The following is a 69508-nucleotide window of genomic DNA, read 5'->3' as shown; positions in this document are numbered from 1 at the left end:
GCCCACTTTCTGGAGAGTTTTTCTCATAAATAGGTGTTGAATTTTGTCAAAAGCTTTTTCTGCATCTATGGAGATGATCATATGGTTTTATTCTTCAATTTGTTAATATGGTGTATCACATTGATTGATTTGTGTATATTGAAGAATCCTTGGATCCCTGGGATAAATCCCACTTGATCATGGTGTATGATCCTTTTAATGTGTTGTTGGATTCTGTTTGCTAGTATTTTGTTAAGGACTTTTGCATCTATATTCATCAGTGATATTGGTCTGTAATTTTCTTTTTTTGTAGTATCTTTGCCTTGTTTTGGTATCAGGGTGATGGTGGCCTCATAGAATGAGTTTGGGAGTGTTCCTTCCTCTGCACTTTTTTGGAAGAGTTTGAGAAGGATAGTTATTAGCTCTTCTCTAAATGTTTGATAGAATTCACCTGTGAAGCCATCTGGTCCTGGACTTTTGTTCATTGGAAGATTTTTAATCACAGTTTCAATTTCATTACTTGTGATTAGGCTGCTCGTATTTTATATTTCTTCCTGGTTTAGTCTTGGAAGGTTATACCTTTCTAAGAATTTGTCCATTTCTTCCATGTACTCGATTTTATTGGCATAGAGTTGCTTGTAGTAGTCTCTTAGGATGCTTTGTATTTCTGCAGTGTCTGTTGTAACTTCCCCTTTTTCATTTCTAATTTTATTGATTTGAGTCCTCTCCCTCTTTTTCTTGATGAGTCTCGCTAATGGTTTATCAATTTAGTTTATCTTCTCAAAGAACCAGCTTTTAGTTTTACTGATCTTTGCTACTGTTTTCTTTGGTTCTATTTCATTTATTTCTGCTCTGATCTTTATGATTTCTTTCCTTCTGCTAACTTTGGTGGGGTTTTTTGGTGGTTTTTTTTTTTTTGCAGTACGCAGGCCTCTCACTGTTGTGGCCTCTCCTGTTGCGGAGCAGAGGCTTCAGACGCGCAGGCTTAGCGACCATGGCTCATGGGCCCAGCCACTCCGCGGCATGTGGGATCTTCCCGGACCGGGGCACGAACCCGTGTCCCCTGCATCGGCAGGCGGAATCTCAACCAGTACGCCACCAGGGAAGCACCTAACTTTGGGTTTTGTTTGTTCTTCTTTCTCCAGTTCCTTTAGTTGTAAGGTTAGATTGTTTGAGATTTTTCTTGTTTCTTGAGGTAGGCTTGTATAGCTATAAACTTCCCTCTTAGAACTGCTTTTGCTGCATCCCGTAGGTTTTGGATTGTTGTGTTTTCATTGTCATTTGTCTCTAGGTATTTTTCTATTTCCTCTTTGATTTCTTCAGCGATCTCTTGGTTATTTAGTAACGTATTGTTTAGCCTCCATGTGTTTCTGTTTTTTACGTTTTTTTCCCTGTAATTCATTTCTAATCTCATAGGGTTGTGGTCAGAAAAGATGCTTGATATGATTTCAATTTTCTTAAATTTACTGAGGCTTGATTTGTGACCCAAGATGTGATCTATCCTGGAGGATGTTCCGTGAGCACTTGAGAAGAAAGTGTAATCTGCTGTTTTTGGATGGAATGTACTATAAATATCAATTAAATCTATCTGGTCTATTGTGTCATTTAAAGCTTCTGTTTCCTTATTTATTTTCATTTTGGGTGATCTGTCCATTGGTGTAAATGAGGTGTTAAAATCCCCCACTATTATTTTTATTTTTTTGCGGTACGCGGGCCTCTCACTGTTGTGGCCTCTCCCATTGCGGAGCACAGGCTCCGGACGTGCAGGCTCAGCGGCCATGGCTCACGGGCCCAGCCGCTCCGCGGCATGTGGGATCTTCCCAGACCGGGGCATGAACCCGTGTCCCCTGCAACCATCTTAACCATTTTAAAGTGTACAGTTAAGTGGCATTAAATATATTCACACTGTTGTATAACCATCATCACCATCCATCTCCAGACCTTTTCATCTTGTAAAATTGAAATTCTGTACCCATTAAACAATTACTCCCCATTCTTTCCTCTCCCCAGCCCCTGGCAACTATCTGTGTCTTCTTGAGTGAGCTCTGGTAATTTGTGTCTTTCAAGGAATTTGTACATTTCAATGAAGTTGTGGAATTTATTGGCATAAAGTTGTTTATAATATTCCTTTAACTGTTTTAGTATCTGTAGAATCTGTACTGATGTCACCTCTCATTTCTGATATTGGTAAGTTGTGTCTTCTCCCTTTTTTTTTTCTTGTAAGTCTTCACGTTTATCAGTTTTGTTGATCTCAGTCAACCGCTTTTGATTTCACTGATTTTCTCCATTGTTTTTCTGTTTTCTATTTTCATTGATTTCCACTTTGATCTTTATTATTTCCTTTCTTCTGCTTACCTTAGGTTTACTTTGCTCTTCTTTTTCTAGTTTCTTATGGTGGAAGCTGAGATAATAGATTTTAAACCTTTCTTATTTAGTTCTTTCTTCTTTTCTAATATAGGCAGGCATTTAATGCAATAAATTCACCCCTGAATACTGCTTTAGTGGCATTGACAAATACTAATATGTTGAGTTTTCATTTTCATTCAGTTCAAAATGTTTTCTAATTTCCATTCTGACTTCTTTGATCCATGAATTATTTTGAAGTGTGTTACTTAGTTTCCAAATATTTGGAGATTTTCCAGAGATCTTCCTGTTATTAATTTCTAATTCAGTTCCGTTGTGGCCAGAGAAAACAATTTGTATAACCTGAATCCTTTTGCATTTACTGAGATTAATTTTATGGCCCAGAAAATGGTCTATCTTGGTAATACAGGGAAACTGCTTCATGCTGGTGCCTTGACCTTGCATAGATCCTCATAGTTCCTGTAGGTAATGCTTAACCACAGCTGATCTATCTAGGTCTTGGCAGAAGCCTTGTGATCCTCCCAGAACATGAGAGCATGGGAAGCTTGTGAAGAACTGCTACAAGGCCATTTCCCACTCACTTTTTTATTTTCATGGGAAGCTGTCATGAGAGATTCTTATCACCTCCCAAATTCTGAGGAGATATGAGGATTTCTGTCTGACCCTTAGGGTACAGCTGCAGGGTATAAAAATGCTTACCTGCAGCATGAAATCAGCTCCTCATCAACAGGGTGTTCCACCACTTGTGTTGCAGCCATCTGGACCCTTTTGTTTCAGTATTATCCTGTGGTACAAAGGATATGGGGAACTGCTGTTGAGCCCCTCTAGTGAATTTTCATTTCAGTTATTTCATATTTATTTTCTTTATATTATTTTCATATTCTATTATTTTTTATTTACTTTTATCATATTCAACTGTTTTAACTCCTGAATTTGTTTTTTTTTTACCTTCTATCTTTTTGTTGATATTCTCTATTTGGTGAGACATTGTTATTATACTTCCCTTTAGTTCTTTAGATATGGTTTCCTTTAGTTCTTTGAGCATATTTATGCTAGTGATTTAAAATCTTTGTCTAAGCTGCATGTAAATCAGTGAAGTCAGAACACTCCCTCACACGATATACAAAAATGAACTCAAAATGGCTTAAAGGCTTAAATATAAGACATGACACCATAAGACTCCTAGAAGAACACAGGCAAAAGATCCTCTGACATAAATCATAGCAATGTTTTCTTAGGTCAGTCTCCCAAGGCAATAGAAACAAAAGCAAAAATAAACAAATGAGGCCTAATCAAACTTATACACTTTTACACAGCAAAGGAAACCATGAACAAAACAAAAACATAACCTAGGGACTGGGAGAAAATATTTGCAAATGATGCTGAAACTGTGCAACTCAGATTGGGACTTGAACACACATGCCAGGACTCGAACCCAGCCAAAACCCCGACTGGGACTTGAACCCACGTTTTTTTAACTGAGATCACACACCTGGTCTCAGGACATAATGAAGCTCAGGTTCTTGATGTCTCACCACAGAAAGAATTCAGTGAGAGACAAAGTAGGTAAGAAGTGGATTTATTTAGAGAGAAACACACTCCACAGAATGTGGGTCATCTGAGAAGGCGAGAGCAGCACCAGGGTATGGGGTTATCAGTTTTTATAAGGGTGTGTAATTTCATAGGCTAATGAGTGGGAAGAGTATTCCAGCTATTTTGGGGAAGGGGTGGGGATTTCCAGAAATAGGGCCACCGCCCACTTTTTGACCTTTATGGTCGGCCTTGGAACTGTCATGTCACCTGTGGGTGTGTCATTTAGCTTGCTGGTGTGTTACAGTGAGCAGAAAATGAGGTTCAAGGTCTAGTGGAAGCCATCTTGGACCTATCTGGTTCTAATCAGTTTATGTTGTGTCCTTGGGCTATATCATTCTTTTAAATATTGTGCCCTGCCCCCTTCCCTCCTGTTTCATTCTCCTCTCAGAGATTTTACTCCCATATCCTTACGGGAAGCAGAGGGGCAATGGTCCATCTTCTGTAACTGCTTCGAGGCTGAGTAGGGGTGTCGACCCTACCTGTCAGGGAGTAAAAACATCTCTGGATGCCTGATCTAGGAGCCCCAGGGGCAAGACAGCTACTTGTTTTAAGTCAGTATGGGCTGGAATCCTCACATAGTTATCATCTTGATGTGAAACTGTTGTAACTGCTTCCATAGCCTTTCTATGAATCTCCTTGATGATGAAGCACGTTTTGGAACAGCATCAGAGTACAAAAATAACTATCTATAAATGACAAAAGAATTAAAAGGCATGGTTAAACATCTGATTACAGTGTAATCGGTAAAGAAACTTGGTTACAATAACCAGAATTACGAATGATTGCATTTCACTTAACATACCAAATAACCCTAGTTAAATATTTCTCTTTGAGATACTTCAGGGGCCCTCTACAGAATGCCAGAATTAGCTGGAAATCAAAAGAACTTTAATGAAAATTTGATATTTGGGAAGTTTGTCAAAAAGTTTTAAAACACTTGGTAAAATAAGATCATAGGTCACTGTGAGACAATACTTATTCTGTAATCAAAGTGACAATAAAAGATTTCAAAGACAAATACAACACAGATCATTTAAAAGGTAAAGAAACTTAATATCTGTTATCAAAGGCAGTTCAACATTTTAAGAAAACCTGTCCTCTTGGGACTTCGCTGGTGGTGCAGTGGTATCTGCCTGCCAATGCAGGGGACACGGGTTCGATCCCTGGTCCAGGAAGATCCCACATGCCGTGGAGCAACTAAGTCCGTGCGCCCCAACTACTGAGCCTGTGCTCTAGAGCCCACAAGCCACAACTACTGAGCCCGTGTGCCACAACTACTGAAGCCTGCATCCCTAGAGCCCGTGCTCCACAACAAAGAGAAGCCACCACAATGAGAAGCCTGTGCACCGCATCCAAGAGCAGCCGTTGCTTGCCACAACTAGAGAAAGCTCACACACAGCAATGAAGACCCAACACAGCCAAAAATAAATAAATAAATAAGCAAATTTATTTTTAAAAAAAAAGAAAAAGAAAACCTGTCCTCTTAAAAGAGAGAAAAGCCACATTCAAGTCTTGCACCAGCTTACTTTTAAAATTCATTTATTCAATTAAATTTATTCTAAACTTAGTCAATCCTGACCGTGCACAAAACACTTTTCTCACAGTCCACTTTCCACAAACTTTTCATTACTTTCTGTAACCATCACTTTATTTTTTTGCAACCAGAAAAAACCGTCTGGGTTCAAGTCGCAATCTGAGTTGCATGGTTTCAATGCAACAAGCAAAGGCTTAATTTCCAAAATATACAAACAGCTCATACAACTCAATAACAACAACAAAAAAAAAACTGATCAAAAAATGAGCAGAAGACCTAAATAGACATTTCTCCAAAGAAGACATACAGATGGCCAATAGGCATATGAAAAGATGCTCAATGTTGCTAATTATTAGAGAAATGCAAATCAAAACTACAATGAGGTATCACCTCACACCAGTCAAAATGGCCATCATTAAAAAGTCTACAAATAATATATACTGGAGAGGGTGTGGAGAAAAGGGAACCCTCCAACACTGTTGGTGGGAATGTAAATTGGTGCAGCCAGTATGGAAAACAGTATGGAGGTTCCTTTAAAAATTAAAAATAGAGTTACCATATGATTCAGCAATACCACTCCTGGGCATATATCTGGAGAAAACTCTAATTCAAAAAGATACAGGACTTCCCTGGTGGTGCAGTGGTTAAGAATCTGCCTGCTAATGTAGGGGACATGGGTTTGATCCCCGGTCCAGGAAGATTCCACATGCCATGGAGCAACTAAGCCCATGCACCACAACTACTCAGCCTGCACTCTAGAGCCTGTGAGCCACAACTACTGAGCCCACATGCCACAACTACTGAAGCCCATGTGCCCTAGAGCCCGCATGCCGCAACTACTGAGCCCACACGCCACAACTACTGAAGCCCACACACCTAGAGCCCGTGCTCCGCAACAAGAGAAGCCACTTCAATGAGAAGCCTGTGCACCACAACTCAGAATAGCCCTCGCTCGCTGCAGCTAGAGAAAGCCCACGTGCAGCAATGAAGACCCAATGCATCCAAAAAAGAAAAAAAAGATACATGCACCCCAATGTTCATGCAGCACTATTTACAATAGCCAAGACATGGAAACAAGTTAAATATCCATTGACAGATGAATGGATAAAGAAAATGTGGTATATATATACAATGGAATATTACTCAGCCATAAAAAGGAGTGAAATAATGCCATTTACAGCAACATGGATGGACCTAGAGCTTATCATACTAAGTGAAGGAAGTCAGACAGAGAAAGGCAAATACCATGTGATATCACTTACATGTGAAATCTAAAATATGATATAAATGAACTTATTTACAAAACAGTAACAGACTCACAGACATAGAAAACAAATTTATGGTTAACAAAGAGGAAAGGGGATGGGGGAGGGATAAATTAGGAGTCTGGGATTAGCAGATAGATATATATATATATATATATATATATATATATATATCTTCAGGAATTCCCTGGTGGTCCAGTGGTTGGGACTCTGTGCTTCCACTGCAGGGGGTACGGGTTTGACACCTGGTCAGGGAGCTAAGATCCTGCATGCCACGAGGCATGGCCAGAAAAAAAAAAAGAGAGAGAGAATATGTATATTCTTAATCACTTATACTGTACACCAGAAACCAACACAACATTGTAAATCAACTATACTTCAAAAAAACCCTAAAATCTTTGTCTAGTACATCCGAGGTTTGGGCTTCCTTAGGGATAGTTTCTACTTAGTGCTTTTTTTTTGCCCTGTGTATGGTTCATACTTTCTATTTTCATTGCAATTTTAAAATCTGGATATTTTAAATAATGCAGCAGCTCTGGAATTCAGATTCTCTCCACCCCAGGCTTTATTGTTTCTGCTGTCTGTTTAGTGACTTTTCTGAACTAGTTTTATAGTCTGTATTCTTTGATACGTGTGGTCACCAAAGTCTCTGCTTCATTAACTTAGTGGTCAGCTAATGGTTAGAGAGAGATTTCTTCAAATCCTTTGAACCAATAAGTCTTCAACCTTTGCCTAGGGTTTCTCTGTGTGTGTTGGAGCATGCTTGAACACTCCAGCAAGGTAGTTTACAACTCTGCCTTAGCAGAGTTCTCCACAGAGCTTCAAGATCACCCAGAGGTGGAAATAATGCCATCTGCAGCAACATGGATAGACCTAGAGATTATCATACTAAGCGAAGTAAGTCAGACAGAGAAAGACAAATATACAGTATTGCTTATATGTGGAATCTAATTTAAAATTATACAAATGAACTTATTTACAAAACAGAAACAGACTCACAGATCTTGAAATCAAACTTATGGTGACCAAAGGGAAAACGTGGGGGGAAATGATAAATTAGGAGATTGGGATTAACATATACACACTACTATATATAAAATACATAACAAATAAGGACCTACTGTAGGGCTTCCCTGGTGGCGCAGTGGCTGAGAATCTGCCTGCCAATGCAGGGGACACGGGTTTGAGCCCTGGTCCGGGAAGATCCCACATGACACGGAGCAACTAAGCTGGTGCACAACAACTACTGAGCCTGTGCTCTAGAGCCCGCACGCCACAACTACTGAGCCCACGAGCCACAAATACTGAAGCCCACGCGCCTAGAGCCTGTGCTCTGCAACAAGAGAAGCCATCGCAATGAGAAGCCTGTGCACTGCAACAAAGAGTAGTCCCTGCTCCCCGCAACTAGAGAAAGCCCACGCGCAACAATGAAGACCCAACGCAGCCAAAAATAAATTTAAAAAAAGACCTACTGTATAGCACAGGGAACTCTACTCAGTACTCTGTGATGGCCTATATGGGAAAAGAATCTTAAAAAGAGTGGATATATGTATATGTATAACTGATTCACTCTGCTGTACACCTGAAACTAACACAACACTGTAAATCAACTATACTCCGATTAAAAAAAAAAAAATCACCCAGAGTTGAAAGCTTAGGGCCTTCTCAGTTCTTTCCTTGGCATGCTTGCAGCCCTGCACTTGCACATGCCTATGGCCCTCCAGACTCCCAGAAGTATGTCAGAGATTTTCAAGGTCCCTCTGGATATCTTATTCCCAGTTTTTCATGATTTTTGGTCAACTTGTTTTCTCCAGCTGTTAGCACCACCTCGGGCAACTGTGATGTTAAACAGTTTTCACCAGTTATTTTTTAAAAGGCTATTTGACCTGAGAGAGCTCTGAATCAGGTCAAATAAAGACAAGCCCTATAAGTGAAGGTTTCCAGGGAACTGCTATACAGGTCAAGAATGACAATTTCTGGGCCTCCCACCCATTAGAATGGTTACTATAAAAAAAAAGAAAGAAAAGAAGTGTTGGTTGGGATGTGGAGAAAATTAGAACCTTTGCACACTACTGGTAGGAATATAAAATGGTGCAGCTGCTACGGAAAACAGTTCCCCCCAAAATTAAAAAAACAATTACCATATGATCCAGCAATTCCACTTCTGGACAAATATCCAAATTAATTGAAAGCACAGTATCAAAGAGACTTTGCACACCCATGTTCATAGCAGCATTATTCCCAATAGCCAAAAGGTGGAAGCAATCCAAGTGTCCATCGATAAATGAATTGATAAGCAAAACGTGGTATATTCATACAATAGAATATTATTCAGCCTTTAAAGGGAAGGAAATTCTGACACATGCTTCAACACGGATGAACCTTGAGGATGTTATTCTAAGTGAAATAAGCCAGTCATAAGAAAACAAATACTGTATGATTCCACTTATATGATGTATCTAAAGGAGTCAAATTGGGGCTTCGCTGGTGGTCCAGTGGTTAAGAATCGGTCTTGCAATGCAGGGGACACCGGTTCAATCCCTGGTCAGGGAACTAAGATCCCACATGCCACGGGGCAACTAAGCCTGTGCACCACAACTAGAGAGCCCGCGTGCTGCAACTACAGAGCCCACATGCTCTGAAGCCCATGTGCCATAACTAGAGAGAAGCCCGTGCGCTGCAGCGAAAGATCCCGCGTGCCTCAACTAAGACCCAATACAGCCAATAAATAAATAAAATAAAGGAGTCAAATTCATAGAAACATAAAGTAGAAAGGTGGTTGCCAAGGGCTGGGGGAGGGGGAAATGGGGAGATGTTTAATGGGTCTAGAGTTTCAGGGGTTTATTTTCAAGTTTCAGACTATTTATTAAGCAGTGTAAACCCCAACACAATACACCAACATGATTTCGTGCGTTTATTTATTTATTTTTTACTTTTTGGCCGTACCACGCAGCATGTGGGATCTTAGTTCCCCAACCAGGGATCGAACCGGTGCCCCCTGCAGTGGAAGTGCCAAGTCTTAACCTCTGGACCACTAGGGAAGTCCCTGATTTCGTGCATTTAGAGGGGAAATGTTTCCTGGTTAAGTGGAAAATTGTGCAGATGGCTTCTGGAAGACCTTCATTCTAAGCAGCTTTATAATGAAACATTTCATTTAGAAGTCTGGACCTTCTTTCTTCAATTTGCTGTAATCTACATTCACTGAGTAGAACTTGTACTGATCATTGGGACCCAGTTTTTTCCAGGGTTCTGGGTTACTCTTTTTGTCCCAACTGACATCTGGATTGAACAATGCCAGGCGCAAGACATACAGTGTTGCTCCAGTACCTCCCGCTTCAATAAATATGAAGAGGGGGATCAAGCTAAGATGCTTCTTGGCCTGACCGATGATTAGGCGGAGGATGGTTGTGACAGAAGCCTCGAGTCCAGACGGAGAGAACAATAAACTTGCAAGACCCAGGACTAAACAGTCTCTGCGCCGAGCAGAGTTTCAGTTTTGCAAGATGAAAAAGTTCTGGAGATCTGTTTCACAACAATGTGAATATTCTTAACATTCCTGAACTGTACATTCAAAAATGGTTAAGGTGGTAAATTTTATGTTATGTATACTTTGTTACAATTAAAAGTACATGGACACCTACTATGTGCCTGGCATTCTGGTTCACCTTTGTACACCCAGTGCCTGCATATCATGAATACTCCTCATCTTCCCTCTCAGCAACTTTTTAAATTTATTTATTTATTTTTGGCTGCGTTGGGTCTTCGTTGCAGCGAGTGGAGGCTGCTCTTCGTTGTGGTGCGCAGGCTTCTCATTGCAGTGGCTTCTCTTGTTGAGGAGCACGGGCTCTAGGCACGTGGGCTTCAGTAGTCGTGGCTCGCGGGCTCTAGAGCACAGGCTCCATAGTTATGGCACACGGGCTTAGTTGCTCCGCGGCATGTGGAATCTTCCTGGACCAGGGCTCGAACCCATGTCCCCTGCATTGGCAGGCAGGTTCTTAACCACTGCGCCACCAGGGAATTCCTCCCTCTCAGCACCATTTGACTCCCTTCTTGAAATGCCTTTTCTCTTGACTTCCAGAAATCCTTTCTTGGTTCTGTTCCTGCCTCACTGGCTGCTCCTACTCAATCTTTTGCCAGTTCCTCCTCTTTCCCCTGATCTTTGTACCTTGGAAATGCTTCAGGGCTTAGGCTTCTAACCTCCCCCCACCTACTTTCACTCCCTAGGTGATCTCCTCTGTCTCCTGACTTTAAATGACTTTGATATACTGATGCCTCCTAAATTTATTATCTCCAGCCTGTACCTCACTCCTGACCTTCAGTTATATCCAATCACCTACCCAACATCTCTATGTGATATTTCATAAACATTTCAGAGTTCACAAAAATAATACAAAACTCCCAATTCCCCCTCTTAATCTGTTCCTCCAGCTGACACTCAGCTTAACTAAAACCTTCAGAGTCATTCTTAACTCCTATCATCCACACACCCTATATCTAACCCATCAACATATCCCAGCAGCTCTACCTTCAAAATAATTCCAGAATACATCTTATCTCCTCCACTTCCCAGTGTCCAAACCACCAAAAACCATTGCCTGATTTACTGAAATAGCCTCCTAACTGCCATCCTTGCTTTACCTTCTCCTGCTCCCTGCTTTAGTCCACACACAGAAGCCAGTGCTATTTTGAAAAGGCAAGTCTGGTTGTGTCTCTCTCCTGTGCTCCAAACCCTCCAAATGGCTCCCTATCCCACTCAGAATAGTAGCCAAAGCATTTTTTTATGAATTGTACATTTATTTGGTTCAACAAACATTTTCTTGAGCATCTACTAAGTATTAGGTTTGATGAGGGGCACTGGGGATATATAACATCTGCCCTTGGGGAAGTCTCAAGCATAGCAAGTCAACTCTGTACCTTGTAACATTGTGGGGGGTGCAGAGCACCATGGGGGAGGAATTTTTAATCCAACTTTTATATTAGTAAAGACTCTCTCAAGAAAGTATAATGCAAAAACTAAGCCTTCAGGAATTGGTACAAGTTATCCAGAGGATGTGGCCAAGGGATAGTAGGGAACAACAGAGGGATGTGAGAAGGTTACTCAGGTTTGGGAAACCACATGTTCACAATTAGCCAAAGCATTTTAATGGCCTACAAGGCCCTGCATATTCTGCCCCCACTCCACCCCTCTGTGACTCATCTGCTCAAGCTGCGCTGATATCCTTGTTCCTTCTGCCGAGAATGCTCTTCCCCCAAATTTCCACAGGGTTCATTCCCTCACTCCCTTTAGGCTTCTGCTCCAATGTCACCTTATCACAGAAGTTTCTTTGATCATCCCAAATAATATACAACTTCCTACCCTTACCTCAACGCTTCCTCTCTCCTAATCCATCTTATCTCTAATTTATATATAAATATATGTATATGTATATTCATTCATTCATCACCTTTCTCCTCCAAGGACATTGCTCTGTTTACTGTTTGATCCCCCAAATTTAGTACAGTGTGCCTGGTGTGTTGGAGGCACTCAATATATATTGGATAAATGAATGAATGAATGTTCAATAATTAGTTGTTAAATGAAGGAGATTAGTATGCTACTTTTCAAGACATCAGAGCAAAACTTAACCAATTTCTCAATCTACAAACAATCCATTTTCCAGGATGCATTAGAGAAAATTACTTCATTGAGCCACATCCACAAAAGAAGGTGAAATGTTCCAAGGAGCAATTCTAATATTAAAGTTGACCCAACCGGGTCTGAGCAGAGCCATGCTTAACTTCAAGATTTATGTTTTGAGAAAGATTTTTACTGAGACATAGATACTTACAACTCATTCCCACAAATCTGGAATGCCTAAACGTTCATCCAAGTTTGGATTTCTTCCACAGGTTACTCAGTCATTAGATCTTGGTCCTTTTCAATCCTGACACCCTTCCTCATGACAACTTTGTATGACAGGCATGTGCATCATTCATTCTCTGGTGACTGTCCTATTAATATACAGCACTAAGTAAATAACCAGACCACTGGTTTGAAAAGCAAACTAAAAAGGATTTAAAGACTTAGGAACCCATCTTAATTCAAATAAGATGTTAAATCCTAGGGACTTCCCTGGCGGTCCAGTGGTTAAGACTCCACGATTCCAATACAGGGGGTGCGGGTTCGACCTCTGGTCACGGAACTGAGATCCTGCATGCTGCGCAGCCTGGCCAAAAATTAAAAAAAAAAAAAAGATGTTAAGTCCTATTTGTTCCAGGAGAAAAGGTGAGGTAAAACACTCATTGTGGAGGTGAAGGTGGGGTGATACTTCTATAACCAGAAGTTATAACAGCACCAGGAAGGTTGAAGGCCAATTATACTTCAAAAACAAACTCATAGAAAAAGAGATCAGATTTGTGTTTACCAGAGGTGGGGGTGGAGGAGGGGAAATTGGATGAAGGCAGTCAGAAGGTACAAATTTCCAGGTATAAGATAAATAACTACTAGGAATGTAATGTACAACATGATAAATATAATTAACACTGCTGTGTTATATATAAAAGAGAGTAAATCCTAAGAGGATCACAAGGAAAAACTTTTTTTCTATTTCCTTAATTTTGTATCTATATGGGATGATGGATGTTCACTAAACTTATTGTGATAATCATTTCATGATGTATGTAAGACAAGTCATTACGCTGTACACTTCAAACTTATACAGTGCTGTAAGTTGATTATATCTCAATAAAATTGGAAGAAAAAATAAACAAAAAAGATTTTCTCTGTATCATTGGTTTGGAGCAGTTTTATAACAATGTGCCTTTGTTTGTTTTTAGGCCACAGCACGTGGCTTGTGGGATTTTAGTTCCCCAACCCGGGCCCTCGGCAGTGAGAGCACAGAGTCCTAACCACTTAATGGCCAGGGAATTCCCACAATGTGCCTTTGTGTAGTATTTTTCATCTACCTTTTGCTGGTGTTCATTAAACTTCTTGGATCTGTGAGTTTATATCTTTTATTAATTTCGGAAAGTTTCAGGACTTTACTTCTTCACGTACTTTTTCTGTCCCCCTTCCTCTCCTTTGGGGATTCTATTTCCTGCATATTAGGCCACATGAAATTGTCCCACAGCTCATTTATGCTTTTTTCTATTTTCATTTTTTGGGGATTCGTTTTTCCTCTGTTCCATTTTCTCAGTTTCTACTGCTATGATTTAAACTACTGATGTTTTTCTTCTGCAATGTCTAGTCATTAATTCCATCTGGTGTATTTTTCATCTTTAGGATTTCATTGTGGGTACTTATATATATTCCATGTCTCTGCTGAACTTTTTTAACATATGCAGTGTAGCTTTAATAACTTTTTTAGCATCATTGTCTCCTAATTCTAACATCTGTGTCCATTCTGTGTTAGTTTCCATTGATTGATCATTATGGTTCATGTTTTCCTGCTTAAAAAAACCCAACACTCTTTTATTGAGATATAGTTCACATACCACACAACACACCATTTAAAGTGTACAGTTAGGACTTCCCTCGTGGCACAGTGGTTAAGAATCTGCCTGCCAATGCAGGGGACATGGGTTCAATCCCTGGTCCAGGAAGATCCCACGTGCCGTGGAGCAACTAAGCCCGTGTGCCACAACTACTGAGTCCAAGCTCTAGAGCCCACGAGCCACAACTACTGAGCCTGCGTGCCACAACTACTGAAGCCCACGCACCTAGAGCCCATGCTCCACAACAAGAGAAGCCACCGCAATGAGAAGCCCACGCACCACGACGAAATGCAGCCCTCGCTCGCTGCAGCTAGAGAAAACCCGCGCACATCAACAAAGACCCAATGCAGCCAAAAATAAAATAAATTCATTTAAAAAATAAAGTGTACAGTTAAATGTTTATTTTTAGTATACTTACAGAGTTCTGCGACCATTACCACAGTCAGTTTCAGAACATTTTCAACACACCAAAAAGCAATCCCATACCCCTTAGCAGTCATTGCCTTTTTTTCCCCAGTTACCTTCCTCCCCCACCCCACCAGACCTACTAACCTACTTTGTCTCTATGGACTTGCCTATTCTGGACATTGTCTATAAATGGGATCATACAATATGCGGTCCTTTGTGACTGGCTCCTTTCACTTGACATACGTTTTTCAAGGTTATTCCATATTGTGGTATGTACCTCTTGCTTCTTTTTATGCCTAATCATCTTTGTTTGGATAACAGACATTGTGAATTTTACCTTAGGTGCTAGGGTTTTATTATTAGTATTCCTAGAAATCTTCCTGATCTTTGTACTGAGATAGTTAAGTTACTTGGAAACAATTTGATCTTTCAGGGTCTTCCTTTTATGATTTGTTAATTGGGTCTGCACTGGTACTTAGTTCAGGGCTAATTATTCCCCACAACCTTCCTGTGTATTCTATGCCCTGTGAATTATGTTTTTCCAATTGACCTATGTGCCAGGCCTAGTTCTAATCCAGTTGGATGGTTCTTTCCCTGGACTTGGGTAGTTTCTTCATATGCATGCACTTATCAGTACTCTGCTGAATATTCACTGGGGACTCTTTGCAGATCTCTTTGGTTCTCTCTCTGTGAAGCTCTCTCCTGATATTCTGCCCTTCGAACTCTAGCTGTCCTTGTCTCTCTGGATTATTTTAATTTAGGGAGGCCACCAGGCTCTACCTTCTCCCCTTTCTGTGCCACAGCACGAAAACTCTCCAAGTCCTCCCCACAGATACACCAGAAATACATCTACACGTGGAAAAACTCCTACAGAACACCTACTGAACGCTGGCAGAAGACCTCAGACCTCCCAAAAGGCAGAAAAAAACCCCACGCACCTGGGTAACACAAAAGAAAAACATAAACAGAGACAAAAGGATAGGGACAGGTCCTGCACCAGCGGGAGGGAGCTGTGAAGGAGGAAAAGTGTCCACACACTAGGAAGCCCCTTCGCGGGCGGTGACTGCGGGTGGCAGAGGTGGGGAGCTTCGGAGCCGAGGAGGAGAGCACAGCAACAGGGGTGCGGAGGGCAAAGCGGAGAGATTCCAAAACAGAGGATCAGGGCCGACCGCCACTCACTAGCCGAGAGACTTGTCTGCTCACCCGCCGGGGCGGGCGGGGCTGGGAGCTGAGGCTCGGGCTTCAGTCGGAGCGCCGGGAGAGGACTGGGGTTGGCGGCGTGAACACAGCCTGCAGGGCGTTAGTGCACCGCGGCTAGCCGGGAGGGAGTCCGGGGAAAAGTCTGCACCTGCCGAAGAGGCAAGAGACTTTTTCTTCCCTCTTTATTTCTGGTGCGCGAGGAGAGGAGATTAAGAACGCTGCTTAAAGGAACTCCAGAGACAGGCGCGATCCGTGGCTAAAAGCGCGGACCCCAGAGACAGACATGAGACGCTAAGGCCGCTGCTGACGCCACCAAGAAGCCTGTGTGGGAACACAGGTCACTATCCACACCCCCCTTCCGGGGAGCCTGTGCAGCCCGCCACTGCCAGGGTCCCGGGATCCAGGGACAACTTCCCTGGGAGAACGCACGGCGCGCCTCAGGCTGGCGCAACGTCACTCCGGCCTCTGCCGCCGCAGACTCGCCCTGCACTCCGTGACCCTCCCTACCCCCGGCCTGAGTGAGCCAGAGCCTCCGAATCAGCGGCTCCTTTAACCCCGTCCTGTCTGAGCAAAGAACAGAAGCCCTCCGGCGACCTACACACACAAGCGGGGCCAAATCCAAAGCTGAGCCCCTGGGAGCTGTGAGAACAAAGAAGAGAAAGGGAAATCTCTCCCAGCAGCCTCAGAAGCAGCGGATTAAAGCTCCACAATCAACTTGATGTACCCTGCATCTGTGGAATACCTGAATAGACAACGAATCATCCCAAATTAAGGAGCCGTGTGGATGAAAGGCTCTTGGTGCTGCAGCCAGGAGTTAGTGCTGTGCCTCTGAGGTGGGAGAGCCAACTTCAGGACACTGGTCCACAAGACGCCTCCCAGCTGCACATAATAGCAAACGGCGAAAATCTCCCAGAGATCTCCATCTCAACGCCAGCAACCAGCTTCACTCAACGACCAGCAAGCTACAGTGCTGGACATCCTATGCCAAACACCTAGCAAGACAGGAACACAACCCCACCCATTAGCAGAGAGGCTGCCCAAAATCATAATAAGTCTACAGACACCCCAAAACACACCACCAGACGTGGACCTGCCCACCAGAAAGACAAGATCCAGCCTCATCCACCAGAACACAGGCACTAGTACCCTCCACCAGGGAGCCTACACAACCCACTGAACCAACCTTAGCCACTGGGGACAGACACTAAAAACAACAGGAACTGCGAACCTTCAGCCTGCAAAAAGGAGACCCCAAACACAGTAAGATAAGCAAAATGAAAAGACAGAAAAACACACAGCAGATGAAAGAGCAAGATAAAAACCCACCAGACCTAACAAATGAAGAGGAAATAGGCAGTCTACCTGAAAAAGAATTCAGAATAATGATAGTAAAGATGATCCAAAATCTTGGAAATAGAATAGCGAAAATGCAAGAAACATTTAACAAGGACCTAGAAGAACTAAAGATGAAACAAACAGTGATGAACAACACAATAAATGAAATGAAAAATACTCTAGATGGGATCAATAGCAGAATAACTGAGGCAGAAGAACGGATAAGTGACCTGGAAGATAAAATAGTGGAAATAACTAATGCAGAGCAGAATAAAGAAAAAAGAATGAAAAGAACTGAGGACAGTCTCAGAGACCTCTGGGACAACATTAAACGCACCAACATTCGAATTATAGGGGTTCCAGAAGAAGAAGAGAAAAAGAAAGGGACTGAGAAAATATTTGAAGACATTATAGTTGAAAACTTCCCTAATACGGGAAAGGAAATAGTTAATCAAGTCCAGGAAGCACAGAAAGTTCCATACAGGATAAATCCAAGGAGACGCACTTCAGACCTAGAGACACATACAGACTGAAAGTAAGGGGATGGAAAAAGGTAATTCATGCAAATGGAAACCAAAAGAAAGCTGGAGTAGCAATTCTCATATCAGACAAAGTAGACTTTAAAATAAAGACTATTAGAAGAGACAAAGAAGGACACTACATAATGATCAAAGGATCGATCCAAGAAGAAGATATAACAATTGTAAATATTTATGCACCCAACATAGGAGCACCTCAATACATAAGGCAAATACTAACAGCCATAAAAGTGGAAATCGACAGTAACACATTCATAGTAGGGGACTTTAACACCCCACTTTCACCAATGGACAGATCATCCAAAATGAAAATAAATAAGGAAACACAAGCTTTAAATGATACATTAAACAAGATGGACTTAATTGATATTTATAGGACACTCCATCCAAAAACAACAGAATACACATTTTTCTCAAGTGCTCATGGAACATTCTCCAGGATAGAGCATATCTTGGGTCACAAATCAAGCCTTGGTAAACTTAAGAATATTGAAATTGTATCAAGTATCTTTATTGATCACAACGCTATGAGACTAGATATCAATTATAGGAAAAGATCTGTAAAAAATACAAACACATGGAGGCTAAACAATACACTACTTAATAATGAAGTGATCACTGAAGAAATCAAAGAGGAAATCAAAAAATACCTAGAAACAAATGACAACAGAGACACGACGACTCAAAATCTATGGGATGCAGCAAAAGCAGTTCTAAGAGGGAAGTTTATAGCAATACAATCCCACCTTAAGAAACAGGAAACATCTCGAATAAACAACCTAACCTTGCACCTAAAGCAATTAGAGAAAGAAGAACAAAAAAACCCAAAGTTAGCAGAAGGAAAGAAATCATAAAAATCAGATCAGAAATAAATGAAAAAGAAATGAAGGAAATGATAGCAAAGCTCAATAAAACTAAAAGCTGGTTCTTTGAAAGGATAAACAAAATTGATAAACCATTAGCCAGACTCATCAAGAAAAAAAGGGAGAAGACTGAAATCAATAGAATTAGAAATGAAAAAGGAGAAGTAACTACTGACACTGCAGAAATAAAAAAGATCATGAGAGATTACTACAAGCAACTCTATTCCAATAAAATGGACAACCTGGAAGAAATGGACAAATTCTTAGAAAGGCACAACCTGCCAAGACTGAATCAGGAAGAAATAGAAAATATGAACAGACCAATCAGAAGCACTGAAATTGAAACTGTTATTAAAAATCTTCCAACAAGCAAAAGCCCAGGACCAGATGGCTTCACAGGCGAATTCTATCAAACATTTAGAGAAGAGCTATGACCTATCCTTCTCAAACTCTTCCAAAATATAGCAGAGGGAGGAACACTCCCCAACTCATTCTACCATCACCCTGATACCAAAACCAGATAAGGATGTCACAAAGAAAGAAAACTACAGGCCAATATCACTGATGAACATAGATGCAAAAATCCTCAACAAAATACTAGCAAACAGAATCCAACAGCATATTGAACGGATCATACACCATGATCAAGTGGGGTTTATTGCAGGAATGCAAGGATTCTTCAATATACGCAAATCAATCAACGTGATACACCATATTAACAAATTGAAGAAGAAAAACTATATGATCATCTCAATAGATGCAGAGAAAGCTTTTGACAAAATTCAACACCGATTTATGATAAAAAACCCTGCAGAAAGTAGGCATAGAGGGATCTTTCCTCAACATAATAAAGGCCATATATGACAAACCCACAGCCAACATCGTCCTCAATGGTGAGAAACTGAAAGCATTTCCACTAAGGTCATGAACAAGACAAGGGTGCCCACGCTCACCACTCTTATTCAACATAGTTTTGGAAGTTTTAGCCACAGCAATCAGAGGAGAAAAGGAAATAAAAGGAATACAAATCGGAAAAGAAGAAGTAAAGCTGTCACTGTTTGCAGATGACATGATACTATACATAGAGAATACTAAAGATGCTACCAGAAAACTACTAGAGCTAATCAATGAATTTGGTAAAGTAGCAGGATACAAATTAATGCACAGAAATCTCAGGCATTCCTATACACTAATGATGAAAAATGTGAAAGTGAAATCAAGAAAACACTCCCATTTACCACTGCAACAAAAAGAATAAAATATCTAGGAATAAACCTACCTAAGTAGACAAAAGACCTGTATGCAGAAAATTATAAGACACTGATGAAAGAAACTGAAGATGATACAAATAGATGGAGAGATATACCACGTTCTTGGATTGGAAGAATCAAATTTGTGAAAATGACTCTACCACCCAAAGCAATCTACAGATTCAATGCAATCCCTATCAAACTACCACTGGCATTTTTCACAGAACTAGAACAAATAATTTCAGGATTTGTATGGAAACACAAAAGAACCCGAATAGCCAAAGCAGTCTTGAGAACGAAAAACGGAGCTGGAGGAATAAGGCTTCCTGACTTCAGACTATACTACAAAGCTACAGTAATCAAGACAGTATGGTACTGGCACAAAAACAGAAATATAGATCAATGGAACAGGATAGAAAGCCCAGAGATAAACCCACGCACATATGGTCACCTTATGTTTGATAAAGGAGGCAGGAATGTACAGGGGAGAAAGGACAGCCTCTTCAATAAGTGGTGCTGGGAAAACTGGACAGGTACATGTAAAAGTATGAGATTAGATCACTCCCTAACACCATACACAAAAATAAGCTCAAAATGGATTAAAGACCTAAATGTAAGGCGAGACACTATCAAACTCTTAGAGGAAAACATAGGCAGGACACTCTATGACATAAATCACAGCAAGGCCCTTTTTGACCCACCTCCTAGAGAAATGGAAATAAAAACAAAAATAAACAAATGGGACCTAATGAAACTTCAAAGCTTTTGCACAGCAAAGGAAACCATAAACAAGACTAAAAGACAACCCTCAGAATGGGAGAAAATATTTGCAAATGAAGCAACTGACAAAGGATTAATCTCCAAAATTTATAAGCAGCTCATGCAGCTTAATAACAAAAAAACAACCCAATCCAAAAATGGGCAGAAGACCTAAATAGACATTTCTCCAAAGAAGATATACAGACTGCCAACAAACACATGAAAGAATGCTCAACATCATTAATCATTAGAGAAATGCAAATCAAAACTACAATGAGGTATCACCTCACACCAGTCAGAATGGCCATCATCAAAAAATCTAGAAACAATAAATGCTGGAGAGGGTGTGGAGAAAAGGGAACCCTCTTACACTGTTGGTGGGAATGTAAATTGATACAGCCACTGTGGAGAACAGTATGGAGGTTCCTTAAAAAAGTACAAATAGAACTACCATATGACCCAGCAATCCCACTACTGGGCATATACCCTGAGAAAACCATAATTCAAAAAGAGTCATGTACCAAAATGTTCATTGCAGCTCTATTTACAATAGCCCAGAGATGGAAACAACCTAAGTGTCCATCATCGGAGGAATGGATAAAGAAGATGTGGTATATATATACAATGGAATGTTACTCAGCCATAAAAAGAAATGAAATTGAGCTATTTGTAATGAGGTGGATGGACCTAGAGTCTGTCATACAGAGTGAAGTAAGTCAGAAAGGGAGAGACAAATACCGTATGCTAACACATATATATGGAATTTAAGGAAAAAAATGTCATGAAAAACCTAGGGGTGAAACAGGAATAAAGACACAGACTTACTAGAGAATGGACTTGAGGATATGGGGAGGAGGAAGGGTAAGCTGTGACAAAGTGAGAGAGTGGCATAGACATATATACACTACCAAGCGTAAAATAGGTAGCTAGTGGGAAGCAGCCGCATAGCACAGGGAGATCAGCTGGGTGCTTTGTGACCACCTAGAGGGGTGGGATAGGGAGGGTAGGAGGGAGGGAGACGCAAGCGGGAAGAGATATGGGAACATATGTATATATATAACTGATTCATTTTGTTGTGAAGCTGAAACTAACATACTATTGTAAAGCAATCATACTCCAATAAAGATGTTAAAATGAAAAAAAAAAAAACAAAAAAACTCTCCAAGTGGTAACTTGGGGCAGTTTCGGGCTCATCTTCTTTCGCATTTCTCAGGGATCACTGTCCTTCACTGTCTGATGTGTATGTCTTAAAAACCATTGTTTCATGTATTCTTCCTTTTGGGGGGGGCAGTGGTTGGTTGTTTCATGTGAGAGAACAAATTTGGTCCCTGTTACTCCATCTTGACTAAAAGTGCATGAGCCAGGGGTTGTATTTGTGATACCACTTGGACAGTAGGACCAACAGAATTTGCCAATGACAAATAAGGAGAATCAACCATGATATATCTGCTGTTTGGCTCAAGTGACAAACTGGGTGTTATGGTGCCATTGGCTGAGATGAGGGAGACAGGAGGTTGGTTGAGCCAGGGAAATTCAAGAGATCTGTTTGGATGCGTTAAATGTGAGATGCCTTATGAGACATCCACGTGAACACGTCAAACAGGCCATAGCATATGAGTCTGGTGTTCAGGAAAGAGGTCTAGGCTAGAGGCCTAAATTAGTGGATCTTCCAAATATTTGCAAAAATTAAGGCTATGAGACAACATGAAGTCACCTAGGGAGAGAATACTGACTACAAAAGTAAGGCGGCCAGGATCATACCCAAGGATACCACAGTATTTGGAAATTGGATAAAGATGGAGGAGTAGCCAGAGATATAGGAGAAAACAAAGAGAGTGAGAGCAAGAAACTGTGGAATATGCTGGGTGGTTACAGGAAGGTGTAGAGAAGTGACTGCTGGTTTGGGAAGATTGTTACTCATCAGTGATCTGGTTAAGAGCAGTCTCAGAGACATGGAAGTGACAAAAGCCAAACTGAATTAAGTTAAATATGCTCTGGGAATTCCCTGGTGGTCCAGTGGTTAGGACTTGGCCCTCTCACTGCCGAGGGTCCAGGTTCAATCCCGGGTCGGGTAACTAAGATCCCATGCCGTGGCCAAGAAAAAAAAAAAAGCTAAATATGCTCTGGGATGTGAGGAAGTAGAGACCGAAGAAAGCCAGAAGATTGGCTTTGCTGAGGAGCACAGCAATGGAGTCACGCCTAGGGTAGCACATGGGGCCAAAATTCACAAGTAAATATGTCTGTGGATGTTGACAACACAGTACATCAAACAACCTAGATGGCCATCAGTAGGGGAACAGCTGAACAGTTAGGCATTTATTCCATGGAATATCATGAATCAATTAAAAAGGATGAATAAAACAGATGCCCATTATATATTAATAATTTTTTAAAGCATCAAAACAATATTTGAAAAAAAGTAAAGGATGGGTGGATTGTGTCAATATCACAACTGTGTGATACTCAGTGTCACAACTGTGTGATACTTAGTATCACACCTGTGTCAACATTCTGAGTGTAGTATTTTACTGTACAACATGTTACCTTCAGGAGTAAGTGTTAAAGCACATGGGATTTCTCTGTATTATTTCTCAAAACTACACGTGAGTCCACATCTCAAAATTTATAAGTTGAATACAAAAATATTTCCAGTATGTACATAATTGGGGTCTTTTTTCCTCCCACACTGAACACTTATACCTCTTGCCATCAAAAATACTTTTTCACTTTGTAAATAAAACGAAGCATGGGTGGGGTGGGGAATCCCACCCTGGCTTCCCCTGGCTACGGGGATAGACTCAGCTTTGAAGGTCTCCAGGCTCACCCCCGCCTCGAGGCTCCCCGGTCGCCTCCCTAGAAGTCTGGGAGAACTACAAATAGCTAACAGGGGCGGCCCCTCTTGGACCTCGGAGGTCCAAGTCTTGTTAGCCCAGAAGGTAACGCCGCTAGCTCTCCGAGCAGGACCCAGTTACGGAATTCTCGCCCTTTTCCGCTCAGCGAGGGGAAGGCTCTCTCTCTCCCACCTGTCTTCGGTTCCTTCAGACAGTCATGCCGTGGCGGAGGGTCCTCTGCTCCCCGCGCTCTCCTGAGAGAACGCCGCGCTCCCTCTCTTTGCTCCAAAGACCCAGAAACTGGTTTAGGAAGACTGCAGCCGCGCTTTCCAGGGAGGGTGAGTCATTTCCGGTCACAGACTCCCTCCCCCGGAAGTAAGGCCTGATGTAAACAAGGGAGTGGGGCTTTAAGGCCCGGGAGGTCAGAACGCCGGGCAGTGGGCTGCACCGAGAGCAGGGGACGCGCAGAGGTCAGTCAGGTCAGTGCAGGCGGCAGGGAGCTGGGGCATGGTGCAAGAATTGGTTGCGATCTGGGGGACGGAGGGGTCTTTTGAGCAAGGGTCTTGGTGGATGGGGGTGTATCTAGGACAGGGATCTTGAGTAGGTGCTGGCACTGGACGGAGTATGAGGGTGGTCTTGGACATCAGTGGTGGTAGCGATGTGTGAGGCATCCCTGGGCAGGGTTCCTGGGTGGCAAGTGTCTTTGGAATGGGGGTCCCAAAAAAGGGATCTTGGAAGGTGGGGCTGTCTAAAGAATGGGTCTTTGGGGGCGAGGCGGTCCGGTGGAGGTGGTACAGGGGGGAAGGGAGGGCGTTTGGAGAGTGGGAAGGGGTGTGCCTGGGCAAAGGTTTTGGGGAGATGGGGGTTTGAAGGGAGTATGGGGACTCTGGGACAAGAATATTAGGGGGGGTCTAGGGCAGGTGTCTTGTGGGGGGGATTGAGTTGTCCCAGGTAGGGGTTTTGGGAAGTGTGTGTCCTGGGCAAGGGTTTTGAGGGGTTGGGGTGCCCTGGAGCAGGGTCTTGGGGAGACGATAGGGGGTCTGGAGGAGGAACCTTAGGGGGATGCAATTCCTGAGGGTACGTCCAAGCCAACCCATGTCAGAGTCAGGGACAGCAGAACATATGGAAGTGTATGTCCCAGGGGTGGGGGATTTGGAGTGATAAGGGAATCCTGAGGTAGGGTCTTTAGGGCATACAGGGGTCTGGGGGAAGGTCCAGGTTGTCCATGGTTGGACAGAAGTTAGCATGTCATGAGAAGGGGTTGTGTGGAAGTGGGAATGGGATCCTGAAGGGATTTCAGGAAGCCTGTGGGGAAGGAAGGTGTGAGAGAGCTCTGGAGTGGTAGAATAGGTTGGAGTAGAAGGACGTGGCGGGGGAGTTCCTGTGAGCGGTAGACCAACTGTAGCAGGTCTCAGGGCCAGGTCAGGGAGGTGCAGGAAGAGGTGGATGTTTGAACCCCCTTTCCCCATTTATTGACAGGCAGACTTAGGTGCTGGGTCCAGGTGTAAAGATGAGAAGTGGGTAGGGGGTGGTTCCAGGCCATGTTGGGCACTGGGGCCAGGATTGGCTGAGGGTAGAGAGGAGATATCACTGGGATACCCCCTACCCCATTATCTCTTGATAAGCAGTCAGTCAGGGAGGGAGTAAGGAGGAGGTGGGGATGTCCAGGTCAGGGTAGGCCAAGAGAGCTGGAGTCAACCAAGTGTAAGAAGATGTGAATATTCCTGTCCATGCTCTTTGGGGTCTTAGGAGCTTAGAGTGGAAACCCTAGGATTCTCCCCCTGATTTTGTCTTCTTTGCAGTCCTGCTGGGGTTAGGTAGCAGAGTGGGAGGAGGAAGAAGAAATCAGTTGGGGACAGGAGTTCTAGGACTCAGAGAACAGACCCCAGGACTCTTCCCAACCCTACCCCCATTTGTGTCCAGGGAAGCAATCCTGGACCATGACTCAGCAGCCACTTCGAGGAGTGACCAGTCTGCGTTTCAACCAAGATCAAAGTGAGAGAGGCTTGTGCCTGTGCCCTTTTGGGAGGGAGGGAGGGAGAGAATGGCCAGAGGTGGGTGTTAAACCCCTAGCTTCCCACCTGGACATCCTTTGAGGCAGCCCGGATTCCTCCCGTCCCCAGGCTGCTTTTGCTGCGCTATGGAGACAGGTGTGCGCATCTACAACGTGGAGCCATTGATGGAGAAGGGGCATCTGGGTGAGCTGTCAGTGGGGGAGGGGCAATGGGCAGAAGGGCTGGGCTGGGCATTGGCACCCACCCCTACTGACACCCTGGTCCTTGTCCAGACCATGAGCAGGTGGGCAGCGTGGGCCTGGTGGAAATGCTGCACCGCTCCAACCTGCTGGCCCTGGTGGGCGGTGGTAGCAGCCCCAAGTTCTCAGAGATCTCAGGTAAGTGTCCTCATCCGGTCCCACCCTTGGCCCAGATTCCCCGGAATCCTGGCCTCCCGGAGGCTCTGGCAAATGAAGATGTCAGAGTAACTCAGAGTCACACAGTGAGGCCTACGTCTTACAAGTCCTGGATCTTATCACTTGAGAAGCCTGGTGTTTTGTCTTCATTTAACAGACACTTGTTGAATGCCTCCTGTATGCCATGTCCTTACCTATGGAGCGCTTGCCGTGAGCCTGGTGCTGTTGTTACCACTTTACATGTATTAACTCATTTAATCCTCACAGTGACTCTGTGTGGTAGGAAGTATCATCATCCCCATTTTTGCAGATGAAGAAACTGAGGCCCAAAGAGGTTAAGTGATTTATCCAAGGTGACACAACTAATAGGTTTTAAAATCTTGGGGCTGTCTCCCTGGTGCCCTCTTGCTTTGAGTCTCAAGCACCATCTTATTTTAAGGGCTTTTGTTGATCCCACTGGGACATGGCAAAAGATGCCCTAGGATTCCTCACAGAAATCTTCTGGGGGGTATGAGCTGGGACCCTGGAGGCAGAAATAGTTACTGATGAGAAGTTACAGGCCTGGATGTGAGTCCCTGCTTGGTTGCTGATGGGTTGTGAGGTCCTTGGCTAGATAGAAAACCCCTTCGAGCCTCAGCTTCCTCATCTGTAAATGAGTATAATGGTTCTAGAACCTGTCTTCTCAGGAATCACATCTACAAGTGCTCATGCTGTGTGAGGTCATATTGCGTGTTAGCAAAAGGTTAAGCAAGTGGGTTGAGGTCCCATGGGGAGTAGGGGTAGGTCTTGTGTCACCAGGGCTGCCCCTCACCCTAAACCTTGGCCCCGACAACACACCCACCTGCCCCGCAGTGCTGATCTGGGACGATGCCCGGGAGGGCAAGGACTCCAAGGACAAGCTGGTGCTGGAGTTCACCTTCACCAAGCCAGTGCTGGCTGTGCGCATGCGCCATGACAAGTGAGCCTGAGGTGGGCTGGGGGTGGGGGAGGTCGGTGGTCCCCACAGCAGGCTAGAGGGTTAGTCCTGCATGGGCACCCTGCCCTCCCCTCACGACCATCCTGTGTTGTGTGATGCCCACAGAATCGTGATCGTGCTGAAGAACCGCATCTATGTGTACTCCTTCCCTGACAATCCCCGAAAGCTGTTTGAGTTTGACACCCGGGACAACCCCAAGGGTGAGAGGACCCAGAGATGCAGGTGTAGTGGCAGGAGGCAGTGGATGGGGCAGAGGGGCAGAAGAGAGATAGAAAGGGGCACACAGAGAGTAACTGGGAAAGAGAGGCAGGGAGAGAGTCTTTGCATAGAGATGCTCCAATGGGCTGAGATGCCCGTACTCCCATTCTATCCATTTTCCCATCCTCAGCCAGTTCTTTCTCTCTACTCTCAGCCCCGCCTCACCCCTGGCTACCTCAGATAGCAGAGCAGAAAGGCTCATTAAGGACATTAATGGGTATGCCAGGGACTCCTGGGCCTCCTGGGGCTGCCACAGCTGCATAGGGAGGCAGGGAATCTGCCTTGATGGTGGGGAGCACACCTGAGGACAAGCCCCCTGTGGGTTCTGTGGGTAACATGTATCATGGAAGGTTGAAGTCCGGCCCTTATCTAGCTCTGTCCATCCTGAGACCCTGCCTGGCCCCAACGTCCTCTTTACCAGCCCCCCACCCCACCCTAGGGCTCTGTGACCTCTGCCCCAGCCTGGAGAAACAACTGCTAGTGTTCCCAGGACACAAGTGCGGGAGCCTGCAACTTGTGGTGAGCTGTCCAGTGGGCAGGGGTGGGTAGGTGGGCTGGCTCTCCCTGTGGACTCTTGGCAACTTACCTCCTTACCACCTACCCCAAGCCCAAACTGCTCCTTCTACCGTAGGACCTGGCAAGCACAAAGCCCGGCACCTCATCTGCTCCGTTTACCATCAACGCACATCAGAGCGACGTGGCCTGCGTGTCTCTGAACCAGCCAGGCACGGTAGTGGCCTCGGCCTCTCAGAAGGGCACCCTTATTCGCCTTTTTGACACGCAGTCCAAGGAGAAGCTGGTGGAGCTGCGCCGAGGCACTGACCCCGCCACCCTCTACTGGTGAGCACAGGGTATGCCTGGTGGGCTCCTGACCTCACACCACATGACGTGGGCATCACCGCTGGTCTGTCTTTCAGCATCAACTTCAGCCATGATTCTTCCTTCCTGTGTGCATCCAGTGATAAGGGCACAGTCCACATCTTTGCTCTCAAGGACACCCGCCTCAACCGCCGCTCTGCGTGAGTGCCTCCTGCCCCACCCTGCCTCACCCCCATCCCCCTGCCCATATATCACACCGGGGCTTAGCCAGTGTTGCCTGCAGGCTGGCTCGCGTGGGCAAGGTGGGGCCGATGATTGGGCAGTATGTGGACTCTCAGTGGAGCCTGGCGAGCTTCACCGTGCCTGCTGAGTCAGCCTGCATCTGTGCTTTTGGTCGCAACACTTCCAAGAATGTCAACTCTGTCATTGGTGAGTGGGAATAGCCCTTGACTGGGGGGTACTGCATGGGCAAAGGCCTACAAATTGGACCTGAAAGAATTTTAGGGCATGGGAGGCCTGAGGGAGCCAAACGGGTGGTTCACTTCCACCATCACTAAGGGAGATGGCACGTGGCAAAGACCTGGAGATAGACCCTGAGCCACGGGACACCTGAGAGGACTGGAGTGTGTGGCTTTGGCAGCATCTAACCTTTTCCAATCCTCCCCCCTCCTCCAGCCATCTGTGTAGATGGGACCTTCCACAAATATGTCTTCACTCCCGATGGAAACTGCAACAGAGAGGCTTTCGATGTGTACCTTGACATCTGTGATGACGATGACTTTTAAGGACCCTGTGGGTTGTGCTAGGGACCTGCAGTGGCAGACTGCAAAGCCTGTGTGGGGGTGGGAGTGCTGTGGAAGCCACCAGCCAGCAAACATTAATAGAGCAGGTGCCCACTTTCCACTCTTAAGAGCAATGCCTAAACAGCTCAGTCGCCCCAAGCACTTCTTGATGACTGTGTGCCCGCAGAGCCAGGCCAGGGACTCAGAGAGACAGCGGCCCCCCTGGGGCTCCCAGCCTGGAGAAGACTGCTAGGGACCCAGAGTGGGTGCCCTAATCCAACCTGTGGGGATTTTTAAAAGACTTCCCAGAAAGAGACGATCTCTGATATGATGAATATGAATAAAAGGCCCTTAATAGTATTTATGGCTGGACCTCGGGAGTGGGGCCTGGAGGAGATGAGGCTGAAAAAGCCCTGCAGGAGTTTCCTGGAAAGGTGTGAACCTCTTGGACCCTGACAGGAAGGAAGTGGGATCCTGCTCGGGTCCTTCTGACAGTCTCTGCATGTCCTCTAATGTCTGGCCACTGTGTGCCAGAGACGCCAGCACTGCCCAGAACCGTCCCTGTGGCGCCTCCGCCTGGGGGTGGACAGGAATGCCTCGCCCCGCGGCGGAGACTTAATTTCCCAGCGGCCCCTGCTACCTTACAGTTCCGGCGTGTTGTTGGTATATTCGGTCACGTGTGCTGCTGCGCCTGCTCAGTCCACTAGGTCGTCAGGGTAGTGGTTGCAGGGCCCAGACTCCGTTTCCCGGTGTGCCCCACGGTGGCGCGGTGTAGAACGGGTGTTGTAGTCCGGCCGCTCCTCTGACTGGTCCAGCTACATCGACCGGCAGGATGTCGGAGGTGCGGCTGCCACCGCTACGCGCCCTGGACGACTTCGTTCTGGGGTCGGCGCGTCTGGCGGCCCCGGATCCACGCGACCCGCAGCGATGGTGCCACCGCGTCATCAACAACCTTCTCTACTATCAAACCAACTACCTTATCTGCTTCGGCCTCGGTCTCGCTCTGGCCGGGTGAGGGAGGGAGGGAGGCGCAGGTTGGCCGGGGGCGCCCGCTGGGCATGGAGGGTGGACCCGCAGGATTTTGAGGGGGCTGCAAGACCTTGAAGGGCGAATTCAGTAGAGTGTGAAACTGAAGGGGAAACTGGGAGACAGAAGGCCTGGAAGAGGAATCTGAAAGGATTGGCCTTTGCAAAGGGTGGGTTTAGGGGCAGGTTGGGATGGGGGGGGCCGGCTGGAGTGGGTCCTGCGGGGGTAGGGGGAAGTGTGGACCTGAAGATAAGGAGGGCCCGAAAGTGGGACACGACTGTGCCTGAGGGGTGATGGGGCCAGATTAATGTGGCCTTGGAGGACTTACGACAGGGACAGGACGTGGTCAAGTTGAAGGGTGGACTTGTGGAGGATCTGGGCTTGGAGAGGGGCCTGGCTATAATTGGAATGCTCCAGGAGCAGGTTCCTGTTGGGGAACTTGAGTCTAGAGGGAGGACCTGGGGATGGAAGGCCCGAGACGAGGGAGGGATGGAGAACCTGGAAGAGGGACTTGGGCAGGACTGGAAGTTAAGTGGCACTGAAAGCCTGGAAGGGGTTCTAGTAATGATGGAGGGAGGAATCTATAGGAAATGGGAATCTGGAGAGGGAATTTGAAGGGAAGTCTGGAAGGGACTCTGGGCCTGGGGAGAGGGAAATGTATGGAAACAGAAGGACTGGAAGAGGAATTTGCAAGGGCCGGGCCTTTGCAAAGAGTGGGTTTTGGGGCACGTTGGGATGGGGGGCCGGCTGGAGTGGGTCCTGCAGGGGTAAGGTCGGAAGGAAAGAGAAGGGAAAGGCTGTGAGCCCTGGGGCCTAGCGGAATGGGAGGGCCTGAAGCAGGAGATCTCAGGAAGATGGGACTGTAGGATTGACAAGAAATAAATGAGGGTCCACAGGGGAGCCCAGGGCTCCTGGGAGTTGGAATCCCTGAAGGGTGGACCTGTTGGAGACAGGGCTGACGGGAGTATTTGCCGGGCTGGAGGGTCCGGAGCGGGGGCGGGGGGTGGGGGTGGGGGTGGGAACCAAAGCTCTTGGGGCACAGACTCTGGTGGACGGTGGTCTGGGAGGCACGGGGACCAGGCGGCCCTCTCCCCGCCTGCCCGGCTAGCTTAGTTCCATTGTCCCCGCAGGTACGTGCGCCCGCTGCACACCCTCCTAAGCACGCTGGTAGTGGCGGTGGCCCTTGGCATGCTGGTGTGGGCGGCTGAGACTCGAGCAGCCGTGCGCCGCTGCCGTCGCAGCCACCCAGCCGCCTGCCTGGCCGCAGTGCTTGCCGTCGGCCTCCTCGTTCTCTGGGCCGCGGGCGGCGCTTGCACCTTCCTGCTCAGCATCGCCGGGCCCGTGCTTCGTGAGTCTCCACTACCCTGAGATGGCCGGAAAGACGGCCACCGCTCGCAAACGGCGCCAGGCCCGCCCTACCCTGGTTCCTGGGCTGAGAGGGGGCTGGGACACCCGGCGGGCAAGGCCACACCTCCTTTACAAAGCGCCTTCCCTGGCTTTGCTCCCCTCCCTGGGAACGCCCCTCTTACAACCGCCCTTCTGGGCGTCACTGCTAGTATGAAGTGCCTTCCACCGGCCACGTCCCCATTACTGGGCACCCTCTGGCCACGCCCCTGTTGCGAAGCTCATTACTCCGCCACACTAGCAGGGTTCAGAGGCGTCCTGGCTACCGACCACGCCATTGGTCTGCCTGTGCTCCAGTTCCCTTCTCTGGGCCCCCATTAGCTAAAGGCTGATGTCCCATCCCACTGACCCCGCTCCTCTCGGTATTGCCCACAGTGATCCTGGTGCACGCGTCACTGCGCCTGCGCAACCTCAAGAACAAGATTGAGAACCAGATCGAGAGCATTGGTCTCAAGCGGACGCCAATGGGGTTGCTGCTGGAGGCGCTGGGACAAGAACAGGAGGCTGGATCCTAGGGCCCTGGGATCTGTACCTAAGACATGGAGAATGCCATCCCCACCCTGGCCCAGACCCAGAGCCCTTTCCCAGTCCTCAAAATAGGAGCCCCTGACCAGTTCAAAAAACAGGACAACTGCAACCCTTCCCCCAGGTCCCAAACTGGGATGTTCCCTCATACCCATGCCCCCAGTTTAGGAAACCAGAGTCTTCCCAACCCTGAACTTGGGAACCAGAGACACCCACGTCCAGCCCAAAACTGGGGCTTGGAGACCAGAGCATCCATGGCCAACCTCAAACTCTGGGCCCAGAGACACTCCCCCTCAACCCCAATCTGGGATCCACCTATCTCCCACGCTCAGCCCCAAAGCTGGGGACTGGGACCAAGGCAATTCTCAGATCTTGAACCCTGGACCAAGGCTTTTCCAGACCCCACCCCAGCTTTGAACCCAGGATCCAAGTGTTCTCAGCCCCCATCTGGGTGGAGGATTCAGGTATCCTGACCCAGTTGAACCCTTGGTCCCAGGTGACCCCAACACTCACCAGTCCCACTTGCCTCCCTCCAGCTCTGCTTAGGGATTCTGCCACTCCTCAGCCCACCCCCCACAAAGTTCCACAGTGACAAGGACCAAGGGGTGGGATGGGGTGGGGTGGGGTGGGGGTAGCCCTGACCAGGAATGGGGCATATATATCAGTGTTGCTACAACAATAAAGGCTGTTGCATTGCTCAAGCCCATTTGGGCCTCCTGGGTAAAGTCTGTGTGTTTCAATGGCCAGAAGTGACCTGCTTTTCAATTCTACCAGAGACTTTCTGATTGGGTCCCTGTCAAATATGTGGGCTGAAGGAGGAGCTCTCAGTTCCTTCCTTGAACCTATTACCTCTAGGGTGGCATTAACACACAAGGGAGTTAAGGGCACGGAGTGTTTGCTGCCAGCATTTGTATTACTCAGGGCTCTTGGCTAGGAATCTGAGCACGGACAGGCAAAGAAGTTGCCCCACATCACAAAGCAAGTAAAACCAAAGCAGATGACATTATCACAGGCTGTTTCCATGATGCTGTATATTTTTTTCTTGTAAAAATACATTACCTAGTCTTAGGTAAAGATGTGGGCCCCCAAGGCAAGGCAGACAGGGAAGCAATGCATGGGTTCAGTTTACACATTTATTATAGAAATCCCCTTCCAGTGTGGGTAGTGTCTTGGGCCCAGATCCATTAGTACAAAAAGAAAAGTTTAACACTAGGTAAAGGGGGTAGGGGAACCCCCAGCTCCAGAAAGCCACAGACAGGTATCATAGAAAACACAGCTCGTGTGGATTTGTTTAAAAAGTGGTGGATGGAAGGAAAGCCAAGGAAGGTGTGACATAACCCGTGGCGAGACGTCACTTGAGGATTTCACTGGCATCTACCAGACGCCAGGTTCCACCACCGCCACATCCCAGGACACAACACACCCAATGGTTCTGCCCTTTGGTCCTCCTGCGGGGCCTCCTGATTGGGGATAGTCGGGGCAGAGGAGGCTGCCGCCAAAGGCTGGGTCGTCTCACTCTGTGGGCAGAGGCAGCGGGCACAGACAGGCAGACAGGGACTGGGGCGCCTTCAGGCACCCTGGGGGAGAGAAAATGAACACAAGCCCCCCCACCCAGACTTCAGTCCTTCCAAATGTGGGCAGAGACTTCATTCCTTCCAAATGTGGGCACCTCCCCAAGAAAAACTGCCCCAGTGGGGGGTGGCAGGGAGTTCTGTTCACACCGGAGTCTCCTGGCTGCCCCAAAGTGGGCCCGTTTTGTGGAGGGGGCTCCTGAATGCAACAGGCTGGTCATGGGGACAGGAATGAACCCAACCAGGACGAGATCACAGTTTCCTTTTTTATAAAACGTCTAGTGTTGAGGGAAGACAGTGAATACCTAGATCACAACTGTAAACAGAAATGGAGGAAGGGGCTTGGAGTTCCCATTACATCATCCCCTCTCCTCTCTTTTAAGCTGGCGGAGGGCCCCCAGTCCCCAGCACAGCGTGAGAGGAGACACAGGATGTCAGACACCTTCGTGGGCCCACGGGGAGCCAGGGGCCTTGGAAGATCACATTGGTGCCCCCCAGGACCGAGAGCAGCCACACCCCAGGGCTCAGCGAGGTCAGCTGTGTGCTCCCCAGACTGAAGTCATACCCAGGCCAACAAGGGGCATATGAGAAGGGGTCAGACCAGTGTCCCCGGGGTCTGGGGGTCAGAACCGGAGGACTGCTCCCCCTCTAGCGTCAGGTCACTTAAACGAGCGCTCAGCTCCGGGGGGTACAGGAAGTCCGCGTAGTATCTTTAGAAGGGGTAGCAGGAATCCGGAGGACAGGGTGGGAAGACAGAGGAGAGAGGAAAAGACGGACAAGACACAGAAAGAGAGAGGAAAAGAGGCTCGTTAAAGAGGTGGAGGCAGGCACAGGACAGCACCTTTAGGCTCGCAAGCGTGGGGCGTGGTGAAAAGAGGAAGAAAAAGGCAAGGGGCACAGGACGTCCCTTCCTCCCAGCACCCTAGTTTCAAGGCTCATTTTCAGCTGACATGCACTGGTTGTTCAAATATTAAAATTCTTGTATTAGCTTGGTGAAGAACTGCTGCTGCCAGGACCCAAGATACCCCTCCACCGAGATCCCACGGACTAATGCGAGTCAGGCAGGTCCCAGTGACCCCGGGCCAAGGCTGCAGCTACTTCTCTCGTGGTCCATGTCATTAGCTACCATGACTAGCTGGCTCCCTGGCCTGGACACCTTTGCCATCTGCCTCAAGAGACCCCTACCCATCAGTAAAAGCACCCCCCATACCTGCCGGAGACAGGGGGCGCCGTGAAACTCCTTGAGTGCGGGAGTGGCGCCTGGCTGGGGGCCCCATACAGCGCCTGGCCCACCTCATAGCAGCGGGCATGGAGGAAGGGCGGGTGCTGCGGGCCCATGTGGGGGAGCCCAGGCCGGCGCTGGGGCCCTGTGGCCAGTCCCGAATTCCGGATGTACCAGTCCCGCAGCCCCTCCAGGGCAAGGTTCTTGTGGCCGCTGCGCTCACCAGCTGGGGGGATACGGGCGGGTGGGGGCATCCACAGCAGAGGGTTGGGATGCACCTCTGGGCCCTCAGCGGCCTCCAGGGGCAGGCCACAGGGCTTGGTGCGGGTGGCACGGCTGTGGGGGTCCTTGCTGCGGAGGAGGGGGCTGCTGCCGTCAGCTGCATACACAGGTGGTGGGCCTGGGAGCATGGTGAGGAGCCCATCCCGGCGAGAGAGGGGTCCTGGGACCTCAGCTGTGGGCAGCAGCTCCCCCCAGCCTGTCCCGCCGCCACCGCGGGGCAGGCCCCGGTCCAGGGAGTAGTCCAAGAGGAAGTCCCCACACACAGGCGGGAGCCGGGGCACCCCGCGGGAGGCAGGGGCGGCTGAGCTGGGCCGGGCAGCCCGGGGAGGGTCTGGGGGGCCAGCCGTGCGAGAGGAGAAGGCAGGAGTTGGTTGGGGGCGCTCATATAGCACCTCACTGCTCTTGCAGGCTGGGGGACCAGTGGCAGGGGGAACCAGAGGTGCAGGCGGGGAGCCAGCTCCCCCACTAGCTGCCCGGTCCACCAGCAGGGCCTCGGAGCTATTGCTGCGGCGGGTGCGAGCTGCGAAGAGGGAGGCACGGTCGGAGACAGGGTCCGCCCGGGGGAAGCCCATCTGGGAGTCCTGGCTGCCGGACCACTGGCGAGAATGGAGGCCTTCAGGTCTGGGGGCACAGAGGTGGGGGTGATGGGAGAAGGGTCAGAAATATCAGGGAGATGGGATGAGTGCCCTCCCTATCCTGCCTCTCTCTGAGCCTTCACTTCCACACCTCCAAAATGGGCCCAGGATTAGAAGCTGTGTGTATAAAGGTGAAAGGTAGTGGCCTGTAAAGAGCAGCAGAGGTTCTGCCACAGACTGGGGAGCCGAGGGGTTAAAAATGTACGGGGGTGCCTGGGACTGTTAGCTCCGAGGGAGATGTAAGTGTGTGTAGGGCCCAAGAGGAAATGCTAGCAGGGGAGGGCGGAGGGCTCTTCCTAACACATCTGACCCCTCATTCCCTGCTAAGGTGCTTCTCAGGGCTCCCCGCCTCCTCTAACATGAGGGCCTAAACCTTAGGCCAGGAATTCAAGACCCTTCCTGAATCCTCTGTCCCATCATGTGTATGAACCACCCAAAACTATCATCCCAACAGCCACTATTCATAGAATGCAAGTGTCACAAGAATGGGGACTTTGTTTTGTTCACAGCCCGGAAAAAGTAGGCACTTAGTACATATTTGTTTAAGAAGTAGTAGAGTACCATGGTTAAAAGCATGGACTCTTGAGTCAAACTTGCCTGGGTTCAAATACCAGGTCTTCAGTTTACTAGCAAGTTACTTAACCTCTCTGTGTCTCAGTTTCGTCATCTCTAAAATGGGAATAATAATAGCACCTACCTCACAGGGATGTTGTGACAATTAAATGAGTTTGATACCAAGTAAAGCACTGATTCCTAGCAGATGGTAGGTACGCGGTACATGTTAACCAGAACTCATTTATGCCTACAGTATCTTCCACAGGCAGATATTATTATCCCCATTTCACAAATGAGGAGACAAAGATTCAGAGAAGGGAAATGACTTGCCCAAAATGCACAGAAAAGCTCATTCTCAAACTTTGGTGCTTCTGCCCCAGATCCCCACCCCCTTCTCCACCAAGACAACTCCTATTCACCTTTCAAAACCCAGCCTTTCTTTTCTTCTCTCTTTTTTTTTTTTTTGGTCAATTAAAAAATTTTTATTTATAATGTGATATTACACATATACACATGACATATTCCAAAAGATATTTTACCTATATTTCTTTATCATGCAATAGGGTGCATTATGAAAAAAAGTTCTGAAACAAAAATAAAATTCTTGCATTTTCATACAACCTACATAGAAGATCAGAATAAAACTGATAGACTCAAAGCCCAGTCTTTCATGTCCCACACCCTTTGTTAATGCTCTCCCCAACACGCCCAGTTAGAACTACCGGTTCCCTCCTCTGGTCTTCAATCTCACCCTCAGAGTCCACTTACTTGCAGAGCTGGGGGCCAGCACCCCGGGTGAGGACAGGGGTGGCAGGCACACTTCGCCCCTCAAAACTGGAGGCACTCCTGGGCAGCGAGCGTGTGGGGCTAGACAGAGACGAGCAGGCACAGGTGGGGGTCCAGGTTAGAGACTGTACCTAGCAGCAGGCCCTCCTGCCAGCCCAGGCTCAGCTCCCACTCCTGGCTCCTGGTGAAGGAGGGGAGGGGCTCACCCTCACCTGGTGGGGCTGGCCACAGAGTTCCGCCGGCTCTTCAGATCCCCATAAAGATCTGACGGGGGTGGTTTCCATGGGGTTCGCCGCTCAGGGCTGCCCCCAGATACTGCCCGCAGCTGGTCCCAGGCCTTTGGTGGTGAAGGGCGGTCAGCCAGAGGGAAGCAGCCACGGGGCTCCTCTGAGTGGAAGGGAGAAAGTGGGGGAGAATTCAATGGGAGGGTGCCTGAAGGGTTGTGGGCACAGCAAAGGGCAGGGGCTAGGGAGGTAGGGAGGGGCAGAGGGCTAAGCAGGTAGGACAGGCTGAGGAAGAGCTAAGGGATGAGGCAGGAACTGGGGCTGATGGGGTGGGGTGGGGGGACTGAAGCAAAGAAAATGGGGGCTCCATTGGAGGATGGGTCATGGCTAAAGAGGAGCTGAAGAGGGAGGGTGGGGGCTAAGCATCAAAAAATGGGCAGATTTGGGGGAGAGGGGTCCTCACCATTATCATGGCTGGCCCCAGACTCTGAGAGGGAGCTGCTCTCCGAGTGCAGGACTACGTCCTCTACAGATAAGAAGGGGAGACCCCGGCCTATCAATGCAAGGTCTGGGCACCATCCCCTTACACCACTGGGCCGTCTCCTCCCCATCCCGTACACTTCCCAAGCATCCACCTTTACCTAAATCCAAGACCACCAGAGGCTTGGTCCCTCACTTTCCTGATGCCTATTCCCAATGGCCCCACCCTTGCCCAGGAGCCAGTTTACACAATTCGTCTTACTCGTAGGGCCCCTTAAGTTCTACCTACCTCCCACTTTTCACTGGCTGCTCACCCACTCCACCTCTACCATGTCCCTTAGCCAATGCCCACCTTCCCGCTTTCATTGGTGGGGTGACAGGGCCTGGCTCACCTTGGCTGAGCTGAGCGAGGCGCGTGCCCAGGCAGACTCCCTGGGCAACGATAACTGCCCCAGTGGACAGCGGCAGGGGCTGGGGTGGCGGGATCCCCGGGAGACCCAGGTGGGCCCGGACGTCCCCGAGCTGCTCCTCCAGCTCATGCAGCCTCCGCAAAGCATCTGCCTGGACCTGGCGCCGACGTCGGCGCTGCTCGGCGCTGAGCTCAGGGGCCAAGGCCAGGCGGCGGGCAGCTGCCGCAATCTGCTGCTGCACTGACACTTCGCGCTCCAGGGCCTCGAGCGCCAGCTCCTGCGGGGCCTACCCGAGAGGGTGGGACAGGACCGAATGTTGGAAAGGGAAATGGCCAAGCACCAGGACCAAGTGGTGGCAGAGCCCAGCTACGCTGGAGGCGGGGCCTGCCCCTCCTGGGAGTGGCCTATTCTCCCTCTGGGGGCAGGGCCTCTGTGGATTAGGGCTGGGCCTCTTCATCTTCCTGGGGGTGAGAGGCCTATCCTGACAGGGACCAGCATCCTCTCTCAGACCTGGAACCCACCTCCCTCAAGCTCCTTCCCTCCTCACCTTAGCCTCTTCTTCCCCTGGCTGCAACCCGCTCTCGGCTTCCTCCGGGCTCCTGTCCCACCCCCATGTTGCTCTGCACGCCCATCTGCTCACCTTGGCAGGGCACAAGGAGTGGTGTGCTGGATTGGGGTGCGGTGGAGGGTAGGCGCGGGCTGCAGGCGGCCGCCGGCGGACCAACTGGGGCCGTTCACCAGGCTCCAGTGGGCACTCGGGTGGCAGCTGGCCAGTCAGCTCCTGGGCGGGGGCAGGGGTCAGAGACTACCAAGGGTTAGTTGGGGGGATGTGGCAAAGCAGTAACGACCCCCGAAGGTACAGAAGTCCTACTAGGAGCCCAGCCCTGCTCAGCACCCGTGCCTGTTATTTCTCTTCCTCCTCCCAATTCTCCACCAGGTGGGCACGGGAGGCAGGGAGACCTGCTCTGGAATACAGAATTTCATAGTTTTTATAAAGGTGACACCATCTGTACACTGCATATTATATGACATTCCATTCAGGGCCTGGGCTGCATGCTCTGAACTGCATTATTATTTCTGGCAAACGGTGTGGACATTCACGGCAAGGGGGGTAAATCGAAACTGTAAATCACCCCATGTCAGTTCAGGTCAGGTTTCACTGCCAAGTTTTGGAAATAACTTGTTTTGTTTTGTTTCTGAGGTTTTTTGGATTTCAAACTGTTGATAGGGGATGGTGGCAAAATATCACCATATTTTACTGATTCTCAGACATGCAAGCTGAGCTTTGGGGAATCTATACCTCGGACAAGTGGCTCAGCCATCACCACCGCAGTCTGCCTACCTCATGCCTGCTCCTCACCCCCCACCGACACCCTTAGGGTACGGCCCTCACCGCCTCCTGGAGACACACTTTTCGTAGCTCCTGAAGTTTCAGGCTCAGGGCCTCCTGCAGGGTCCGCTGACGGTCGAGCAGCCCCCGCAGACGCTCTGACTTCACCTGGGGGGCAGCCTCTCCAAACAGGGCAGCTGGACACAGAGGGAGCAAAGATCGGGGGGCAATCAGGGCAGCCTGTGGCAGCTGTGGGGCCAGGGACCAACCGTTCCCCAGTGGGCAGGTGGTGACTCAGAGCAGGGGAGGAGGCAGCAGGAGGGGGAACCAGATACTAACCTGAGGCACTGAAGGTGGGAGAGCTGATCAGCTGACCTTTGACTTCCATCCTGGCGTTGTCAAGAGGCTGTGGCTGATGGCTGGACAAGGCCTAGCAGTGATGCACGGGAGCCACTGAGGAAGCACATCCGGTGTGCACTGCCAACTTCCGCCTCTACCCAGGTTCCCACACGCCAGCTGGGAATAAGGGGTACCCTGACCCCGCCCAACTGCTTGGCCTGCCCTCTCAGAATCAGTGTCAATGTCAAGGCCCTGGTACCTTGGTTCCCTTCCCATTGAGTGGGAGCACAGCAAGTGGGGAGCTGGGCGGACTTACAATGCCTCCTCAGAGGCCCATGGGCCACAGTCAGGAGTCTTGCCTGGGAAGGGAGAATTAATGGTACAGATTCAGCCAACTACAAGAACAGGAGGCATTTATTAAGCACCTGGGTGCCTGGAACAGTTACGTTCTATGCCACATTTAATCTTCACAACCACCCTGTGATGGCCGTTCCGTGATTATTATTACCCCCATTTTAGAGATGAGGAGAGTAAGACACAAAGAGATGAAATAAGCTGCCCTTGGCTACAGATGCAGCCAGGCCCACCCCTCCGGTCCAACACTCCCCCTTACTAGAGGTGCCGAACCCCACCAATCCCTCATAAGCTCCCAGCCCATCAGGCCTCCAGGCCTTTGTGCAGGCTGCCGCTGCTGTCCGGAGTGCACTTTTCACCTCTCGCCACTCCAGCCCCTGGTTCTCTCTTACATTCTGGGGCTTCAGTGTCACTTCCAGAGGTGGGCCCCCACATTTTGTCCCCTCACAACTGCTGTCAAACAAGACGGTGCCTCCCTTGTACATTTAGGAGGACGGAAAATGTATCAGTATCTCTGGCACTCAGAACACTTCTGTGCACACATCAAGTGCTCAATGAAAGTCTGCTGGGTGAATAAAAGAATGACTGTGGTCTGTGGGTCGCTACTTGTCCCAACTCTATCCCGCGGCCCTGGTGTGGCAGGGAGAGCATTCACTTGGCCTCAGGACCCCTCCAGCCCCTCCCCACACGCCAGCCTGTCCTGCACCCGGCACAGGGAAGTCAGCCTGCTGGGACTGGGAGTGGCAGAGCCCACAGCTACAGATAACAAGCTGACTGCCTCCTGCCTCCTCCTCTGCCCCCAGACACCCTGGCTGACCATGGAGCCGGCCTTGGCTGGCTGCCAGCCCTGCCCTCATCCCTTCCTCTGGAGTTTGCTCCCTCTGTCCCACAGCCTGCTCAGTCCCCAGCTGGGCAGCCAGGTGACATCACCTCCCACCACCTGGCCTGACCTCAGTGGCAGGCGATTGGGAGGACCTCATGAGGCCAGAGAAGTCCCATCCCCACCTGCCCCGCACTTTGTCGTGACATGGTGGCCAGGTGTGAAGACCCAGGCAGCCACGGAGGGATGGGTTCAAGCCCCTTCCCCATCTATGCATTGGGGGTGTGGCCAAGCTGCTAATAGGGTGCCACCAGCTTATCAGCAGTCCTCCCACCCACCCCATGGGGTCTGTGCCCCTCCCACAAAGCAGGGGTTCCTTGTCCTCAACAGCAGGGGCGGGGTCAGTCCCTAAAGCCTTTTTGCACATCCAGGCAGCAGCATGTGCTCTGCAGAGGTGCTCACATGCCCTCACCACCCCCCTCCAAGGTCTGACATTGGCGGCACGGCAGGCTTTCCTTGAGGTCCCAGCTTAGCCTCCTCTGCCCCTCAGCTCCCGGGGTTCCTTCTTCCCCAGCCCCCATTTGGGTTTGAGGAACTCTAAACCTTCCTCCACCTCAACAGGAACCTCAACTCCTCCCCAGTGGGCCCGTTCACCAGGATTGGTCCCACATCCCATACTGGGATGCCTCGAGCCTTCCTTCCCTGGGAGCTCGTGGCATCCTGGAAGTCCGCATGGGGTACAGGCAGGAACACCGACTCCACCCTGTCAGCCTGACCTCGGGGACATAGCTAGGGCCTGAGTCATGGGGTCATCGGGCAGGGTCCACGCTCCACACCCCCAACACGCTCACACCTGCTCCCAAGCCTCTGCCTCTGCTCACCTACCCTCTGCATATTGGCCTGGGGTCCTGGGACTGCCTGGTTCCCACCCAAAGATGGTGAGAAAGGGGAATCCCAGCAGTCCCCTCCCCAACACACCCCCACACCAGCCCCTGGGTCTCCCTACTAGTGACCCTGTGTCCCTGTCCCGTCCCAGGATGGGCTGCAGCAAGATAGCTGCAGAGGGCACCCCCCACACCCAGAGGCGGGCCCAGCAGGTTTTTCAGGTCTGCCCTTCTGACACCACAGCCGAGAAAGAAATTCCTGGCTGTAATGACTGTTTACAAGTAAGACACCTCACCTGGGTGGCACCCCAACACCTCAGTGGGACCCCCATTTCCACATCCCGCCACCTTCGGAGCAAATACAAACTCCCAGTGTCTGGGACTGTTCCCCACACCGCCCCAGAGGTCCTCCCCTACTGCCCTCACTCTACGGGAACAGTGTGGAGGACCAGGCAGGTGCTGGGAAGTAGTTTCTCAACAGCCCAGTCTGGGCTTTCCTAGAGGGCTAGGCCCCAGGTTGAAGGAGGGCAGAGGCTACCCCTGCAGGGGAGGAAGGGGGAGAGGAAGTAGCGGGGAGTAGAGAAGGGGGACGCTGGCTTCTCTTCTCCCCCATCCCTTCCCCTCGTCCACTTCCGGCAAGGAATCAGCTTCATGCCAGGAAAGGAAATTGGACATTTTAGGCTTCGCCCCTCTAGCCAGGCCCTCCTTCCTCGCTGTGCCTCTCACATAGACCTGGCTCTCTCCCGCAGGGAACTTCAGCACACCCTGTGCCCTTCTCCCCCCACCCCTCGCCCCTGGGCCCATTGTTCCCAGGTGCTCACCAATGCCAGAGCAGAGAGGTGCTGTGGAGTGGCCTCAGGTACCTCAAAAAAAATAGTTGTATCGACCAGGCCCTGCTCCGGCTGGTAGTGGCAATAAGTGGGTGAGCGCAGTGGCGGATGCCTAGGCCGCCTCCCACTAGGCAATGGCCCAGCCTACCTGGCCAGGGACTGGGCCGGCCCATACCTTTTAACCCTTGCCTGCCTGACACCAGGGCTCCGGCCACCCTTAGGAGCTGTCTTGGAGCCAAGTCCCCTCAGGGTGTCCAGCACGGCCAAGAAGAGAACCTGGACCTCCCCCCTCACCCCATACACCTAACAGAGGACTGAGGAAGAAGGGCTAAAGGTCGTGGGAGTGGCGACTGCCTCTGGTGCTGTCCAAGTACCCAGATCAGACCCTGCCCACCCTAGGGTACTACCTGGGAGCCAAGGGATGGAGGGCTGGGGAGTTGTAAGCACAGGAGAGGACTTGGGGTACCTCGGGTATGCGTCTCTTGGCAGCACTCCACGCTCCTGACACCCCTACCCTTTCCTCCCAGGGCAAGGCAGGGGTAGGAGAAGGTCTTAGGGCAATTCCCACCCTCACTGGGGTAATAGTTTCCCAAGTTGGGACAGACAAGGTCCACTTTTCTAAGGAGAGACCATGTCTCAAGACCCTACCACCTTCTGCAGCTTCAGAAGAAATCATCCTAGCAAATGGAAGAAACACACTGGTGGTTTAACCCCTCCTGACCCCTACAAACCTGGGAGGATGGCACAGACCCAGCTCCTCATAGCCAGCTTGGAGAGATGAAATCTGGGGCTCGCAGAAGTGAAGAGGCCCGATTCTGATCACAGAGTCATGAGAGCAGGTAGAATCAGAACTCAGGGGGCTGGGTCCTGGGTTGCAAGTTGACAGAGGCAACTCCTGCACGGGAGGAGGAGTGGGAAACGGGGCTCATGCTTCTTCACATCCAGGCTGGGTCTCCCCAGTTCCTCCCCCGACCTCCTGGGGCATTTCTGGTCAGGAGTCAAGGAAATGGAGGGCTCTGAGTCTCTGCGATGTACTGTTTCCCTCACACCACCACCTGGGCTTTGGGCCTGCCCCGGCACACACCACACATCTTGAGCTCCATTTGGGACCATCTGCTCTGTGACCTCAGGGCCCAAGCCCAACCCGGGCCCCGACAGCAGTCCACGCCAAGATGTGATAGAGCAGAGTGAGGAAAGCTCCCTCTCCAATTGGCAGGTGGGCCAAGCCTGGAGAGGAACTTGCTCTGTATCAGCAATGCCCAGTGTACCCCAGTGTACGTGTTACTGAGGCTTCCCGCCACCCTGCCCACCTTTCTTCCTGGGTGTGAGATTTCCGGCACGGGACCCAAAGGCCCCTTTCATCACCCCCCTTCTCCTTCCCTTCACTGCCTGGGGCTGATGGAGGCAGCAGCCACAAGGTGGGCAGCTGGGTGTTGGTGGGGAGTGTCCTCTCAGCCATGGCCTCTCCCACCTCTTGTGGGACACCAAGGAGGCTGGGAAGGGGGATGTTTATAAAATCAGAGCTGAATTCCCTGGTGGTCAAGTGGTTAGAACTCTGCACTTCCACTGCAGGGGGCACGGGTTCGATCCCTGGTCGGGGGACTAAGATCCTGCAAGCCGTGTGGCACGGCCAAAAAAAAAAAAATCAGAGCCGAGAGGGACAAGTGTATCTGGCCAGCAATGCAGATTGAGTCTCAAGGCTTAGATTTCTGCATTTGGAAACGGTGCTAACAGAGCCAACGGAGGCCAAAGTAACTTTGGAAGACATTTCAAAGTGCAAGAAAACTCATACCACATCATTAACAACTGTTAATAACTACAATAATAAACTCGGGCAGAGGTGGGCTGGGGTGAGAATAAGGAGGGAAGAGCAGGTAACTGGGTCTCTTGGGCCAGGCAAGGCGGAGTCACCCACACACATCATTGCCCTGGTCCACAGCTTTTAACAGTCTGGAAGACAACCACCTCTAAGCCCCACCCCAGCGGGGACCTGAGCCTCCTGTGGCCTCCCATAGGGCTAGCAAGTGGTGGGTCTGAGATTCAACCCAGCTCTGCCACTTCCCGGCTGTGTGACTGCTTGAACAAGTCACTCAACTTCTCTGTGCCTCAATGTCTTCATCTGTAAAACAGGGGTGCTGACAGCAGTATAAAACTCACAGGGGGGTTGGGAGCATGACAGGAGCTAAGACATTCAAAGATTGCTTAGGACAGTGCCTGGCCCACGGTAAGTGCTCAATAGGTATATGTAATATGTCACACATAATTACAAGTATTCCTCCCAGTCCGAACTCAGGAATCAAACACGCACACACACACACACACACACACACACACACACACACACACACACACACACACACTTTGAGACACAGCTGGTATCCCTCAGCCTCGAAACCCTCCCCACTTGCCGCCCAGATATAGAACCCTCCTTACTTGCCAAACCAGACATATTTGAAACAGAGCTGTTTTCCCTCATTATCCAACCTCTCCCTCCTCAACATCAAAAATGCAGGAACCAAATATATTCAGAAAAATTGTCTGAACTCTCACTATCCAAATACAGGAACTGAATGGATTTGGATACATTTTTGAGATAGGACTGGTATCCCTCACTCTCTGAGCTTTCCTTACTCACCAGGCAAAATAGAGGAACCAAATACATTTATAAAATGCGGTACCCTTACTATCCCAACTCTTGCCACTGGAGCACAGGAAAATGAACAGATTTGAATACATTTCTGAGTTAGAGCCATTACCCCTCGTTATCTGAATTCTCCCTACATTTCTCACTCTGCAAAATGCAGAAACAAAATAACTTCAGATAACTTAATATCTTTCACTGTCTGAACTATCCAAACTCTCCCTCTCAGAACTTGTGTACCAAATATACTGGGACAGTGAGGGATGTGTGTGCTGTTATTAATAGGTTTGGATACCTGTTTTGGATAAATGAAACAGGTCTGATATTTCATTATTCAAACTCTCACTATTCTCTGTGAGAAATACGGTAATAAAACATAATTGAATGACATGTTACTTCCTATTCAAATTTTCCCTGTCTGTCCTCAAAATCAAGGTGATTCAGACAGTAAGAGAACTTCTTATTTTTCTTGTTGTTGTTATTGTCACTACTGGATGGGCCTGATTCTAACAGAGGCCCCCCAATACACACAGACCTGCCCACAGAGGTAGGATGGACTCAGCATCAAGATTTGTACTGCTCACTGCTGACAGGAGGAGGATAAACTCCTGCCCCCATCCTACCCCTACCAAGCCCTGAAGCCTCTGGCCTAGGACGGACTTTTTTCCAGGCCAGGAAAGCAGGGATCACTGCACCTGGGATCAAGACCAGGAGACGGAGGTAACGTGATCTAGAAGACTCACACATACCCCTGAGTCCCCCACCCCTACATGGGGCAGCCCCCAACCTAGCAAGGCTGGAAACATGACCCAGACCTCAAAGACTCCCAGAGAGTCATTGAATAATTTAGGGTGTTCTTTCACACGTGGAGAGAGTAGGGGGCACAGGAAGAGTTCCATGCCCTCCTGGGGCAGGGAGAGAAATGCAAGCTCTGTGTGAGATCACTGGGTGGGGGAAATCACATGCTAAGAGAAGCATTTGGGATGAATTTCAGAGATAATAGGTACAGTGGAACCTCCAAGTTCATGGCCAGGGTATAATGGAACCCCTGTCCTTCTGGGCTCAGAGGAGATGGAAAGTGGGTGTTACGAAGGAGGTAGATCTGAACAGCGTGGAGGGGCATGGGAAGGGGCAAAACAGGGGCCTGGGGTTGGGGCAGAATGAAGACTCAGGACAGGAAGGGGTATAAGGGACAAAACAGAATCAGAGTTGTAGGATGGAGGTCAAAAGATAAGACAGAGAAGAATCCAGGACACTGGCCTGGGGCTAGGATGGACAAAGGCCAGAGAAAAAGTAGGGGACAGTAGGGGACAAAAGAGGAGGGCAGGGATCAGGATCAGTATAAAACGGTAGTCAGAAGACATGATGGGGGACAGGCCAAGACAGCGGTTCAAGGAAGAGGATAGGGAAAAGAGCAGGTTCAGGGTGGAGGTAAGGAACAGGAAAAGACCACGACAGAATGAGGATAGGAACGAGGACAGTGATGGGCCAAGAGAAGACAAGGGAAAACAGCATAGGTTTGGGGGCAGGGACATGGCAGGAGGCAAGAGGGACAGTCTAAAGGTGGTGGGCCAGGATGGAGTTCAGGAGACAGGAGGGGGACCCGGGGGATCGTACTGGGTGGGGAGAAAGTACATAAGTCAGAGGTCAGGAATTGGGACAGACCTGGATCAGACTGGGGTTAGGGGTACAGGACATGACTGGAAGGAGTTCAGGGACTGGACAAGAGAATAGGCAGGTCAAGCATCAGGACAGAAACTGGGGAGATCAAGACAAGGCACGATGAGCTTCAGAGATGGAACAGGGTCAGGCAAGGATCTGGGGTCAGGTCAAGGATGCTGAGAACATAACTGGATGGGGTTTGGGGTCAGGACTGGATTTAGAGGTACAAAACAGGGGTTGAGGATCACACCAGGCCAAAATATGGTTAGGTCAGGGGTCAGACCAGAGCTCCTGGGGCCAAGACTGGCCGGGGTTCGAGGTTAAAAAAAGATGTAGCCAGGTAAGGCAGGGGTCGAGGGGGAGACCACGGGGTCAGAGGTCGGGGGTGCACGAGCAGGTACATCCCAGGTCAGTGTTTCCGGGCCTTCACCCCGCCGTCTCCTCCCTTCCAACCCCAAGCGGGCGTTACTCACCGAGGGTCCTCGCCCCGCGGCGTAGGCGGGGTCGGTGCAGGCCTGAAAGAGTGGTGGGAGCGCCCCTCCCTCGCTGCCCCCAGCTCGTTCCCGGGCTCGTGCCTACTACCCTTCCGCGCCCTGCCTGTGGGCCGCGTTCGGCCGTGCGACTATTAACCCTGGGGGCCAGACGGGGGGCGCGGGGAGGGTGGGAGGGTAGCAGCCGCTCGGCCGAGGGCAGTGGACCCCGGCCCCCCACCTTCAACTCAGGTCTGTCCGCTCCCAGCGGCACCGCCACCCCCGCCGCTGAGCGCGAGCCTGGAGGGGCGGGGTGGGGGGGGAGAGACAGGGGGCGGGGCGCGAGACCACAGCAGCGGCGGAGACCAAGTGCGCAGGCGCCAGTTCGGATCTTCTTTTTTTGTTTTTTTTTTTTTCCTTTTCTTTTTTTCTTTTTTTTTTTTTTTCCCTGCCCTGGGAGCGCCAAGAGCGAACCAGTTCGGAGCGCTTGCGCACACGCTTTCTCGAGGGCCGTGGAGCTGTCCCCTACCGAGGCCACGCCCCCTCAGTGATCAGACTAGCGCCCCTCACCCCAATTCACCCCGCAATGAGCACCCAAGAATTACCCACAGACTGCCTTCTATCAGCCACCACCACACTTCTAAATTCCCCCAACTACCCTCCGGTGCCCCAAATGCTCTCCAAACCACACTCCATCATCTCCCAAATTGTATCCCCAAACTATCGTCCATTGATCCCAAAGCAGTACCCCCAATCTGCCTTCCTTGGACACCCAAAATGTACAAATAAGCTACTCTCCAATACCCCCAAGTTGTTCCCCCAAACCATCTACAATCAGCCCTGAAACTGTTAACCTCCGAAGATCACTTCCAAATCACCCTCCCTCTACCCCCAATATGCACCCAAAACACCCTCCATGACCCTAAACCACTCTCCATGTACCGTCCTAACCATACTCTATTGATCCCCAAATGGCACTAAAGAGCCCTCAACACCACCCCAAACATTCTCAACTACCTTTGGAGTGGCCCCCACCTGCACGCCAGATCAATTCCAACAGTCACGTGCTCTAACTCCAAACCATGGTCCATGAACTCCCACCACCACCACCACCACCACCACCAAACCTTCCACTGACCAACCCCACTCCTGGCAAAACTCCCATGACCTCCCAACTACTCAAGGTGGATCCCCCAGCCGCACTTCAAACTACCCTCCAACACCCTCTCCACCTCCAAACCACATTCCACTGATCCAAACTCCAACCCCGAAGTTGAGGGACTCTCCAAAAGTCCTCAACAAACCTCCATAACCACTAACTTTCTGTAGTTACCCAACTGAACCTCCAAATCATACTCCAGTGACCCCAAATGTGTCCCTCAAGCCTTCCAATGACTCTTATCCACACCCTAATTCATTCTTCAGTGACTCTAATATATTACAAAGCATCCTCAAACAATCTTTTTTTTTGCAGTTATTACATTTTTCTTTATTGTGGTAAAATATCTACAACATAAAATTTACCGTTTTAACCATTTTTAAGGGTACAGTTCAGTGGCATTAAGTACATTCACATTGTTGTGACAATGATCTTTTCTTAAAACAACTTAATTGAGGTATAATTTGCGTATCATAAATGTCACTCATTTTAAGCATGCAATTCAATTCAATTATTTTAGTAAGTTACCAAAGTGTGCAGCAATCACCACAATCCAGTTTTAGAGCATTTTCATTATCCCTATAAGATCCCTCATGCCCAAATACCTTTTTTTTGTTGTTGGTTTTGGTTTTGGTTTGTTTGTTTGTTTTTGTTGTTGTTGTTGTTGTTTCTGGCGGTACGAGGGCCTCTCACTGTTGTGGCCTCTCCCATTGCAGAGCATAGGCTCCGAACGCACAGGCTCAGCGGCCATAGCTCACGGGCCCAGCCGCTCTGCGGCATGTGGGATGCTCCCGGACCGGGGCACGAACCCGCGTCCCCTGCATCGGCAGGCAGACTCTCAAACACTGCGCCACCAGGGAAGCCCCCAAATACCTTTTTTAAATTAATTAATTTGGTTGCATCGGGTCTTAGTTGCGGCACCAAATACATTTAATCTCTGTTCCCCTTTCCTCAACATAATAAAGGCCATATATGACAAGCTCACAGCCAACACCATCCTCAATGGTGAAAAACTGAAAGCATTTCCACTAAGATCAGGAACAAGACAAGGTTGCCCACTCTCGCCACTGTTATTCAACATAGTTTTGGAAGTTTTAGCCACAGCAATCAGAGAAGAAAAGGAAATAAAAGGAATCCAAATCGGAAAAGAAGAAGTAAAGCTGTCACTGTTTGCAGATGACATGATACTATACATAGAGAATACTAAAGATGCTACCAGAAAACTACTAGAGCTAATCAATGAATTTGGTAAAGTAGCAGGATACAAAATTAATGCACAGAAATCTCTGGCATTCCTATATACTAATGATGAAAAAGCTGAAAGTGAAATAAAGAAAGCACTCCCATTTACCATTGCAACAAAAAGAATAAAATATCTAGGAATAAACCTACCTAAGGAGACAAAAGACGTGTATGCAGAAAATTATAAGACACTGATGAAAGAAATTGAAGATGATACAAATAGATGGAGAGATATACCATGTTCTTGGATTGGAAGAATCAACATTGTGAAAATGACTCTACTACCCAAAGCAATCTATAGATTCAATGCAATCCCTATCAAACTACCACTGGCATTTTTCACAGAACTAGAACAAAAAATTTCACAATTTGTATGGAAACACAAAAGACCCCGAATAGCCAAAGCAATCTTGAGAACGAAAAAAGGAGCTGGAGGAATCAGGCTCCCTGACTTCAGACTAAACTACAAAGCTACAGTAATCAAGACAGTATGGTACTGGCAGAAAAACAGAAAGATAGATCAATGGAACAGGATAGAAAGCCCAGAGATAAACCCACGCACATATGGACACCTTATCTTTGATAAAGGTGGCAGGAATGTACAGTGGAGAAAGGACAGCCTCTTCAATAAGTGGTGCTGGGAAAACTGGACAGGTACATGTAAAAGTATGAGATTAGATCACTCCCTAACACCATACACAAAAATAAGCTCAAAATGGATTAAAGACCTAAATGTAAAGCCAGAAACTATCAAACTCTTAGAGGAAAACATAGGCAGAACACTCTATGACATAAATCACAGCAAGATCCTTTCTGACCCACCTCCTAGAGTAATGGAAATAAAAACAAAAATAAACAAATGGGACCTAATTAAACTTCAAAGCTTTTGCACAGCAAAGGAAACCATAAACAAGACCAAAAGACAACCCTCAGAATGGGAGAAAATATTTGCAAATGAAGCAACTGACAAAGGATTAATCTCCAAAATTTACAAGCAGCTCATGCAGCTCAATAACAAAAAAACAAACAACCCAATCCAAAAATGGGCAGAAGACCTAAATAGACATTTCTCCAAAGAAGATATACAGACTGCCAACAAACACATGAAAGAATGCTCAACATCATTAATCATTAGAGAAATGCAAATCAAAACTACAATGAGATATCATCTCACACCAGTCAGAATGGCCATCATCAAAAAATCTAGAAACAGTAAATGCTGGAGAGGGTGTGGAGTAAAGGGAACACTCTTGCACTGCTGGTGGGAATGTGAATTGGTTCAGCCACTATGGAGAACAGTATGGAGGTTCCTTAAAAAACTACAAATAGAACTACCATATGACCCAGCAATCCCACTACTGGGCATATACCCTGAGAAAACCAAAATTCAAAAAGAGTTATGTACCAAAATGTTCATTGCAGCTCTATTTACAATAGCCCGGAGATGGAAACAACCTAAGTACCCATCATCGGATGAATGGATAAAGAAGATGTGGCACATACATACAATGGAATATTACTCAGCCATAAAAAGAAACGAAATTGAGCTATTTGTAATGAGGTGGATAGACCTAGAGTCTGTCATACAGAGTGAAGTAAGTCAGAAAGAAAAAGACAAATACTGTATGCTAACACATATATATGGAATTTTTTAAAAAATGTCATGAAGAACCTAGAGGTAAGACAGGAATAAAGATGCAGACCTACTGGAGAACGGACTTGAGGATATGGGGAGGGGGAAGGGTGAGCTGTGACAGGGCGAGAGAGAGTCATGGACATATACACACTAACAAACGTAGTAAGGTAGATAGCTAGTGGGAAGCAGCCGCATGGCACAGGGATATTGGCTCGGTGCTTTGTGACCACCTGGAGGGGTTGGATAGTGGGTGTGGGATAGGGAGGGTGGGAGGGAGGGAGATGCAAGAGGGAAGACATATGGGAACATATGTATATGTATAACTGATTCACTTTGTTATAAAGCAGAAACTAACACACCATTGTAAAGCAATTATACCCCAATAAAGATGTTAAAAAAAGAAACAAAAAATCTCTGTTCCCATTCCCACTCCCAGGCAACTGCTAATCTACTTTCTGTCTCTATAGATTTGCCTTTTAAATCCAATATGTGGATTTTTGGTATTTGGCTTCTTTCACTTAGCATAATGTTTTTGAGGTTCAGTCATGTTGTAGCATGTATCAGCAGTTTGTTCCTTTTATTGCTGAGAATAGTATTCCAATGATCTTTCACTGCCCCCCAAATCACCTACTAATAGCTCCTCAACTATAACGCATAAAATCCCTCTGACATCCAGACCTCCAAACAGGCCGCTGAACTACATCCCAGACTGTACCCACCAACCTTCAACTATATCCCCAAACCACACTATTGATCCTCAAACTTCCTCACTAAACTACCCAACCAGGTCCTCACCTTCAACCCCAAACCTTCCAACTGACCCTACCTTACCCTCAAACTGCCCTCTAAATCCCAAGAATATCCCCAAAGTGCCCTTTCAGTGATACCCAACTCTAATCCCAAACTACTCTCCAATAATTACAAATCTCGCCCCCCCAATTTCCCTTCCGAGAGCCCCCAACTCTGCCTCTAAATACCCCTTAACTACCTTCCCTTGGTCCCACAGCTACAGCCTCAAACTATACCTCCAAACCACTCTTCAATGACGGCTATAGCTGTCTTAAATAACAGTTGGCCTCCATATCCAGTGGTCCCACATCCAGGGATACGGATGGCTAACTGTACTATGCTATTTTATATAAGGGACTTGCACATCCTTGGATTTTGGTATTCACATATGGGGGTGTCCTGGAACCAATCTCCCCATGGATTCTAAGGGACATGCAACTATAACCACAAAACATCTTCCAATTTTCTCCAATCGTACCACCCAAACCACCCTTCAAGAACCATACCTCCAAACCACACTCTGGTGACTCCCCCAACCCCACCTCAGTCTTCCCTTTGATGGCTCCAACTGTACCCAAACACTTTCAAATGCCCCAATTATACCCTCAAACTGCCCTCAATCACCTCCAAGCATACCCCTAAGTCCCTCCAACAACCCCAAATCTACCCCTAAGCCATCTATATTAGCTTCCTGTGGCTGCTGTGATGAATTACCACAAATTTGGTGGTTTAAAACATAAGAAAAATTTTAAACAACATAAGAAATTTATTCTCTCAGTTCTGGGGGCCAAAAGACCAAAATCAAGGTGTCAGCCAGGTCATGTTCCCTTCAGAGGCTCTAGGAGAGAATTTGCTTGTTGCCTCTTCCTCTTTTGGTGGCTATCAGCATTCTTTGGCTTGTGGCCACATCACTACAATCTCTGCTTGATTGTCACATTGCCTTCTTTTCTGTCAAATCTGCTTCCGCCTCCCTCTTACGAGGACACTATGGTTACGATTAGAGTCACCTGGATAATCCAAGATAATCTCCCCATCTCAAAATTCTTACCTTAATCACATCTACAAACTGCAAAGTCCCTTTTCTTTTTCTTTTCTTCTCTTTCTTCCATCTAAGTTACATTCAAAGGTTCCAGGAATCAGGATGTGCATATCTTTGGTGGTGGCATCATTCAGCCTACAACAGTACACCATTTGGCCTCCAAAGATGCACATCCACTCTATGTGAAAAACACATGTACCTTATCCCAATACTCCCAAAATTTCAACCCATTACAGCATCAACTCAAGTTCAAAATCTGACTTTAATATCATCAGCTCAGAAGTTTCAAATCTCATCATCTAAATAATGTAAATCAGGTATGAGTGAGCCTCTGGGTATGATCCACCCTGAGGCAAAATTACTCTCCAGCTCTGGACTTGTGGAACTAGAAAACAAGTTATCTGTTCCCAAAACACAGTGGTGGGACAGGCATAGGATGAGAGTTATAGACATTCCTATTCCAAAAGGGAGAAAACGGAAGGAACAAAAGTGTCACTTGTCCCAGGAAATGGTGAAATCCAGCAGGGCAAGTTTCATTCAGTTTCAAGGCCTGGGAATAATAAATCCTCTGTGGCTTGATGCTCTACCTCTGGGCTCAAGGCTGTGTCCTAAGAGTCATTCTTTCTTTCCCTTGAAGGGTAGCACATGTTTGCTGCTGAGTAGTTTTAGCCTGTATCCTTCCAGTAAAATTTTGGGAGTCCAAAATCCTTCCTTAATTTCATCCTATCTCTTTTTTTTTTTCAAGCCAATCAGGCAGTGTTTCTGTCAGTATAACATTCTGAAAAATCTTTTGGATCTCCCATGGAAGGCACAAGGATTCACATCATTAGACAAGAGGGTTCTCCTCAAATTTTTCATGGATAATCCCATCTCTATTCCTGACTTCTACTGAGATGGTTGAGAGGATCCATGAGTCACACACAAAATCTCTTTAGTACTAGCAAAAGGCTGTTCAGCCACACCCTTGGCTTTCTCTCCAGAGCATACTTTCCTGACAGTGAATCTCCTAAATTTTATGTCTTTTACAATCTGGACAGCCTGAGAATTTTCCAAATTATTAAATCCTGGATCCATTTTGCTTAACAGTTCTTCCCTCAATTTATCTCTTTCCTTTCACATTTTACTATAAGCAGCAAGAAGAAACCAGGCAGTACCTCAACATTTTCGTTGGAAATCTCCTCAGCTAAATATTCAAGTCCATCACTTACAAGCTCTGCTTTCCACACAACTGTAGGACACAATTCAGCTAAGTTTTCTGCCTTATATAATAAGGATTTTCTTTTCTCCAGTTTCCAATAACATGTTCCTCATTTCCTTGAGCCCTGTTAACAGCAGCACCTGTAACATTAATATTTCTACCAATATTCTGTTTATGATGATATACGTATTCTCTGAGACAATGTATGCTTTCTCTACTGTGCTCCTCATTTCCTTCTGAGCCTTCACCAGCAGTGCTTTTAACATTCATATTTTTCCTAGCAGTCTATTCAAGGCAATCTAGGCTTTTTCTATCATGTGCCTCAAAATTCTTCCAGCCTCTACCCACTATCCAATTCCAAAGCCACTTCAATTTTTTTAGGTATTTGTTGCAACACGTTATGGAATTAATTGTGTTCAACCCCCCCATTCATTTGTTGAAGCCCTAACCCCCCAAATGATTGTATTTGGAAATAGGGTTTTTAAGCAGATGATTAAGGTTGAATGGGGTCATAAGGGTGGAGCCCTTATCCAATAGGAATGGTGTCATTATGAGAAGAGGAAGAGACACCAGGAGTGCACATGCACAACGGAAAGACCACGTGAGGACACAGCAAATATCAGTCATCCGCAAGTCAGGAAGACGGCTCTCATCAGAAATCAACTCAGATGGCACCTTGATCTTGGACTTCTAGCCTCCAGAACTGTGAGAAAATAAATTTCTGTTGTTTAATACTACAGTCTGTGGTATTCTGTTATGACAGCCCAAGCAGACTAAGACACAGCAGCATCACATATCCAGGTACCAAAATCTATATTAGTTTCCTGTGGCTGCTGTAACTAATTACCACAAATTTGGTGGATTAAAAATATAAGAAATCTATGGGACTTCCCTGGCAGTCCAGTGGTTAAGACTCCACACTTTCAATGCAGGGGGAGTGCATTTGATCCCTGGCTGGGGAACTAAGATCCCACATGCTGCGTGGCACGGCCAAAAATTAAAAAAAAAAAGAAAGAAATCTACTTTTTCATGGTTCTGGGGGCCAGAAGTCCAAAATCAATTCCACTGGGCAAAATCAAGGAGTCAGCAGGGCCATACTCTCCCTGGAGGCTCTAGGGGAGAATCTGTTGCCTCTTCCAGCTTCTGGTGGCTGCTGGCATTCCTTGGCTTGTGGCCATATCACTACAATCTCTGCTTCTGTGGTCACAATGCCTTCTCCTTTATGGTTTGTCAAATCTGTCTCTCTTCTTTCTTCTTATAAGGGCTTACAATTAGATATTACAATTAGATATTAGGTTCCATTCAGATAATCCAGGATAATCTCTCTATCTGAAAATCCTTAATTTAATCACATGTGCAAACCATTTTTTTTTTTTTTGACGTATAAGCTAACATTTACAGGTTCCAGGGATTAGGACATGGATATCTTTTGGGGGGGGCATTAGGCTACCACACTATCCTGTGACAGTTAACAGTTCTATTAACAACTCCTTAAATTACAAAAGACCACACACTAACCTTCCATAGTCCCTCCAACTGCATCTCAAACCATCTTCCAATCCCCCGGAGAGTATTCCCAATTTACCCTCCAATAGCTGCCACCTGCACTCTTAAACTGTCCTCTGGGGCTTCCCTGCTGGCGCAGTGGTTGAGAGTCTGCCTGCCGATGCAGGGGACACGGGTTCGTGCCCCGGTCTGGGAAGATCCCACATGCCGCGGAGCGGCTGGGCCCGTGAGCCATGGCCGCTGAGCCTGCGCGTCCGGAGCCTGTGCTCCGCAACGGGAGAGGCCACAACAGTGAGAGGCCCGCCTACCGCAAAAAAAAAAAAAAACAAAAAAAAAAACTGTCCTCTGACAGCCCCATTCCTCTTGAAGACGTGGTGGTCCTTTAGTGGTGTGCCAACTGTCCTGTAATAGACCCCAAACCACCCTCAATCACCCCTCATATCTCTCTATAAACATCCCCAATTTCACCATCCAACTGCCCTCTCTTCTCCCTACATATCTCCCATTCACCCCGCTCCTCAGTTGCGTTGCAAAGAAACCCCAGCTTCCAGAGAGAGACAGAGACAGAGACAGAGAGCACGCAGCAATGAAGACCCAATGCAGCCAAAAATAAATAAATAAAATAAATAAATAAATGGAAAAAAAGATGGCAGCCTCGGGCTTCCCTGGTGGCGCAGTTGTTGAGAGTCCGCCTGCCGATGCAGAGGAGGCAGGTTCGTGCCCCGGTCGGGGAAGATCCCACATGCCGCGGAGCGGCTGGGCCCGTGAGCCATGGCCGCTGGGCCTGCGCGTCCGGAGCCTGTGCTCTGCGACGGGAGAGGCCACAACAGTGAGAGGCCCGTGTACCACAAAAAAAAAAAAAAAAGAAGATGGCAGCCTCATTCAAACTAAGAAAAATACAAAAAAAAAATTTTTTTTTAAAAAGTGTGCCTGGGTTCCAATCCCAGGTTTTATAAACTGGTGTGACCTAGGGCAAGTGACTTAACTTTGCTGTACCTTGGTTTCCTAATCTGTAGGTTGGGAAAATAAATGGAACCCTCCTCAGAGGTCTGTTGTGAGGATTAAAATGAATGAATACAGATAAAATGCCAAGAATGACCGATAAATGTTGCTTATTGTTACTTTTCTTTATAGCTTTCGCTTTTTGTATCCTGTTTAAGAAGGCCTACTTTTTTGCCAAAGACTTAAACATAGTCTCCAAATATATTTTGTTCTGATATATATATATATATATATATATATTTTTTTTTTTTTTTTTTTTTTTTTTTTTGCGGTACGCGGGCCTCTCACTGTTGTGGTCTCTCCCGTTGCGGAGCACAGGCTCTGGACGCGCAGGCTCAGCGGCGATGGCTCACGGACCCAGCCGCTCCACGGCATGTGGGATCTTCCCGGACCGGGGCACGAACCCGTGTCCCCTGCATCAGCAGGCGGACTGTCAACCACTGCGGCCACCAGGGAAGCCCTGTTCTGATATTTTTTATAGGTTCTTTTTTAATGGTTAGGTCTTTAGCCAATCTGGAATTAATTTTTCTGAATTGAGTAAATTAGGAATCTAATTTACTCCCCCCAAAAGACACTCATTTCTCCCCAAACTACTTTAGTAAATAGTTCATCTCTCTCCCAGTGACTTGAAATATCACTTTTGTCATTTATGAATTCCCACAATACCTAGGTGGATTTTTGGATTTTTTTTTCTGTATCATTGATCTAGTTTTCTATTCCTACTCCCATAACACGATGTTTCTTTTTATGGTTGTATTTCCCTGTGCTTACTTTATTTTATTTTATTTTATTATTTTTGGCTGCTCAGCACACGGGATCTTAATTCCCCGACCAGGGATCCACCCGCTCCCCCTGCAGTGGAAGCGCGGAGTCCTAACCACTGGACCTCCAGGGAAGTCCCACAATGTTTTAATAACTAGAGCTTTGTCAGATATTTTGAATCTGGTAAGATGACGCCCTCCTCTTTCTTTTTCTTTTATAAAATTAGATATTCTTGTGTATTTAAGGCACCGTAGGAATTTTAACATCAGGTCTACAAGTTTCATTTTGCAAATTTTATTGGTAATGTGTTGATTTTTTAAAGATTAATTTTGGGAAGAATTGTCTTTATTATGTGGGTAATGTTTGTGTGTGAGCATATGGGGATGTGCGTGTTTACCAAGCCAACTTGGGAAATAAGGGTGCCAATACAGGAAGGTGCAAGGCAAATGGGCACTCAGCGAAGTTCCCAGTGGTCCAACTGATGAGCATGATCTCGGGATGTTGGGAGGGATAAAGGGAAGGTTGTAGGTCTGGGTATTTTGTGAGCTGACTGTGCATCTGAACGTATGGGTGGGACCCTCTGCTGTGTGCAAGCCGGCTTGCATGTATCTAGCACACAGAGGAGCTCAATAAATGTTAAATCAGTGCTCAAATGAGTGAATCAGTTTTTGGAGAGATTATTGTATGTCAAACAACCTGCTAGCACTATTCAAAAATAACCTCCAATCCTCATAACAACCCTGTCAAACAGGTATTATGACCCCCATTTGACAGACCAGTAAAGCTGAGGCTCAGAGAGGGGAAGTCCCTTGCCCATATTCAAACCTTGGTCTTTATAATTCCAGAAGTCAACCACAGAAGGGGCCAGATCTAATTTCCATCCTTCCACTCATGCATCCATCTGCCAAGGATTCACTAAGCACCTACAGTGCAGCGCAACGACCTAGTACAACAACCGCTCTAAATGACATAGAGTAGGCGGACCGCTTCCAGGAAAACCAGCTGGGCGGCTGGACTGTAGGTACCAAAAGGGTGGGGTTTCTGGCGCGCACCTTCCGGGAATGTAGCTGCCTAGGCCTCAAGGCTATATGGCTTTGGCTGAGGAGGCACCGCTAGATCAAAGTTGTAGCGCGGTTTAGAGAGTGGATACTATGAATATTGGCCTATAGGGGGCGCGTTTCCGAAGCTAGAAGCATGTCCTGGAGACCCTCCGCGCGCAGACTGGCCATCAGTACGCAGGCGCAGAAGACCCAAGGAGCGGTTTAATATCTTGCGGAGGGATAATTTGAGAGGAGGAGGCGTGGTTCAATCTAATTACCTCTCATTGATTTGCCTCTGTCTCTGAGGGCGTGGCCTCGGTGCCCCCTTCTCGGAATAAGGGCCTGCGGAATCTAGTTCTCTCTCGGCTTCGGAGGCGTAGCTTAGGGCGGGCCCTTGAGCCACCCCTCAACGATTGGCCGCCTCACCCAGAGGGCGTGGCCCAGCGAGCTGTCTATCCTCAGTGCGGTCACTTCCTGTGGAGTTTCCCCAGCCCAGGGAGGAGGGGGAAGAGGACGAGGGGGAGGAGGGCGGTCGTCCGGGGTTAGGTTGGGGGGGCGGTTTGGTCCGTTCTGGGCGGGGGATGACTCACAGCCCATCCCATCTCCCCGACGCCGCCCGCCCGCGCAGAGCTCGCTCCATGGCTTAGCGGAGGAGGCGGTGGCGAGCGGGGGAGGGGGACTCTTATTTTGTTAGGGGGACCGGGCCGAGGCCCGACCGGCCTGGCAGGGCTCGCCCGGGGCCGGGCGTCATGTCTCATGCGGTCGAGCCAGCTCGGGACGGCGTAGAGGCCAGCGCGGAGGGCCCTCGAGCCGTGTTCGTGCTGTTGGAGGAGCGCAGGCCGGCCGACTCGGCCCAGCTGCTCAGGTGCGGGACCGCCTGGGACCGGTAGTGCTAACTGGGATTCCCGGGGGCCTTATCTGGGGGCAGCGGGGGCCCAGGACTGTGATTGGAGGCCCCGGCCTAGTCTTGGAGGACGTCTGAGCGCCTGACTTGGGGGGGCACCTAAGGAATCTGGCGGTGGCTTGCTTGGACTGAGGCTTAAAGGAGTCGTGGAAGTGCAGTAAGGGAGGCCTAGTTCAGATTTGGCGGGGGCCCTTGACTCGGTCTCGAGGGGCTGATTCTGTTGTGTCCAAAAACTAGTCTAGGGTAGCTGAACTTCAGGGACTGAGACTCTGACTAGAGGCTGAATTTGGGGTCTTTGAGTCAGATATGAGGGGAATGAATTTGAGGGGGCACTCTGTAGGTGAGGCACTGATTTTTAAGGGACTTTTTCCCTCAGAGAAGGCGTCCTGGGAGATAGAAGTGCTGTCTTGGGAGCTTGGTGACTCCCAGTGGCTGGTTGCTGGAGGCTGTGTTTGGGGATAAAATGACTCTGGAGGGATTTGGGGGTATCTCGGATATACTGCGTGGGACCAGCCTTGTGAGTGTGTGTGAGTGAACAAGAAAAGCAACATTCATCAAGACTTGATCAGAATAATCCCTTCGCCTGCCCACCCATCCAGCTGGGTAGTGGAAAAGCCCTCTTCCCACACCCCATAGGGGCTTGAATGGGAAACAGTCAGACAGACAGGCAATGGAGATGGTGCTACCTCTTAGCCCAGAGAAGGCCTCAGACCTTATTTGGGAACCCAGAGGAGGGTCTTGTTCTTGTTGCCACCTGCCCTAGCCTCTCAGCCAGCTCCTTTCACCCCCTACACACACACAGACACAGAGGTGTTTTTTTTTTTATCTCACCTTCCCAGTCTGTCTCTCAGGCCCTGGAGGCAATCTTGAATCTGACCCTAGAGCTGGAATGAGCACCAATTGCACCATCCCTGCCTGGGTGGGTCCTCTCTGACCTCTTAGCCTCACTTCCATCAGTGGGCCTGGAAGCCCCAGCCTTCTCTGTCCATACCCTGCTCATTCCAGTGCCCACCTCTTCCAACTTCTGTGCAATGGAAGTGTGAGCATGGGAGGGGGCTTCGCCTACTTTCTGCCTGGGATTGTGCTGAGCTCAGCGGCTCCCCAGCTTCCTCTTCCCGACTTCCTGGGGTGGTTTTAGGGCCCCGTCTGTGAGTGAGGAAAGGGAGGAAGACAGATTCTTGGGGAGGGGCAATTCAACGACAATCTCAGGATTCTAAATCTTTGACTAAATTCAAGGATGCATATCTATCTGCCTGCATGTTAATGTCCCCTACACACTAGGGTCTTGCAGCCAGCATGGAGGGTTGAGCAGGAGCCTTTCAATATATGAATTTACCATCTCCTGATGCCTTTATAGCAACCTAGATCATCACAGTAGTGGCGATAGTTGAAAGGGACTGGTGTACATGGCTTCTTAGTTTGTGTGTCAGTGGGTGTTGGTATTGGAGGTGTGTTTGTGTTTTGATCTATCGAAAAAACTGGAGAGTGCTGGGTAAGCTCCTCTGACCAAGAAAAGAATGTTCCTATAAAGCAGATCATCCACCCAAATTCTCCCTCTTGTCAATCCAGATTGTTGGACTGAGGGGAGCCTTTGTTATTTCCATCTTGTTTTTGGATGCGTGTTCACATCCCACAAACTCTGGCTGGGGCAGGGTTGGTGGCCGGGTGCTCTTTTGGGAAGTAGTGGATCCTTCAGTAAAGTGAATCAGCTACCCCAGTTCTCTTTGTGATGCATTCAGTTTGTGTTACAATGGACTGTTCTGCGGAGGGAAGCCCCTACCGTGCAGTATGCCTGTGGACCTATGTGGTCTCACATTCAGCAGCCAGGAAAACAATGGGGGGTGTGGGGGCTGGGAGAACTCTGAATGCAAAGTCAGGAATCCCACAAAGTGAATTGTCATTCCTCAATTCTTCGTTTCTATTCTCCTGAAACCCAGGTTGTACACCCAGGTGATTGTTAGATCGAGGATCTGGGGTTCACGCTTATTATTTTTAATCTTAAGGAACTATGGGTAACACGGAGCAAAAGAGAGTGGAGAGGGGAGAAGACATGGGAATTCATGGTGGTGGTTTCAGCAAAGTGGCTGAATGTGAGGGATACACTCTATTCTCCTCTCTCCTGGTGTATGCTTCTCTTCTCTTCTTTTCTCTTCTGTCTCTGTCTCTTGTCTCTCTCAGGGGAATGACGTCTCCATACAATCACTGACCATCACCCTGCCTTCCCCCCACCCTCAGCCTGAACTCTTTGCTTCCGGAATCCGGGATTGTTGCTGACATCGAATTAGAAAACGTCCTTGATCCTGACAGCTTCTACGAGCTCAAAAGCCAGCCCCTATCGCTACGCTCAAGGTATGTCTCCTCTCTCTGACTCCCCTCCCAATTCCTCAGGCCCCTCCATCCCCTCTTGACGGGCAGAGGCCCTCAGTGCCAGCCCAACCCATTCTCTCATCAGCCTGAATTTTTCAGATAGTAAAATTAAGAGCCAGAAAGAGCATGTGGAAAGCAGGAGGCCAAGCTAGGATTCTAGTATCTCAGACAAAATCTCCCCTGCTTCCTCCCCCACCTGCACATCCATTCATAGATAAAAATTGCAGCGTGCCTGGAGTTCCCAGACACAGGGTGTGGCCTGCTCAGGCCCAGCCCCCAAGTAGGCGGAGCCGTTCCCATAACCCCTGGTCACCCTCCCCCCAACTCAACAAATTCACCCACTCCCAGCACTTGAAGAACCCTTGCTGGTCTCTTCTTTCCCCCAAGCTTGAAAGTCTAAATGTGCTGAGTCATGGGCCTGGGCTCTAAGAGAGGGGAGGGGACCTGGAAGAGGGGCAGGAAGGGAGGATTGTGAAATCTCTGAGATTTTCAAGACTGACTAGCTCCTGGGACCAGAGGCCCAGGCAGGGGAGGAAGAAGGGCCTGCGGTTGCCCATATAGCCTGATGCCCACCCCCAGGAGCTCAGGGAGCATCTCCAGCCCCAAATTGAGCTTAATGAGCCCTCTGTGTCCGTATCTACTCCCACAACCTCAATTCTGTTTCCTTCTGCTCTCCTGTAAATAGCTCGCAGAGTTGAACAATGGTATCTCCGCTTGATATATGAACAGGCCCAAATCCAGGCTTCACCATAAGGACTGCAGGCTAAAGTTCCCCCACCAGACTGTGACCCCTGAGGGTTGTGACCAGGTCTGGTTCCTTTATCTCCCCTCCACATTGTGGCTTCTGAAGGCAGAGAACAGGCCAGGTTCCTATGTCTGCTTCATCACACTGTGACTCCTTAGGCTTGGGCCGAGACTTTTAGCTTACCTGTGGCCCCGTATTTCCCATTCCACAGCCTCCCAATATCACTGCAGGCCACCCCAGCCACCCCAGCTACACTCTCTGCATCACCTTCTGCAGGGGGCTCCAGGACCCCTGCCATGTCGTCGTCTTCTTCATCGCGGGTCTTGCTGCGGCAGCAGCTAATGCGGGCCCAGGCCCAGGAGCAGGAGAGGCGTGAGCGTCGGGAACAGGCTGCAGCCTCTCCCTTCCCTAGTCCTGCACCTGCCTCTCCTGCCATCTCTGTGGTCGGCGTCTCTGCTGGGGGCCACACATTGGGTCGTCCTCCCCCTGCTCAGGTGCCCAGGGAGGTGCTCAAGGTAAGGTGACATCCAGAGGCCCTGGGAGGGGCTCCTGGTGACTGAGGATTGGTCCTGGTGGCTTTGGGACGAGGTCCTAGGGGCTCTAAGGAAGGTCTCAGGTACTGTTAAAAGGGGGCTGTGCTAGTATCCCATTGTGTTTAGGGTTTCCAAGGCGTTCTTGTGGAGTTGTGAGGGGTTCTTGCGAGTCATAGGATGTCTTGGTGGATCATGGAGGCTCATGAGTGCCCTGAGTGGGCCCTGGAGTCTGTGAAGTGGCTTTGTAGGAAGCACTTCACATATGGTTATGCATTAGGAATTCTTTGGCCATTGGAGTGTCTTGGGAAGCCATGTATAGTTCCCATGTCTGTTAGGTGGGGTCACTAGTTTTGCGGGGGGCCTCTTGGGGACTGTGACAGGGTGCTCCAGAAACTGTGAAGGATTCTGCCACCCATGGGTAGATCTTGAGGGCTGTGAAGGATCTCTGAGAAAGGGAGTTTGGGTCCTAGGGGAGACTTTAATCAGTATTTGGGTGTGGGAGAGGGTTCTCAGATTCTGGGCCTGGTTTGCCATCTTGAGCCTAGGAACAGATGACTTCTGAGGGGCAAGCTGGGGCTCAGGGTCACCCCTCTGAGCCCTGTTCTGCCTTGTTCCCTCCCATCCTGTCTCCCCCACATTCCACAGGTACAGACCCATCTGGAGAACCCGACGCGCTATCACCTGCAGCAGGCGCGCCGGCAGCAGGTGAAGCAGTACCTGTCCACCACACTTGGGCCCAAGCTGGCGTCCCAGGCCCTCACCCCACCACCGGGGGCTGCTAGTGCCCAGCCACTTCCCGCCCCTGAGGCTGCCCATGCTACTGGCCCCACTGGCAGTGCTCCCAACAGCCCCATGGCACTGCTTACCATCGGGTCTAGCTCAGAGAAGGAGGTGAGTGGCTGCAGACGACCCTCCCATGCTCCCCCTGCCCCAGCTTCTTCTAAGGCTCTTCCATATTTCTTCTCCCAGATTGATGATGTCATCGATGAGATCATCAGCCTGGAGTCCAGTTACAACGATGAGATGCTCAGCTATCTGCCTGGAGGCACCACGGGGCTGCAGCTCCCCAGCACGGTGAGGCCCTGAGATGGGAGGTTGGTCTAAAAATTAGTGCATCTGTCTATCACTGAGGGATATCTTATATACACCCAGGCAGGCTAGCTGTGTACATAAGAGACTGTCACCTTGGATTGTACTGAGATAGAGATAGAGGCTGTATGTTGAGAATGGGGCACACCAGTGCCCTGGGGCCATGTTGCACTGCATGGAGAGGTGAACCTTGTAGATTTTGATATCTACACGGTGGGGACTTCATGGAGCTATTAGGGCATACCGAAGCACTGAAGCTTCACTGTGGGAGGGACCAAGAGGTGGGACTCTTGTAGCATTTTGTTTGTTTGTTTGTTTGGAGTATAAGACAGGTTTCTTTTTATTAAGTTTTCCTAAACTTGTCTCACGTTTACTGAATGTTTTTCTTTGTGTAAGAACGTAACCTGGAGCTTTAAAAACCAATTTGGACAATGCAACCTGGATAAATGCTTGTCTGCACACAAGTCATCGATTACCATTCTCTGGCCTGGCCGCCATGTAAATCCAATTGGTCTTAAAGCCTATCTAAACAGAGAGCAAGCAGACCACATCATCTTATTTCTAGTTTAAACTTTAAACCTCAAATTCACCCCTATCCCAAGACCCACACCCTCCCCCACACACAAAAGAAACTTTTTAGAAGAAATGGCCATTAAGAACTGAGTCAGTTGCATAAGAATTGGCTTAATCCTGCAGCCAGCACTCCAAAGTAGCTCTTGGCTTCACAGCAGGCCAGCTGGAACTCTTGAAGCAGGACAGGTAGAGAATGGATAGAGGATGCTCTAAGAACAGGGCCAAGTCCTGGTGCTGCGAGGCTTCCACACATGCTTACACTCCAACATAAATACACTTCCACCTTCCTCCCCTAAGTGATGTTTCTCTATAGCACTTTCGAGCTTGTAACTCTCTAAATTTTTTAGTGCAGAGATGGACAGAAACTTATTCTAAACATGCAAGGTATAATCTTAATTCTAACAACATAGGCCAAAATTAACAGAGAAGCTCTCTGTTATACAGATTATCTTGTAGCGTTTTGAATGTACCAGGACATTCAGGTCATGAAGACACACGCAGACCATGAAGTGATTGGAACATAATATGCCAAAGGTGTCCAGATATGATGTGGTTGGACCTTGAAGTGACTAGAACATACCACATCTCTTAAAGTGAACTGTGCCGAGAGGCTGGGTCCTTGTAAAGACTTGATAAAACTTTCTAGAGCAGGAGATGCACCAATGAATTTTAACATTCTGGTTCTGAACATTCCAAGAGTCTCATAACTCGTTTTGGGACATACCAAGTGCCTATAGCTTTACTTCTTTCCAACTTATCAAGAGGATAGAAGCACATGTAAAAATGGTACCAATTTATCAGGATTTTTCATTGATTTGGGCACAGCTAGAGATTGGATGGATCCAGCAGTCTAGTGGGGGTTTCAGGAGATGAAAACTCATCAAGAGGTGGGACTGATTACTTATGGATTAGTTCATTGCCCTAGGGTGTATCCAGGAGAGTGTGAAAGAGAAAAAAAAAAACTAGGCTGACATAAAAACAGTGCTTGTTGAGTAGTTGGACGAGAAATCCTGAGAGATCGGAATGTGCAAGAGGGTGCCAGATCAGAACTTCGGTGCATGGCAGCCGGAGACTATATGCAACGCAGTCACAGCAAAAGACTGGAGATTGGGCTGGAGCTCTCCGAAAGGCCAGATTTTGGGTGGAATGTTGCCATGACAATTTCCCAAGGTCTGAGAAGACTGGGTTGGAGTGTTCCAAGAATGCTGAGTTGGAATGTAGCTCTAGGAGTGGCTGAAATGTTGCATTGGAGCTGACAAAGACCTGAGAAGGGTGGTTTTCTGGTACTTCTCAGAGCCAGTGCCGGGGTTTGGGAGAGGGGCTTCAGAAGTCACTGGGGGATTCGAGGGGCTGTGGGGACACGATGAGCAGGCCAGGCAGGCTCTAGTCCCCCAGCAAAGCAGGGTAGGTCCCCTTGACCCTGTCTTCCCTGTTGAGTGGCTGTGTGAAATTCCCTTGAAGGAGAAGGAAGGGTTTCCATGCTGGGCCAGCCAATCCTTGCATGAGGGGGCCCATCTTCGGGGTGTGTGGAGGGTCAGGAACCTGGTCGAAGAAGGGGCCAAGCCTGGGGTCTGTTTCCAACCATCATTTTTCTGCTCTCCCTGCCTGCAGCTGCCTGTGTCAGGGAATCTGCTTGATGTGTACAGTAGTCAGGGCGTGGCCACGCCAGCCATCACTGTCAGCAACTCCTGTCCAGCTGAGCTGCCGAATATCAAACGGGAGATCTCTGGTAAGGGCTAGGGTCTTGGCCCCGTGCAAGTATCATATACCCCAGGGTGAGCCCCATATCTACCAGGTCTGGGGGTCAGGCCTGATTCTAAGGGAAGAGGGTTTAAACAGACAGAAATGGGGGCTGTTTGCCATCTTTGTCCATATGGCCCGTGGTCCTGCTTTCACTCCACTCCCTCTCCTCTTGGGTTTAACAAGTGGCCTGTCACCATGGCTTCTTTAAAAACTGTAAAAATGGTGGCACTTCCCTTGCCTGCGCCCACCAAAGCCTACCCCAGTGGCTGCACATGCTGCCCACCGTCGTCTGTCATCTTTCCCAGGCCCAGAGGCCCTGACCACCTCCTGCACTCTCTTCCAGAGACAGAGGCCAAGGCCCTTTTGAAGGAACGGCAGAAGAAAGACAATCACAACCTGAGTGAGTGAGAGCGCGTGCTCCTGCCCACGTGCTGTGCAGCCCAGCCTCACTCTGCGCCCGGCCTTCCTTGGGGGCCTCTCCCTGCAGCAGCCTCCCAATTCCCCAGTTTCTCCTCTTCGCTTCTCAGCCTATTGACGACCCTTTCCCACTTTCTCTTTCTCTCCCCCGCCTTCAAAGTTGAACGTCGCAGGCGATTCAACATTAACGACAGGATCAAGGAGTTGGGCACCCTCATCCCCAAGTCCAGTGACCCGTGAGTCTGGGCCAGGAGCCCCAGGCCGGTGGAAGGTGGGGTGGGGGCCCCACTCCCTGAAAGTCATTCCCGGGTGGGCCCGCCCTAAGTGGGAACCACCCAGGCAGTCCTGCTCCTTTGCCCCTTTCTCACCCAGCTTTCCTCACCCTGAGCAGGGTGGCAGCCCCTCACCGTGTTCCCATCTAAAATGTTAGGTGCATGACATTATGGTCCATGACATTATGGTCCACGTCATCTGCCCCCCTGTACGACATAGACAGTTTTCCGCTTATTTAGTACCTCCTTTATTTACTCAAAAAATGTATTGAGCTGCTTCTGCTTTGTGCCAGGTACCATGCTAGGCCCTGAGGATACCAGAGGGAACAAAATGCACAAAAATCCCTGACCTCATGGAACTGATGTTTTAGTGGGGGCAGACAGACAGCAAAGAAGATAAATATGTAAACTCCGGTGGTTATGATGAGTGTTGTGGAGAGGAATCAAGAACGGAGGGAAGATGGGATATTGGGGAGGGTCACAGTTTGGGGTGAGGAGGGTGGGGACAGGGCAGGCCTCAACTGATGAGGAGATACTTGAATAAAGAGCCTAAAGAGGTGAGGCAGGAACCATCTGGGTGTCTGAGAGAAGAGTGTTCAAGGTGGAGGGCAGAGCTGGGATGGAGGCCCTGAGGTGGGAATGATTTTCCATGTTCTAGGAGCATTGAGAAGCCAGTGTGGCTGCAGTGAGATGAATCAGATGGGCATGGGTAAGAGGAGCAGTATGGGATCAGGTCAGAGAGGGCTTTCTGGGTTCGGGGTGTGATGGGGCGTCACTGGAAGGTTCCAGGCAGGTGGTTTTCATCCGAGCATTCCGTACCCTTGATGTCCCTCTGCCTCAAGTTGTAGGCATGTGGCGGGGTGCTCCATCTACCTGGTGCAATCGCCCCCTTCAGCTCCCGAGAGACTCCATGTGCAGCATTCCCTTCTTTCCTCCCCCTTGGGCCCCACAGGGAGATGCGCTGGAACAAGGGCACCATCCTGAAAGCCTCTGTGGATTACATCCGCAAGTTGCAGAAGGAGCAACAGCGCTCCAAAGACCTGGAGAGCCGGCAGCGATCCCTGGAGCAAGCCAACCGCAGCCTGCAGCTCCGAATTCAGGTCTGGAAGGAGAAGGCGGTGGCAGGGGTGAGGGGGGCTTCCTGGAGGCAGAGGCAGAGGGAGAACAGGCTAGGATTTCTCCTTCTGGCATATTTGGGGGATCCCCAGGCTTCCTGACTCACACGATGATGGTGATGTTAAGTAGTAATCATAACGTTAGCAAGAATAATAATGAATATTGGTTAACAGACACAGTGTTTTATCTTGTGCCATGCACTATGACAAGAGCCTTATCTCCGTTTACTAAGTTAATCCTCACAACAATCCTGTGAGACAGGGACCATTATTATACCCACTTTCTAGGTTGGGACTCTGAGGCTCAGAGACGGTAAGCAACTTGCCTGAAGTTACGCAACTAGTGAATGGCAGAGGCTGAATTCGAACCCAGGCAGCCTACCCTTTTAACTGTTATATCCTCTGCCTCTGAGGGACTCTGAACTCCATCTTATCCCACCCCCACCACCCACCCCCCTACGTTTTGCAGGAGCTAGAACTGCAGGCCCAGATCCATGGTCTGCCAGTGCCTCCCACCCCAGGGCTGCTCTCACTGGCCACAACTTCAGCCTCTGACAGTCTCAAGCCAGAGCAGCTGGATGTTGAAGAGGAGGGCAGGCCAGGCACAGCAACATTTCATGCAGCGGGGGGACCTGCCCAGAGTACTCCCCATCAGCAGCCCCCAGCGCCACCCTCAGATGCCCTTCTGGACCTGCACTTTCCCAGCGACCACCTGGGGGATCTGGGGGACCCCTTCCACCTGGGGCTGGAGGACATTCTGATGGAGGAGGAGGAGGGGGTGGTGGGGGGACTGTCAGGGGGCGCCCTGTCCCCACTGCGGGCTGCCTCCGATCCCCTGCTTTCTTCAGTATCCCCTGCAGTCTCCAAGGCCAGCAGTCGCCGCAGCAGCTTCAGCATGGAGGAGGAGTCCTGATCAGGCCTCACCCCTCCCCTGGGACTTCCCCACCCAGGAAAGGAGGACATGTCAGGATGAGGCCCCGCCTTTTCCCCCACCTTTTCATGAGATTGCCCTGCCCAGGTGTACTGGGGGAAGAGGAGACTGATGAGGCCCCACCCCTATAACCAGGCAAGGAGGAGGAATCAGATGAGGCCCCACCCCTTCCCCACAGGACAGGCCAATGCAGGTATTTCAGACATGGAGAAGGTAGGGGCATCAGGGCCTGTCTCTTGCAGAACGCAGCCTCACCCCTGCTCCGTGGGACCCGCCCTTGCCCAGGTGAGGGAAGGAGACGGGATGAGGTAAGCCCCTGGCCCCTAGGGACTGTCCTAGCCATGTTTCCTGGGATAAA

At 48.8% G+C, this 69508-nt stretch overlaps 4 protein-coding genes and 1 pseudogene across 6 annotated transcripts; 3 read left to right on the top strand and 2 right to left on the bottom strand.

The window, feature by feature from the left end:
* Positions 1-9889: 9889 nt before the first annotated feature.
* LOC136142104 (cytochrome c oxidase subunit NDUFA4 pseudogene) lies at positions 9890-10390 on the bottom strand (annotated as a pseudogene).
* A 14929-nt stretch (positions 10391-25319) lies between these two features.
* WDR45 (WD repeat domain 45) lies at positions 25320-28993 on the top strand. Its single transcript, XM_065900690.1, has 10 exons — positions 25320-25388; positions 25517-25591; positions 25681-25785; positions 26656-26761; positions 26885-26979; positions 27477-27556; positions 27669-27877; positions 27955-28056; positions 28140-28285; positions 28532-28993. Exons 1-10 carry the CDS (start codon positions 25334-25336, stop codon positions 28639-28641), a joined length of 1083 nt encoding a protein of 360 aa, XP_065756762.1. The 5' UTR covers positions 25320-25333; the 3' UTR covers positions 28642-28993.
* A 470-nt stretch (positions 28994-29463) lies between these two features.
* On the top strand, positions 29464-32295 carry PRAF2 (PRA1 domain family member 2). The gene is made up of 3 exons (XM_065900691.1): positions 29464-29649; positions 30795-31012; positions 31444-32295. The coding sequence occupies exons 1-3, from the start codon at positions 29471-29473 to the stop codon at positions 31581-31583; spliced, it is 537 nt and encodes a 178-aa protein (XP_065756763.1). The 5' UTR covers positions 29464-29470; the 3' UTR covers positions 31584-32295.
* Positions 32296-33759: 1464 nt separating this feature from the next.
* Positions 33760-39703, bottom strand: CCDC120 (coiled-coil domain containing 120). Of its 3 annotated transcripts, XM_065900868.1 has the most exons (10): positions 39650-39703; positions 39428-39518; positions 39152-39285; positions 38399-38539; positions 37741-38035; positions 37332-37394; positions 36857-37031; positions 36627-36725; positions 34375-35289; positions 33760-33874 (listed from the first exon to the last, which is right to left on the bottom strand). In XM_065900868.1, exons 1-10 carry the CDS (start codon positions 39701-39703, stop codon positions 33760-33762), a joined length of 2082 nt encoding a protein of 693 aa, XP_065756940.1. The 3 variants fall into 3 exon arrangements, with proteins under 3 accessions (XP_065756940.1, XP_065756941.1, XP_065756942.1); XM_065900869.1 differs by lacking the exon at positions 39650-39703 and having other exon boundaries at positions 39464-39476; XM_065900870.1 differs by lacking the exons at positions 33760-33874; positions 39650-39703 and having other exon boundaries at positions 34353-35289; positions 39170-39285; positions 39428-39476.
* Positions 39704-59210: 19507 nt separating this feature from the next.
* TFE3 (transcription factor binding to IGHM enhancer 3) lies at positions 59211-69132 on the top strand. Its single transcript, XM_065901398.1, has 10 exons — positions 59211-59326; positions 61601-61714; positions 62689-62992; positions 63656-63901; positions 63980-64084; positions 66284-66401; positions 66759-66815; positions 66993-67068; positions 68057-68204; positions 68689-69132. Exons 1-10 carry the CDS (start codon positions 59211-59213, stop codon positions 69130-69132), a joined length of 1728 nt encoding a protein of 575 aa, XP_065757470.1.
* The last annotated feature ends 376 nt before the right edge of the window (positions 69133-69508 follow it).

This window comes from Phocoena phocoena, chromosome X (genome assembly GCF_963924675.1).
Source record: "Phocoena phocoena chromosome X, mPhoPho1.1, whole genome shotgun sequence".
Taxonomy (NCBI): Eukaryota; Metazoa; Chordata; class Mammalia; order Artiodactyla; family Phocoenidae; genus Phocoena; species Phocoena phocoena.
Note: the sequence above shows the minus strand (reverse complement) of the source record. Positions and strands in the feature narration are given on the sequence as shown.

Bases quoted from the DNA above. Each gene is read 5' to 3' on its own strand.
- TFE3 (XM_065901398.1), top strand. From the start codon at position 59,211: ATGTCTCATGCGGTCGAGCCAGCTCGGGACGGCGTAGAGGCCAGCGCG. The intron at 66,402-66,758 runs GTAAGGGCTAGG...ACTCTCTTCCAG, and splicing joins TATCAAACGGGAGATCTCTG to AGACAGAGGCCAAGGCCCTT. The intron at 66,816-66,992 runs GTGAGTGAGAGC...CCGCCTTCAAAG, and splicing joins GAAAGACAATCACAACCTGA to TTGAACGTCGCAGGCGATTC.
- WDR45 (XM_065900690.1), top strand. From the start codon at position 25,334: ATGACTCAGCAGCCACTTCGAGGAGTGACCAGTCTGCGTTTCAACCAA. The intron at 27,557-27,668 runs GTGAGCTGTCCA...CTTCTACCGTAG, and splicing joins GCGGGAGCCTGCAACTTGTG to GACCTGGCAAGCACAAAGCC. The intron at 28,286-28,531 runs GTGAGTGGGAAT...CCCCTCCTCCAG, and splicing joins GAATGTCAACTCTGTCATTG to CCATCTGTGTAGATGGGACC.
- CCDC120 (XM_065900868.1), bottom strand. From the start codon at position 39,703: ATGGGAAGGGAACCAAGGTACCAGGGCCTTGACATTGACACTGATTCT. The intron at 38,036-38,398 runs GTGAGCAGATGG...TAGGCCCCGCAG, and splicing joins ACTCCTTGTGCCCTGCCAAG to GAGCTGGCGCTCGAGGCCCT. The intron at 35,290-36,626 runs GTAAGTGGACTC...CTGTGCCCCCAG, and splicing joins GCTGGCCCCCAGCTCTGCAA to ACCTGAAGGCCTCCATTCTC.
- PRAF2 (XM_065900691.1), top strand. From the start codon at position 29,471: ATGTCGGAGGTGCGGCTGCCACCGCTACGCGCCCTGGACGACTTCGTT. The intron at 29,650-30,794 runs GTGAGGGAGGGA...TTGTCCCCGCAG, and splicing joins CTCGGTCTCGCTCTGGCCGG to GTACGTGCGCCCGCTGCACA. The intron at 31,013-31,443 runs GTGAGTCTCCAC...TATTGCCCACAG, and splicing joins CATCGCCGGGCCCGTGCTTC to TGATCCTGGTGCACGCGTCA.